The 72,089-nt window shown below is 41.9% G+C and overlaps 3 protein-coding genes across 5 annotated transcripts in view; all 3 read left to right on the plus strand.

Moving 5' to 3' along the window:
* Nucleotides 1-940: 940 nt before the first annotated feature.
* Nucleotides 941-12,928, plus strand: xiap (X-linked inhibitor of apoptosis). Of its 2 annotated transcripts, XM_084041129.1 has the most exons (9): nucleotides 941-1,140; nucleotides 7,185-7,472; nucleotides 7,570-8,128; nucleotides 8,356-8,455; nucleotides 8,601-8,679; nucleotides 10,409-10,448; nucleotides 10,543-10,698; nucleotides 11,134-11,191; nucleotides 11,767-11,857. In XM_084041129.1, coding segments are annotated over exons 2-9 (1,236 nt in total). In that variant the 5' UTR covers nucleotides 941-1,140; nucleotides 7,185-7,229; the 3' UTR covers nucleotides 11,768-11,857. The 2 variants fall into 2 exon arrangements, with proteins under 2 accessions (XP_083897255.1, XP_083897254.1); XM_084041128.1 differs by lacking the exon at nucleotides 11,134-11,191 and having other exon boundaries at nucleotides 944-1,140; nucleotides 11,767-12,928.
* Nucleotides 12,929-15,942: 3,014 nt separating this feature from the next.
* Nucleotides 15,943-48,923, plus strand: stag2b (STAG2 cohesin complex component b). Of its 2 annotated transcripts, none has more exons than XM_084041606.1 (34): nucleotides 15,943-16,096; nucleotides 18,814-18,934; nucleotides 19,040-19,121; nucleotides 19,519-19,662; nucleotides 19,782-19,878; nucleotides 21,040-21,116; nucleotides 21,584-21,788; nucleotides 22,354-22,505; nucleotides 23,609-23,682; nucleotides 24,139-24,262; nucleotides 25,137-25,235; nucleotides 25,750-25,829; nucleotides 26,442-26,549; nucleotides 28,407-28,518; nucleotides 28,808-28,925; nucleotides 29,604-29,707; nucleotides 30,306-30,398; nucleotides 30,998-31,087; nucleotides 31,482-31,685; nucleotides 32,380-32,450; nucleotides 32,724-32,811; nucleotides 34,438-34,518; nucleotides 34,625-34,717; nucleotides 37,259-37,433; nucleotides 37,620-37,759; nucleotides 38,269-38,370; nucleotides 38,462-38,610; nucleotides 39,094-39,222; nucleotides 39,825-40,051; nucleotides 42,904-43,132; nucleotides 44,116-44,223; nucleotides 44,996-45,122; nucleotides 45,459-45,536; nucleotides 46,870-48,923. In XM_084041606.1, exons 2-34 carry the CDS (start codon nucleotides 18,891-18,893, stop codon nucleotides 46,891-46,893), a joined length of 3,828 nt encoding a protein of 1,275 aa, XP_083897732.1. In that variant the 5' UTR covers nucleotides 15,943-16,096; nucleotides 18,814-18,890; the 3' UTR covers nucleotides 46,894-48,923. The 2 variants fall into 2 exon arrangements, with proteins under 2 accessions (XP_083897732.1, XP_083897733.1); XM_084041607.1 differs by lacking the exon at nucleotides 15,943-16,096 and adding an exon at nucleotides 18,553-18,669.
* Nucleotides 48,924-68,127: 19,204 nt separating this feature from the next.
* efnb1 (ephrin-B1) overlaps nucleotides 68,128-72,089 on the plus strand; it is an 83,880-nt gene continuing 79,918 nt past the window's right edge. The window contains exon 1 of the mRNA XM_084042140.1: nucleotides 68,128-69,326. Within this exon, the coding sequence (XP_083898266.1) occupies nucleotides 69,211-69,326 (116 nt within the window). The 5' untranslated portion in view covers nucleotides 68,128-69,210. The remainder of the gene's footprint in view (nucleotides 69,327-72,089) is intronic.

A 72,089-nucleotide genomic window follows, 5' to 3' on the forward strand; every position in this document is an offset into this window, starting at 1 on the left:
TGTAGAGGGCAGAAAAGCCAGTGGAATACTTCCAAGCTAGTATCAAATCTCTCATCATCAACAGACATTGATAAGCTATGGTTGAGCTAACGTTGGAAAACCTTTGAAAACCTCTTCAAGAGCATGGAATAAAATACAAAATAATAATAATACATTCATTTTACACAATATTGGGAGTCCCTGCTTTGTCTCCAAGTCGAAGACCCCTGAACTAGACCAGTGGTTCTCAAAGTGGATCCCAGGGACTCTGTGGGTTCCTTCTAGCCTGGTAAAGCCCCTCCCTCCGGAAAATCTCAAATTACAAATGAGATTTCTGGAGGGAGGGTTTACAAGGCTAGGTTCCTTTAGGCTCTATGCACAGCAGCCATATTGGAAATAAATTGGGCCTCTTCCTTACTTCCTTCACAGGTGTTACCAATGACACTAATGAAGGCTCTGTTCCATTTAGTGTAGCACAGTGGTTCTCAAACTTTTTAATTTCAAGGACCCCCATAACTCTGAGAGTGTACAAATGGAACCAAATGGACCCGGGAGGGTCCATTTGGTTCCATTTGTACACTCAGAGTTACACCAACCTCAACCATGAGGGTCCCAACCTCAACCATGAGCGTCCCTGGACCACACTTTGAGACCCAGTAGTATTTCTAGTGAGCCAACATGCACAATATCAGCACCCTGACTCTGTTTGACCAGAATGGAACAGAGCCTTCATTAGTATCATTGGTAACACCTGTGAAGGAAGTCAGAAGAGGCCCAATTTATTTCCAATATGGCTGCTGTGCATAGAGCCGTGACAAATGGAACCAAATGGACCCTATCTATGGTCACAGTCACCATGGTGTCACAGCAGACTGGCCCCGCCCCTCTGATACTAGACAGACATTCCCCATTTCATTCATGCATGCGGTCAGCGGGGGTGCGCAAAAGCGTTGAGCTTGCGCGCTGCTGCGCAGTACTGCACACAACAACTGCGCCGCTGACTTCCTGGTTAGCAGCGACGACGACCAGGAGGTCACATCTAGCTTGAAAATAATAACTGTGGTTTAAACTGGTTTGTAAAGGACACGGTTCTTCTCACACGGTGACAATAAGGGACCAACAGACAGTGACAGAGGGGGGGACGCTTTACAACTGTCCGCGGTGAGTTGTGTGGAAACCAAAACAACGCTTTGCCCCGTAACGTTATTATTATGTGTAGCTACTAACGTTAATGTGTCTATAAACGTGCCTTTAACTTAAGTTAGAGTACAAGTGTTAGTGCCATTCATGGTCCTTGTTTAGTTGAGGTATAACAAATACTATTTCTGAGGTATTTATATAACGTAACGTTAAAGGAGTAGTTCACCCCAAAACATTACTTATTTTCTATCAATTACACACACACATCCATGAAGCCTTGAATTCATGGAGATTTTTATTTTTTATTTTTTTGTCATTTTTGTGTGTTTAATTGATATAAAATAAGTAATTTTGGGGGTGAACCACTCCTTTAACTGCCTGGATCCCACGCCTTCTCATCATTAATTAACGTTACAGCAGCTGCACCTACAGTATCAAGGGGCACATTAAATACCGTTGGTGCCCGTTTGCCCAAGGTATTGTAGGCTAATTGCACAAGTAGCCTATACACTAGCAGTGGTGTAAAGTAACTAAGTACATTTGATTTACCCAAGTACTGTACTTAAGTTAAGTACACTTTTAAGTTTTTTTTTTTACTTTACTGGAGTATTTCCCATTTTCAATACTTTTACTTCTAATCTCAGAGGCAAATATTGTACTTTTACTCCACTACAATTATTTGACATCTTTAGTTACTAGTTACTTTGCAGATTTAGATTATTATTATTACAAAACATGCATGAACCACTTCATCCCTATATACATTTCGGCCATTCTAAAATAGCAGATCTACAAGCAACGCATTGTGAGCTTGTAGATCTGCTATTTTCAAAATATTTTTTTGTACATGTTGAACTTGTGAAATGGGACATTCTGCATAATGAGCACTTTTGGTATATTTTGTATATTAAGTACATTTTGATGCCAATATTGTTGTACATTTGAGTATATTTCTACACTGCAGTATTGTACTTTTACTTAAGTCAAAAATGTTAGTACTTTTTCCAGGACTGCACACTAGTTACTGGTTTGTGTTTATTTTGGTAACCACGGCTATATGTTCGATGCTAACGGTAAGTCGTCACTGGTCCTGCATGCTGTTGCGTCGCCACATTCCAGCTGTCAAACTGACACGAACCAAAACAGACCAGAGACCACCGTGTCGGTGGGTTTGTTGTCTGGCTCATTGTGTTGGATCATAAAGCCTTGTGATGCTTCCAGAGTGTACGTGGCCAGTCAATACAGTGCAGTGGTGTAAAGTCACTAGTACATTTACACAAGTACTTATGTTTATGTTTATTCAGCTTTCAGCATGTCAGCAACTCATTGTGAGCTTGTAGATCGGCTATTTTCAAAAGATCTTTTTTATACATTTTGAACTTGTGAAATGGGACATTCTGTACAATGAGTACTTTTACTGGTGGTACTTTAAGTATATTTTGATGCCGATACTTTTGTACTTTTACATTTTGAATAGGGGACTTCTACTTGTAACAGAGTATATCTACATTGCAGTATTGATACTTTTACTAAAGTAAAACATGTGAGTACTTCTTCCATCACTGTTAGTCAATACAGTGTGACTTGAAATCACATGGCTATGAATGCATCCTCAGGCATATTTTCTTCAACTTTGTGCACACATTTGACTGAGCTGGGTGGGTGGATGCATTAACCCCTATGACTCTGACTCAGTGTGTAAGATCAATAGTTCTGACTGTCCTCAGGCATTTATTATAATTATACGTGATAAAAGTATAACACCTGTATAGGTTCATATACCTGCAATCAATCATAGTATGACACACTTTTAGTGATGGTTTCTTAAAGAATACTTGTGCCTACAGTGTAACCCCAATGATATCATTGGCAGCTCAAAGGTCCAAACTACCTGTTAAGATTGGGCCTCAATGTTATCAAGAAACTATTGATGCTGATTGAACATGTCATTGTTGCGCCTGTGATTGCATCAAAGTCATCCATAACTCTTACTCATCTCCCATTACTTAGATTATGGAAATGATGCTTCATGCTTTGGGAATTAGGTACACATTTTAGGTGTATTTTGTAATGAGCTTGGCTGACAGATGCAAGTTGTGTACGTTTGTGAGGTCATCTCTATGGGAGTCGGGATGGTTGAATATGAAGAATTTTGACACACCTTTCAGAGTAACCCTCCCTTCACTCTGAACCCTCCCTGACACATGGATTTTATATATAACATATATGCCAATATTGATGTTTATTCTAATTGTTGCTGCTGGTAATGAATAATAGGGCTGTACACCTTTGCATGCATTTCTTCATTACAGTACATCTGCTGAGGAATGAATCATGGATGCATTCAGAACAGATACAAAAATGACGAGAAAGATACTTGAAAAGTAAAAGAAAAAAGCCAATATGCAATAACATATCAGATTAAATGACAATTTAGATTGAAGCCTTATGTTGGCTGATATATTCAGTTGTAACATAATTATTACTGTACATTATACATCTTGCCGTGGTGACATTTATTGCCACTTTGGCCTTAATATATTCTGTCAGTCATGAGATTCTTAATATTGTAAACTGGCTTGTGTATGCATCCTATATCAGGCGGCTTGTGTGCAGACGCAGCCCCATTAGAGATACATGCATATTGATACAATATCGATATTTTGATATGAGACTTTATCATCCGTTTTGGTTATATCATGTCTTTAAGAGTTGCTTTACACTTTACTTTATCATTATGAACGTATTGGACTTCTAGCTTAGTGCAATTTATGTCACTCCCTGTTTGATCATCATATCCACATTACTAATGATTCTTTCCAAAATGTTTGTAAATATCTTCTGAAATCACCAACAATAATCCTCAAAATATGATTGTCACATTATTGAAAGCGATGTAATTTTGGTTAAACAAATATTGTGATATTTAATGTAGTAGATATCGGCCAGTCCTATAAGCAAGATTTTTCAAGTTTGGATATCAACATAAATCAAACGTCAGACATGATGGTTTGTTGTTTCTCATCAGAACATGGAATCCCCACAGAGAACACTTGTATTTCTCACACATCTCCTTTCTTGATTGTCTGAGGAAGAATGTTGGAACACATTTAATCTGCCGCAGGATATGCTTGTAAGAAATTGTCTACATCGAGACATGGTCCTCTCGGACGTTAACAAAGTGCCACATTAAGCTCTTTGTTCCCTTATGGGTCACAGCATATCCCAGAGTGCCATTTGTACATTACATAATAAACATGAACATGTTACTGCCCTCAAACCGGAGGCCACTACGCTATTCCAATTTAACTGTTCTATCAGCTGCATGGTGATAATATATCAGGTCTGTGTGTGATCTATCATTATGGGTCCAATTGCCTTACATCTGGAAAAGGGCAATATGACTTAAAACGTGTTACTGTAGCTTTAGAATCACGTAAAAAAAATGTAAGAATCACTAAAAACTAGACCATACCCGGTGAAGGGCGCCCTTCACCATACCCGGTGAAGGGCGCGCGTCCCCTCGTATATATAGAAAAATTTGCTATATAAAAGAGCGAAATAGGCTTGCTATTTTCTGTTGCCCTGCAGCAGGCTTGAGTATATTTTTGATGGCATTTTACACCACTAACAACATTAATCAGAGAATCACACGTCTTTGTCACAACTCGTGTTTTGTCTTTTTTAACCAACACAGTACAAAGTACTGGACACACAGATGACACACAGGTCATAGATGACTCAGGTCATAAACCTGGAAATACAGGAAAATAAACATTGTATTACCATATATTCATAGCATATATGATTCACAATTAAACAGCAGGTAATGTAGCACAGTCTATCACAGTAGAACCGAAATAGCAGTAAATGACTACAATACCCATGAGGCATTCTGAACCATGAGCCAACAACGCGTCGCCCCAGCTACCATTAAGTTACAGTGTCCAAGTTACAATACACAAAATACACCAAAATAATACTTTTCAATGGACTACTTGGGTAGCACTGATAATATTAACCACAGTAAGGTTCATAAAGTGTGTTGATGAAACGTTTACATTGTTGATTAAGTCACGATGACGACGTTAGCATTAGCGTTAGCCGCATGCTAGCGCCAAACGTCCGTTAGCTTAGCATCACGCTAACGGCTCATAGTAACTTGGTTTGGCTAATAAACATTAATCCCAACTAACGCCAACACAGTAATGGATGTAAACATACACAGACATGCTTTGGACATTATTATCAGGTTGCATGTTGGTGGTATGGGGTTCGTTTGGTTTGGCCTCGTTTTCATAGACCTCGTTGCTTGTTTCTCTCGCGAAACCTGTGGCCATGTTTCCCATTGAACCCGGAAAAAAACCCTACGTCCGCTGCCACTACTGCTCCCGGTTTGGCTACAATGGGAAACATGGCCACAGGCTGACTAAATAAGCGATTTAAACGGGTAGTTTCGCTGGCGACCTAAAATATTATGCAGCCGACCAAACCTTAAACATCCGTGCGGTTTAGAATCTACCATTAGTTTTGGGATACGATGTATACAAAAGGGTAAACAGCGGAGCCTTGGCGGACGTTCGCCCGATCCTGGAAGAGAACGACATAGAACCGTTCTTTATGGAGCTAATGTGCATCGTGTGTGGGGAAACAAATCTGGAGTGTTTACTTTCCACAGCAGAGAGTGGGCGGAGTCTATGGTGTAGAGTCGGTGTTGCCATGTCCGCCGATTGTAAGCGCTTTAGGGCCAATGTTGGTGTTATAGGGTTCGTTTGGTTTGGCCTCGTTTTCATAGACCTCGCTGCTTGTTTCTCTCGCGAAACCTGGCACACAACGACGCATGCGCAGTTTGATCAAGAGTCCACCCTACCACCAACCACCACCACCACCACCAACCACCACCGTGAGCTTACTAGAATTATAATAGGATAATAATATTATTTATGAATCATATGTTGTCTGAATATTGGCATGTTTTCTGTAAACTTTAAATATACACCATGTATTTCAATGTGTTTATTCACTAACATCAGACTGCTGAATAACACAGGTTAAAGGGGTAGTTAATAGCAATGGAGAGGTTCTGGACAATGATTTTCCTTTACGATGTTGAAACACTGCAATGAACATAAGAATATTTAGATATCTGAATATTGCTTTTTCCATATTGTATATTAAATGAAATCTCTCCCTTGAGGAGGAGTTGATCTTTTGCTGGTAGTTGGCGCTGGGTGTGCCTTGTGTTCCTGTGTGTGTCTAGGGGTGTGTACTAGTGCTGCACACAGGGTGCAGTGCTGAGAGCCAATCCGACTCCTCCTCCCTCACATGGAACAGCCAACGCCTCCATGTGACCACAGCCTGACTGCTGCTTTTAAAGGCACAGTGGCCTAATATTAGACCACTGCGGCCAGCCAAGGAATTCCTTTACAGTACACCCTCGTTTGACATACTTTGACTTTATTTTCCGCTGATTGTTAAAGGCAGGGCAACAGATCATTTTAAGCGCTGGAAGTGGAAATTCAGAGCACTGCAGTACTCACCAAATATACTGCACTCTTTTGCAAGACATCTCCCTGTTTTTACACATTTGAAACCAGACTTACACTTTGTACAGTGTAGACTTATTGTCTTAATTTTCATCACATCTTGATTTTCCATTGTTAGATTTCATCAGAGCTTGATTTCAAGAATTTATTTGTCACTCACTCATACAGGTAAAAGCAGCTACATGTTAGTGTGGCGTGTTCTACAAGACTACTTACAACATCAATACACAAAATAAGATTAATAGAACTTATACTGGGTTGTAAATTAAAAAAAAGAAGATATGATAAAGATGAACATATGTTCATCTTTATCATATCTTATCATATCTTTACAGGCAGGACCCACATTCTAACCTATAAAAGAAAGCGGCAGTAATGGGGGATGTGTAAAAATTTAGGGTAATTTAGGATCATTTTGTAAAAGGTATGATAATGAACATCTATACATCAGTGCAAAAAAGAACCTGCCTAATAAACCATACCTATGTATAATAGAATTCTCTTGTCTTTTGTCTTCAGGTCTTCTGTCGTCTCTGTTCATCTCAGCAGAACCCAGGCTATAAGATGTCTTACCTCACACAAGACGGTGACTTGGAGGCAGATAACGCTGCTACTGACTGGTCTTTGATGAACAGTCGTCTAGCCTCGTTCCGTGGTTCCAGCCTGGCCCAGCAGCTGTCAGCAGAGAGGCTGGCCCGTGCCGGCTTCTATTTCACTGGCCACGCTGACCGTGTTCGCTGCTTCAGCTGTCAGAAGACCGTGGAAAACTGGTGTGGGGAAGACATGCCTGTAGAACGACACAAAGAGGTGAAAATAAAATAAAAACAAAATCTAATTAGAAATTTAATTTCTGGTTCCTACCAAATATAATACCCCCCTAACTCATATTTTCATTGCACTCCAGGTTTCCCCATCATGCAAGTTTCTCAGGTGCACACACAGGTCCAATGTCAACCCAGAGTCACTGTCTAATGGCTCCCCCTACAATGAGGAAATGGAGGACATGGAGTTTCGTCTGAGGACGGGGGAGGTGGTCGATCAGACCCCCTACCCCAAAGCCCCCCACATGATCAGCGAGGACTCCCGGCTGGCGACCTTTGCCTCGTGGCCCTCCGCTGCCCCTGTGAGGCCCTTGGATCTGGCAGAAGCAGGTCTCTACTACCTGGGGGATGGGGACAAGGTGCAGTGTTTCTGTTGTGGGCAAATGCTGGCAGGCTGGGAGGCAGGTGACACAGCCTGGGGAGAACACTCCAAACACTTCCCTCACTGCTTCTTCATCCTGGGGCACGATGTGGGCAACATCCCTTCCCTTAGGGTTATGGAGACGGAGGAGGGAGGGATCAGCCAACGCACAAGCCCTGCTGTTCCTATGGGCAGCTATGAAGAGAGGCTTAGGAGCTTTCAAGATGTCCAACACCTCATTGACCCCGAGAGACTGGCCGCGGCTGGCTTCTACAGCAAAGGTTCGTACATGTGATAGTTCTGGGCTTGGAGAAATCTCGAGCATAACTTTCAAGTGTTGATTTAAAATGAAAATATTTTGAGGGTAACAATTAATGTATGCAAAGGTTGCTGGTATCAAAATCAATAAATTCACTAAAGTTATGTTGACTAATCGGAGGCTATAAAATTTGGGATTACATCTTAGCAAGCTCAAAGGAACAGTTGGTCATTTCATTTCGTATTGTAGGAGTACGAGACATGGTGACGTGTTTCAGCTGTGGTGGAGGTCTGAAAGGCTGGCAACCAGAAGAAGACCCATGGGAGGAACATGCCAAACACTATCCTGGGTAAGTCTCCTCTCTCCTCTCCTCTCCTCTTCACTCCACTCTTCAAAGCGTTCTTGGGTTTCAGAAAGGCGCTATATAAATTCAAGTTATTGTTATTATTATTATTATTATTATCACTCTTCACTCCCTCTCCTCTCTAAACCAGGTGCAGTTTCCTGCTGACAGAAAAGGGACAGGAGTTTGTCAACAGTGTTCAGCTACAACACCCTCGACGAAACAGAGCTGTAAGCAATTTTATCATTTATTCAACGAACGGCAGCCATCTTTTTTGACCGCAGTGTTTTCTACTCTTTTAAACTTCAAAACGCTCTCAAACTTCTATTTTTTTTTTTTTTTTACGACTTTATTTTACAGTTTTTATGTTACATACACGAATATACACGTATAAATGTATAGCATTTTATACAAAAAAAGAGATCGCGTTGATATAACATACAAGACTATATAGACACACATACAACCCCCCCCCCCCCCCCTCCCCCCTCCCCCCTTAGGCTCCAAAGAAAAAACAAAAAAAAACAAAGCAGTGGGACAAGATTACAATCAAAACACAATTCTCACAGTTCTAGACAGAGATACCTCTCCTTATTCTATATAACAGGGACAGTTCTTCACATCACAAGTCGGACACAGATAAAATATGTACAAAAATAATAATAACAATTAACTGAACAGTTTTAGTTAAAGGAAAATTCTTCAACAAAATCAACAAAGGGACTCCAAGCTAAAATAAAGTTGTTGCGGGCTCTATGCACTCTATACCTGAGTTTCTCAAGAGGTAGGAAAGACAAGACTTCTTTTAGCCATTGCGAGAAAGAGGGTGCTTTGTCGGACTTCCAATTTAAGAGAATCAGTCTACGAGCTAATAAGGAGGCAAATGCCAAAGCGTCAAACTTCTATTTTGAGGCACGGAATTTACTTTTATATATATATTATTTGGATAGAATTTAGTTGTTCAACTTCATATATGTGGTCAATTAATCATGAGAGAGCCTATTTAAAAATAAAAATTCAGAGAACCGGCAGGGGCGGGCAGTGGCACGCATGTATCCGGATAAGGCAACCTATTTTGGGCATGGCCGACTCAAAAGTCCCGTTGCATGACATTAGTCTGGAGGTGGTAAAAATGCACTGGCTGAAGGGGAACACTGCTGATTGGCTGAAGGGGTTGTCAGTCAACGGTATTACTCCCGCCCAACTCCAGCCCACAGCCAAATTACCGAATGGGCGATCATGCCAGACTCGCTTCTGAAATAAATTACAAATGAGATTTCCGGAGGGAGGGTTTATCAGGCTAGTAGCCACTGAGTAGCGTAGTTGGAATAATTACATGAAAAGCTACATAGGGAATAAATCAAATTCTGTGGATCTCAGAATTCGCATGGGAACGGCGTGGGTCAATTGAAGATCTGGGATTTCTTATTTATTTATGTATGAAATTATTTTGAATAATTTATGAAAATGTTTGAGGGGGGATTTTTGAAAATATTTTGAAATGATAATAATTGTAAAGAAATTGTAGAAAACCAAAAAAAGGGCTATCTTCTTGCAACCCATAAAAAGGGGTCTGTGACACGCAAATGGGTCCCAACCCAGTGTTTGGGAACCACTGGTGTAAGTGCCAGTAGCTCATGATAACAGCACTCCGTTACCTTACCTGCCAGAGTGCCACCTTGCAATTTCAATGACTGCCGCCAGCTGTTAGTATCAAAGTATTTTTCCTTTTCTTATATATTACACAATGAAACAATGGTATAATACACTCATGATTGTGCTATGCCATTTAATGTCGATATGCAACACTCGGAGCACATCGGTGCCAAAATCTCGTCGTATAGCACTCCCTCTTGTGCATTATTGGTTAATTACCTTAACGGCTGATGTTAGCTGAGGTTAACCTTTGAGTTAATAATTCCGGTAATGATAATGAAATAAACGTTTTTTCCTCTACAGACATCAGGTCATCAGAATGGATTTTCAAGTCATCAAAATGGTAAACATTTAATTTTATGCCATCTTCTATTTAATCATATATTGATTTACTTATTTAATTTTCTCGTAAAAAATATCTCTGTGTTTTTGTCCAGATGTGCTGCAGTCAGAAATGGCTCAGAAGGCTCTCGAGATGGGCCTGGACCCCATTGTGATAGAGAGAACTATCCAGGAGAAGATGAGCAGAACTGGGTCAGGCTACCCCAACCTGGAGGCCTTTATCCAGGACTGTCTCAACCCAGAGTCCCAAGGTACTTTATCTTGCTGCAGTGTTGCAGATGTCTTGCATATTCTCATCGGAATCACCATGTACATGTAAAGTTTCATTTTATTTAGTCTGTCTCCATCTGCAAGACTGCCTTTGTATTCCTTGGCTTCCTCTATGAATGATTGATTGATTAATTATTTATATTAGTTTAGGATGGCCTCCCATTTGTTTTTAAAGCTGCAATGCCCTTCCTGGATTCAAACCCAATTTCTACCAATGAGCTAGTGCTTTGTGCTTCAGGCAATACCACTTATCAACCAGTAGGTGTCCTACCTGAACACAGCCCGGGTCTACATTTCTCAATAGAAGGGCATTGAGACCACCTCCAACCACTGCAGATGTGTTAGTTATAATTATATTGTATTAACATATTCTACCATGCACTTTGGTCTAAATAACATTTTATTTATGCACACAGACAAACAAGTTCTGGATTGCAGCTTTAAATCAAATGTCTTCTTGACCAAAACTTTATGGTATGGTATCATATCTATCCTCCAATAACAGTTAGTCCTAGTTTAATTAACATTTGTCATGAGAAGTTGCAACTTCAGTTGTTTTACTGTAGATTGATTTCTGCAGATCGTAAGCTTGTGATGTGACAATAAAGTTGAAGGCTAAAATGTATTGATTTAAAGTAAGATTAATACAAAAGGCTTTAAAGTTAAATAATAAAAAGGTCACAAAGGAAACCAGGAAACAAGTAGTAAAGTGATTAACACAGTCTGATATCTTGCATAGCCAGCTAACCGTAATGATTATAAACAGAAAAAAGGTTTTTGTCTCTTCTTATTTAAAACAAAGGGATATTTCTTGTTGTGGAGTTGCGGCAAGCTGACCCTCATGCATTAGGAGGCATGGCTGTATGTATTTTTTGAAACATATGCCATCTATACTGTATACGGTATTTTTTTCTACAGTATGGTTTAGACAAGAAAAAGAACAACACATCTATAACCAGTCAAGCTTCTGTTATAATAGATCATCGGTATCGGACGGTGCTAATCACCTGTAGAATGTCCCTCAAAGTACTTATAATTCTGCCTTTCAGATGAGGATCCGTTGGAGAAACTACGAGAGCTGCAGAGGGAAAAACAATGCAAAATATGTATGGACAGGGACATCTGTATTGTCTTCATCCCTTGTGGTCACTTGGTCACCTGCAAGGAGTGTGCTGAGCCCCTCAACAAGTGTCCCATCTGCTGCGGTGCCATCACACAGAAGCTCAAGACGTATATTGCTTAACCACATGAAACCTACCGTCCCTATTCTGGGCATGCCATAATAGGCGAACATTGGGTAAAAGTGGGTGAACGTTCGATGCGTTGTTAGCTTATAGATCAGCTATTTTCAGCGAAGAGATTTGGTGTAGACTAGAGGGAAAAAAAAGTAGGGTACTAATTATAGACCCTGGTCAACAAAGTACTTTGGGTTTAATTGGTTATTGCTAATTTATACTTTCTTGAAAGACTGTGTTGTACATAAAATGTTATTCATGCAAAGAACTTGTTTCATTTGAAAATACAACGCGGTCGTTCAATGAAATATAAATAAGCCTTTAACCAGGCTCTGGAATGAGGACTAATTTATGCTGCTTTGTCAACTGATTATTATTTTTATAACACTCTCTCCTAAAATCTAATGTATATAGAGTTGTATTATAATACAAAAAAAATCATTCTGTACACATATGTATATATGATAAAGGGAAAAGGGCACAAGATGGCTACATTTTCACAATATGATGATAAACCTTTCTTGTTGATATTGTGCATGACACAGATTCATAAGGTCTTTGGTGAGCCGTGTATGTAGACACTAAAGGACACTAAAGGACACCAAAGGACACCGTGATAACACTCTGACCCATTTTGTTTTGCTTGCCAGAGGTGCCTTTTTTCCAAGTTAGTGCTAAACATAATGTGTGTCATTTAATTATTTAATTTTGACATTTTATCCGGATTTTATGGTGGTGGATGTAAGGTCCTTTTATGTATGTCACTCTTCATATTGTTTTTGCTGGGTGTGCTTTCAGTTTTAGACTTTTAGGGGTTTCTTTTTCTCAGTGTTTCTTGCTGCTGTTGACATCTGTAGACTTGAGTCAGTTTCTACTGTTTTTTTTGTCTCTGTCATCTGTCACTCTGGGTCACATCTCCCGTTCCATTCCGTCATGCAGCTTTGCATTTGTGTGAAATAAATTTAAACTACTTGATTTAAAATGTTTTCTTTGTTGTTTTTTATTGGGGATTTGTTTGTAGAATAGAATCATATAAAGTTAGGTTATGTTTTTTTTTCCTGACCAAGCCTCATTTACAGTGCTACTAATACACAAAGTGTAATAACTTAAAAGTAGTATGTCATTCATATATTGTCATTTAATCAAATGGTTTACTGAGTTAAGTTAGGAAATAAACTGGAGGGAAGGGAATATAATCCATAAAGTGAATTTAAGAAGGCTAACTCAGACACCAAACTGCTGGAGGTGTAGCAGAGTGGCTCACAGCCTCAGCCTGATGAGTTAAAAATATATCTTCACCCCAAATTCATAATTGTTTTTCTTTAGTCGAATCCTGGGCGTTCGTGAGATTATTCCAAAAAAATCTCCATCAAAATAAACTTTGTTACGGTGTAACAGTGAAGGGGGGTCACCCATCTAGAACATCGTTTTGTCTGCATATGCCCCCCAAACTTTTCCCAACTATGGAGATAATTGACATCAAGTATATACCTAAATGTGGAGTTCCACAGGGCACCCCACTGGTACTGACACAGAAGCTAGTGCTAGAGCTATATACTTTGTTTTTACAGAAATACTATATTAAAGTATGAGAGGAGTTAAAATACACCATTAATATAAGTTGAAGGCAATCCAAATACCGACAAGCCTCTCCGACCTATTTACTTTGAAATGAACCAGTATAGTTGTAATGTAACTCCAAACGTAGTTATATAATTTGTCCTGTCAACGTGTGTTGCATAATATGAGATGAAATATAAGGACGATTAATACCTTTTCTCAAGCCCAAAATTGGGCAGGATTGATAATTAAGTTCGAGAAAACTTGATTGATTGATTGATGTAGGCTTTATTTAGTAAGACATGAGAACATCAGTACATGGAAGTACAAATTCACAATACAAGGTCTCATTAAGCACTGAGCTTGTTTAAGATGAGATCCCCATGCACACAAATCATGATGTAGGACATACACGACATACACTTAAATACTAGACGGTCATGATCTAAACAAATATAACGAGTGGCACTGAGTTGTGATTGAAGGCTCTCAAGTAGAGATAATGTAGCGAGTAGCGACCCCGCAAAAGACCCGGGCGGAACTTGCTCCTCCATGGGGGTAGCTGGCTCTCTAGGCCAGTGGTTCTCAAAAGTTTTCATGTCAAGGACCCCCAAATTGACACTTATTACCCCACGGACCCCCATTTGAAAGGATAAGCCAGGGACCCCAATAAGAGAAGGTTTTTACGGCTCTCTAGCAGTGATTCTCAACCATTTTAATTTCAAGGACCCCCAGTTTAACATGCATTATAGGCTACGGATTTAATGGCATTTATACCTCTGGGACCCCAATTCATATTGTATAATCATAATCAATGTTAATTTAACTCTGAGATCTGTAGCCTAGCCATTTGTACACTCTCAGAGTTACACACCCATAAGGGTCCATTTGGTTCCTGTCCATCATTTAGCTGGGGACCCCCTGGAACCCCCTCAAGTACCCCTGGGGGTCCCCGGACCCCACTTTGAGAACCAATGCTCTAGGCCGTAGGCTAGTGCGTCTCCACATCGGGGTGCGTACAGTTATATTGCTGTCAGAAGTGGGCAGTGGTGGGAAAATACCTCAAATTTCTACTTAAGTAAAAGTATCAATGCTGCAATGTAGAAATACTCAGTTACAAGTAAAAGTCTGGAATTTAAAATGTAGGCTACATTTATAATACGTTTTTTGTACTAAGTAATAGTACAAACGTATCAAAATGTAAAGTACCAAAAGTACTATGTATTATGCAGAATGTCCCGTTTCACAAGGTGTATACAATGTATACAAAATCTTTCGAAAATAGCAGATCTACAAGCTCACAACAAGTCCCAGCATGTGACATGTTGTGAGCTTGTAGATCGGCTATTTTTCAAAATTTTAAATAGGGCTGAAGTGGTTAATGTATGTTTTGTAATAATAATCAAAATCTACAAAATAACTAGTAACTAAAGCTTTCAAATAATTGTAGTGGAGTAAAAGTACAATATCTGCCTCTGAGATGTAGTGGAGTTAGCTGTAGAATACAGCTCTCGTAGACGTATTTATGATTCGGACGTTTTAAATCTACGAGAGTTGTAGGGTACACCCCCCATGGACACAGGGACTTCCAGCACTATACCCCGTAGACACCCCAAACATGTACACATTGAAAATAAAGGTGCACACCCCCACGCAACAAATGTTAACTCTCGCTACGGGGTAGTAGTTTAATGTAATAATCCATATATTTCAATAAAGAAGTGTTTTAATGCAGTCTGTGGCCGAACGCCATTTTTTCCCCCTCGTTTACTTCCTTTTTACATTGAGTGTAATTCCGGGTTTCACCAGATGGGCGCGTCACTACCGCCCATTGGGAACTTGCAACAGAATCGGCCACAGACGGCATTAAAACACTTCTTTATTGAAAGATATGGATTATTACATTAAACTACTACCCCGTAGCGAGAGTTAACATTTGGGGCGTGGGGGTAAGCACCTTTATTTTCAATTTGTACATGTTTGGAGTGTCTACGGGGTATAGTGCTGAAAGTCCCTGTGTCCATGGGGGGTGAACCCTACAACTCTCGTAGATTGAAAACGTAAGAATCATAAATACGTCTACGAGAGTTGTATTCTACAGCTATTGGAGTAGAAGTAAAAGTACTGAAAATTGGAAATACTCCAGTAAAGTAAAAAATACCTAAAAATGTTACTTAAGTACAGTACTTGAGTACATGTACTTAGTTACTTTACACCACTGGAAGTGGGATATGAATCCACGCCTCCAGCTCGGGGTGCGAAACGTTTACAATAATATTATATAACTCGCTTTGCTCAATGTTGACAGCTGTACTTCAGGTCATTCGCCGCTAGGTGTCAGTCGATTCACGGTTTATGGCGGGCGGTGCCCATTGTGGCCGCTAGGTGGCAGCTGTGCTCCAGTTTCCCCCCCTTCCTCAGGTCGTCGAAACAACAAACTGAAGTACGGAGCAAGCGTCCGAAAACCGCCTCTGACCGCCACTTTCAAACTCTTTTTACACATTCGCGTCGAAATGGAGACCGCGTCTTCATAAAGCACAGCGAGAGTCGGGATTCTATCGGAAGCAAAGTACTTACAAGCACGGTAAGTTAGCCGTAAAATGGCGGATAGGAGCAGAGGAGCAATCTGGAAGTTAAGTTGGTTTGTATTTTGCTAGCTAGCTTCGCGCAGCTAGCCGCGGCTAGCGTTAGCCGCCGTTAGCAGCTACTTCGACTGTTTGGCTAGGCTAACTAGCTAAACGTTCCTCCTGCCCCCCCCTCGCCTCGCGAAATGCTGTTAATTTGCAACTTAAAAAGACGCAAACCGTGCGTTTATAGAGTCGTTTTAGAGTAGTTTTTCACTGGCGTTTTGATTAGTAAACAAAGTGTTTGTGGTTGCAGCTTATGTAAAGAACACACATACACACACACACACACTCAGCCTGGAAGTCCCGAGGCAAGATGGAGGACGAGAGGACGGGATGTTTTTTTCTCTCCTCTTTTAAGTACTCGTTTATACTTAGTCGTTTACACTTATCCTACGTCAAAAATGACGTTGAGTATAAAAATGACGCATTTTCGACCGAAAAAAGTGTCGACGCGACGCTCGTCGACACTTTATTCGGTCGAAAATGACGTCGATTTTATTGAGCGGAAGGAAATAAAGGCTCGTGCGACGCGATGTGTGTGTTTTACACAGCGGCGCTGCTAGCAGCAAAACACTGATGCTCAGAGGTCTTATCAGGCATGGGGTTCATTGTTGTTTTTGTTCTTTGTTTTCATCTGGTTGAACGTGTTGTCGGTATTTGTGCCCCGTTGATGTTCTATCTGGTTCACAATAAACAACAAGACTTCTGCTAACCAGCTAACTCTAGCCTGTACAGTTGTTTTGTTATGAGGCTCAATGTTACGTTTATTCATCTCAGATGGACGTCGTTGGGTCCTTTTATTGTTGGTAAATAACAAGGCATCTTGTGGTTGTTGTAACACTCTTAGTTTCGTGCGTTTTTCCCCCAATACATTTTATTGTTTGATTTGCATTCGTTATCAAAATATTGACACTGTGTGGGACGTAAAAGAGACTCACTCGGCTAGTTAGCCTTCTAGCAACAATCCCCCTCCACCCGCACCGGTGTCAATTTTGACATGCGCCGCCGTAGAGCGCAGCCTGGTCGGCCTGCTTGGTGGAAACGGATCGGCGAATTGTGGCGTCTTCGTCGCACTCACACAGCCTCGTTATGAAGCCGTTGTGTTTCATCTGTCTCATGGTGTTGTCTGGCGGTCGCTGATCCCGGGTTTATGACTTATAACTTAGCCGGGTTTGGCGCCACTTTTTTCAGTCAACACCCCTTGAATCCTGCATAACATAAATGCTGCTCTGGAACGTAAACATGTTATTAACGGTAGTAACAAGCGTTATTACACTGCATGGTGTGTTAATACACAGCGGTCACACGTTGCAAGATTGCATGTGTGTGTAGTGACATGGTGGTGATGAGTTGTTTGTGCTCATGTGCTGCCTTGATGAGACCTTTCATCTTAAGGCCATGTGGATCATCTTTTTTTCTGGGAGGGAGGTGATGTTTTGATCACCAGCATCAATTGATTATAATTACTTAAGAGATCAGGTCATGTACACAGAGCTACTATGTTCGTTTTTCTTTCTGAACTAGTTATCCAGTGCTTGTGACGGAAATGTTACAGTAATCTCTGAATGACACACTTTGCGTGTCACTACTGTATGTGTTACTACAGGAAGACACACCCAGATCAAGGCCCTCGCTACAGTGGGGAGGAGTTATGTTTGTCATCTCTAGTGATTACATCCATGGAATACATTTTCATGTTCTATTCACTTAACATGTTGTATTGTTATTTCATACCCATATGAAATAACAATATTTCTGTTTATCATTGCACACAGTGAGAATCTGTGTTTTATTGTCACATTCTGTGATTTCATCTGGGTAAATGTCACATATCACAACAGTGCAGTTGTTCATCTGGAGCCCACTGTGCCTCCTTGTTGATGTTGATACTAGGTAGGGATTGGCTGAACCGAGCATGGGGCGGATAGGGCACTGCCATATTTGGCCATTGAGGAAGAGCCCTTGCTCTGCCTTGCAGTGACGCTGTGTGTGATATGGAGGGAGAGGAGAAAGAGAGGGAGCCAATGAGGATGCAGCTGTGCGTGACAGGAGGATCTGTAGCCTAGCCACCCCCTGTTACCATGTGAAACAGTTTTTTTCTCTCTCTCTGTGAAACAGTATCAAAGAAACATTGGCTCTACTACGGAGCATGTGTTATCTGAGGAACACGTTGGCTACATGCTCAGCTCTCGCTTTCAATGCTGTAACACATTTATTTTGTGTTGAAATTTGAAAGGTGTGAACGTGCCTGCATGTACATTTATTTTTAAAAGACAATACCAGTCTAATTTTGATTTCTTGTCTTTAGCAGAGATTGTCCCTGTCTCCAAGTAATGTGTTCTATACGTGTATGCAGTGTATTTCTTTGTACATCTTGGCATGCATAAAAAATATATTTGGGACTTCCAGGCTGTGTCCCGAAAGGCTGTGTCTGTTAAATGTTTTGCTTAAGTGCAGTATTTAAAAAAAATGCTTGAAGAAAGCTTTATATGATACAATGAGTTTGAGCTAACGTTGACCAAAATGCCAGGTAGGTTCTGTAACTGTTATTGAATATGGATAAAACTATCTATCAAAAATAAAGCAATTTGGATAAAAAGGTAGAGGTTTATGTAAACAATGTGGCCAATGTTGAAAATGGGCTGTCCTTTTAATTCTCCCTTTTGTATTGCAGGTCACATGCGACCCCCTCCTGTCCTTTGGGATCTCAAGTCAATCATAAGTTGAGTTTGTCCGGAAGATGTTACAGAAATGATAGCGGCACCAGAAATACCGTCAGAGTTCCCCTTCCCTCAGTAAGTGGCCAGTCTCATTACTTCACAGGTGTATTCATTTGAAGATGCGTTGGTGTGAACTGGTGTCAGCACTGTCCAACATCTGTTTTTCTGTCCTCCCACCAGGGATACAGACACACGTTTCTCTTCAGACACAGACTTCTCTGAAGATCCAGATGGAAGAAGTACAATATCATCCAAAGGAAAGGTAAAGCACATACCCTTTTGTGCTATTATTTTTGTGACCAACCTTTCTTTCAAGGTGCAGGACAAAAACAAACCATAAACAGGAAGATAGGACTGGAACACATACTTGAAACCACCAAGCCCAGTTTTATTCTAGCACAGTTAACGTTTCAACTTAAACAGTCGTTGGATGTCCTCATACATTGCTCCATTCTACATTCTCCTAGCTTATTGATCGTCAATAATTATTTATTTTAGCCAAGCTGATAGAAAATCACCTAATATGCATTTATTTCAATCTCCGTTTGCATTTGGATGGACAAATAGCTACTCACTGTTATAGGTCTGCTGCACGTACGTAACCTTTTTAAATGACACTTGAACACTCACCTGTTCTTTTTTTTTACTTCTGTTTGTAGGGTGGAAAGAAGGGGAAGAAAGCAGCGGGGGAGAAGGGGAAAGGAGGCAAAGGAGCAGGCCGGTTAAACGGCCACCACCAGGAGAATGGCATGGAGAACATGATGCTGTTTGAAGTGGTTAGGCTGGGGAGAAGCGCAATGCAGGTACAGTATGACAGCTTTCCTTGTTCCCTGGAAATGAATCGCTGTGTTGCTGGTTGCTTTTGTTTTACCCCTTCACTTTTAGAGACTGAGCATATTTTTGTCTGTTCTGATTCTTACAGTCTGTTGTTGATGACTGGATTGAATCATACAAACATGACAGAGATGTAGCTCTCCTAGACCTAATCAATTTCTTCATCCAGTGCTCGGGATGTAAAGGTGCGTATCTCCATTGTTTTTATTCTTTAAACTCAAAGGCTTATTGAGAATATTTCTGTAGTGTGTAAGATGCATAGCATTGAAGTCAATTTTATTGATAAAGCAATACTAGGTAAACTCGATGTGCTTCACAAAAAAGAATGGTGAAAAAAGTGTTTATACAAACAGATACTATACATCCCACACACACAAAATAAAGCATTAAAACACCATCCACTCATTTGCATGATACAGCATTTATGAGTGCCGCCCACACAGCTCACGCTTAACACCCCTGTGAGAAACGGCAATGACACATGCACACACAAACAGAATTGGTACTGTAGATCTTAAGCCTGCTTTTAAAAGATGACACCGTTGTTACAGATCTCAGGTTATCGGGCAGTTTGTTCCAGAGAGTAGGACCATAGTGACTAAATGCACCAGATTTAGATTTAGTTAAAGTTAGGAGACCTGTATCTGATGAGCTGGCTTGTTCTTGGTGTGCGTGTGTAAAGTAAATCTGAGAGATTGCTTGTGGCCGAATAGGGAGGTAAGGGCACAACCTTTTATAAAATCGCTCCCAGTCAAGTAAATGGAAACATTTTCCGTTGCCATTCACATTCTTCATATTTTGAGACTGACATTAAGTATACTATTTTGAATTGTCCTCTGTCCGTATGTCTTGTCAGTGTTGGAAAAAAAACACTTGTTAGTGGTACAGGAAGGTGCACAGCAACTTTAAGGCATTTGAAAAGCACAACAAATCCAGAAATACCATGTCTTTTTTAATTGTGACATTGTGACACAACAGTTTCACATTTACCCCACATAGTTTTTTATGGTCATGCGATCGTGAGAGAAAATAAGTTAATAGCAAAACAACCATCTTGTTTTCTTAAAAACACAATCACATGCAGAGTTTAAGGTGTGATAAAAAGTATGGGCTTCTTAAAATAGAATTTAGTGCCATTACCACTCACACTTAGCCTTACATCTGGGTCATAACGGCCCTACAATTCTATCTACTTCAAAGTTGTAATACTGTGCTACTTGGTTCTGTTGCCCTGAATGTCTGTCCAACAGAACTACCCGCCTCTATTTGGCTTAGGCCTACATTGAATGTGAATTGTTGAGCTGGTCTTCTTTGACAGGAAATAACCTCCTGTGTGTTTGTGTCAGGTGTGGTCACTGGAGAAATGTTCCGTAACATGCAGAACTCTGAGATCATCAGACGAATGACAGAGGAGTTTGATGAGGTAATTAAAGCCTCTTCCACAAACAATCACATTTCATTTACCACAAAACTTTTCCATGTCATTTTAGCAGTGAAACTCTGTGGCTTAAACTTTTTTTTTTCTTCTAAAATGTAATTGTAATGTTATTTATCTACAAGTTTAAAATCAGCCAGGTCTCACAGAATTGTTTTCTCATGTTCAAAGCATTTTCTTTTCTTCTTTTTTCTCGCTGGTGAAATTGTTCTCATATTTCTTTCTAACCAGTATTGAAATGGTTTTAAAATGTCTGGGACAGTCATTAGTCCTACAACAAACATAGAGCTACGCTACACTACTTAGTAACTGTGTTACTATTAATAATACATACAAATAATTTATACAACACTTTTCAAAACCGATGTTATAAACTGCTTTTGCAAAGGTGGGGAAAAAAAGAAACACATATAGAAAAATAAAATGTGATATTCTCATTTGTGTGTCTGCTACAGGACAGTGGAGACTACCCTCTAACTATAGCAGGGCCACAGTGGAAGAAATTCAAGTCGAGTTTCTGTGAGTTCATCGCAGTGCTGGTGCGCCAGTGTCAGTACAGCATCATCTACGACGAGTACATGATGGACACAGTCATATCACTTCTCACCGGCCTGTCGGACTCGCAGGTCCGAGCCTTTAGACACACCTCAACACTGGCAGGTAAGGCTGTGAGTGTGTGTGAGAGAGAGAGCGAGACAGCTTGTGTTTTTGTTTTCGTGTGTGACCTTGTGTGCATGCATGTGTGTTGAGTTCAAGTAAGTAGTTGTTGAACTCCTTGTACTTACCGATAGTAACCCATAGTACTCCACCCTGTTTGGAGTTTTTTTTTGGGCAGTTTCTGCTCTCTTAAGATCGGATATTGGAAAGACAGGAAAGTGAGTGCTGAGAGAAGAGGAATAACATAGGCCTGTGATGTCAATGATTATGTGATGCCTACCACAGGGTTGAGTTCATTATCATCACTGCAAAAGTTACATATTGTATTCTTTTCAAATAATGTTCAATTTAATATGTACACACTTTTTGAGGGGCGAACAATGGGGTTACATAGGTTACATTGCTTTTTTTAACATCACAACCCTATGAATTACATGGTAACACAGGTCTCAAGTCTGGAATTGAAACTGCAACACTATGGTTACGTGGTCAATGCACTTTCCAGTCAGCTACTGGCTCATCCCGTTTGAAGATGTTCTGTAAAATGTTGTCTTTTTCTTTCTGGCAGCCATGAAGCTGATGACAGCCCTGGTGAATGTAGCTCTGAACCTGAGCATTAACATGGACAATACCCAGAGACAGTACGAAGCAGAGAGAAACAAGATTGCGGCGAAGCGGGCGAACGACAGACTGGAGCTACTATTGCAGAAACGGAAAGAGGTGAAGTTGTGCTCCCTTGTGGAGACATGAAGCTCTAGCTTTCTGCTGTGTTTGATTCATGTCCGTTACATCTGACATGAGTTTCCGTCTTCCTGGTGTCGGGTCGGACGACACCTACTAGTTGACTGTATCCCTGCCTGATTTGAGGCCCATAAGGCCAATTTCGTCATCCATGCTGCTTGTGTTGTACTTCGGGATGGTACTTTCTTTCCCTCGTAGTGTATAGCAGGCAGCTGACCCGCAAGGCTGAAAACTGCTTTATTGCTGCCTAAAAGGCAACCGGCAGGGAAAAAAAGACCTTCTGGACTGAAGGAAGTTGAAAAAAGTTAGACATTGACAAGCAGCATTTTTGCTCAATGAAAGTGTCTGGCAACAATTTACTGTACTGTAAAGATTGAAATTGATATTTCTGCTTTATATTGATTGGATTGCATCATCATTATTATTATTAGATTAATGGATCGTTACGCACCGTTGGACCGTCTTTTGCACGGTATATAAATATATTTTAAAAGTGTCAGCATTTCTCCTTTAGCTATATACTGTCTTAAATAAGAAATGGTGCTTTGATTAATTGGTTAATATAAATTTTTAATTTCATAATTGAGCCACTTAATTTCTTGAAACAGTGACTCACATTCTTGTAGTCTGTATTGTCTGTTGTTGGCTACTGGACATATCTGTGCTGGTATCATCCAGGTTATGTAGACGGTGAGCTAGTAGAAACATGTGCCAGAACAAATAGCTTCTGTTTTGTTGCATTTCCTGTCTGCTGTCAGAACAAATCCACTCCGCTTTTAGCCCAGGCGACACCTCCGTAGGTGTGTGCCCGGTGTGGAGCGTACTGCAGAGTGTAATTCGGCTACCATTGGCAGTTTATTATGTTACGTAACAGCAGGTCCCACTGAGCGTCCATCTGCTGGTTCACCGTTAAGCAGAGACGCTGCATGGTGGTATTGCTGGTCATCACGCACTGTCTGCTTACATTAACAATGCCCGCTTGGCATTCCTTCCTTACCATTACGGCCGTGTTTAGAGGAAGCTTCATGTTTGAACCAAACCAGTGTGTTCACAGATGTTTTTGTGTTCCTTTTTTTTTTTAGCTCCAAGAAAATCAGGACGAGATTGAAAACATGATGAATGCGATATTCAAAGGAGTGTTTGTTCACCGATATCGGTAGGCCTGCACATCTGAGACTGAAGTCAATTAACACCTGACGATGCCATCCTTATTGTAGAAATTGAGTTTCATTAATCAAATAATGCACACAGACATTTATTAAATGCTAATGTATGCCATTTACTTGCTGCTTGCTGTTCCATTTTAGAAAATGAAAAGTTATGTTTTGGACTGCTAGGTATTGGGTAATATTACGACATTTCAAATTGAATGTACTATGTATGTTTGGGTTCAAATAATCTTACAAGCAATTACCATCATTTTGCCGCTTATTTTACTGTCATTTTGTGGTCTAAATTAATATCAGATTTTTGAATCATTTCCACCCAAAGTTGACACATTAATCAATTTAAAAAATGATCGTTAGTTTAGTTATAACCCTAACAGACAGCCACTCTTGACAGCCTTCTCCTGATGTATTAATGCTTATGCCTTTATCTGTGATATTGTCAGTGATTCGATTGCAGAGATCAGAGCCATCTGTATAGAAGAGATTGGAGTGTGGATGAAACTCTACAGCGATGCCTTCCTCAATGACAGCTATCTGAAATATGTGGGATGGACCATGCACGATAAGGTGGGTCACACTTAGCTTTTGATTTGGTTAGTGTTAGGGCCCCAACGTCATTTATTAGGGTTTAGACATTGATGATCGATGGTGTTTCCTAACGCAGTGGTTCTCAAACTTTTTCATGTCAAGGACCCCCAAATTAAAGGTAGGGTAAGTGATTTTTAAAATAAGTGTTAAATAGTACTTGTTGCTATAGAGTGTTTGTTCAGTAACGGGAGTCTCCATGTCTCTCCAGCTCTCTATTAAACAGAAAAGGCATTTTCCGGTCGGGGTATCAGTTTTATCCAATCATGATAGAGACCTCAGACAGGATACAGATTAAGGAAGTGATGACACAAAGAAATGAGAAGACAAAATTGGAACTGTAACACTATAACAATTAAGCTGATTAATGGGTACTCTCTCCTGATTGGCTGAATTTTTTACACCTACCTGAAAATGAATTCTGATTATTAAAGAGATGGGGAGACTCGTTACTGAACAAACACTATATAGCAAATAAAAAAACATTTTAATATCACTTAGCCTACCTTATGTGTTTGGCCACGGACCCCCATCTGAACATGTTTTGTACCAGGATTTGTCCTTATTGTTTCTCAAATCAATCCAGCCCTAGTATGAGTCTTCTATAACCTTTACCTGCAGGGGCGGGTTGCAGCGCGTTGCAGACGCTTCACCGGCACGTTTTAATGTTATAGCGCTCCTTTAGCAGCCGCTGCTTCAAAATTTCGCAGTTTTTCGCCGTTTATTTTTCTTCCACGTTGTTTGGTTTCCCCCCCCCCCCCCCCCCCCCCGCAAGTTTGGTGCCCTGTGCTTCAGCACCTCAAGCCCGTTGGATAAGCCACCACTGTTTGTGTGGTGTTGTTTTTTTCTTTCCCAGCAAGGTGAGGTGCGCTTGAAATGTTTGACAGCTCTACAGGGTCTCTACTACAACAGGGAACTCAACACCAGACTAGAGCTCTTCACCAGTCGATTTAAGGTCAGTGCTACGTGCTGGACACAACAAACACAATAACTCACCACTTCAACTTAATGCTTGACATTTTGTTGTGGGCTCCGCTCAAGGTTGTTTTTTGCGAGTGATGATTTTTTATTGTATTATTAGATTTTAGATTTTTTTTGTACTTAATGGGATATTTCACTTTCAAACATGTTTCGGGTCATTTTAAGGTTTACTCAGGCGTTTGTGAGCACCCCAGACAGTTTTTAAGTTGCTTTATTCAATTATCAGACACACCCCCTTCCTATACAAACCCATTTTAACTTCAAACTCTATTTTAACCATGATAAAGTCCTCAAAAACACCCATTATTGGTTCTGGTGACTGAAAAATAAATTATTTGTTTTTGAAAAAGCAAAATATTCCAGAATATTCCAGAGAAAGGAGCCAGAGAAATAATGCAATAGATAAAGAGATGGTGGTAGATAAAAGGAAATTAAAAGCCATATTACTATAAAATTAATCTTTATTTTTTTCTCCTCTCTGTTCACAGGATCGTATTGTTTCTATGACTCTAGACAAGGAATATGATGTTGCAGTACAAGCAATAAAACTGCTCACTCTAGTCTTGCAGTAAGTATCTGGTTTGTTTTATTTTTTATCTGAGAACCAGCTGTTGTAATAAAACCAGCAGGCTTGTTTTCCTCCCACTTAAATTCAATGGGATGTTGTCGTTGAAGCACACAGATTTTCAGGATGCTTGTACAGGCTGTATCAGATGTGTCTCTCTACAGGCTTGTTTTCCCCCCACTTAAATTCAATGGGTTGTTGTTGTCGTTGAAGCACACAGATTTTGTGGTTCCTTATACAGGGAGATCAGATGTGCGTCTAATGTCTCTGCAGCTACCTGCAGATATTCAAGTGTCTGCATGTCCTGCTTTTAATATCTATGCTATGTATGCTTAGTGCCTTTGTAATGTTATGTTTGTTTCATTATTTATTTACCTTTTTCACATTTTGTATTTAAGTTTCTCGTATGATCGACGTTTGTTAAGTTTTTCAAATAACAAAAAAAGGACGATGAACATTAAATTATGAAACTGTGCACTTGCAATTTAATGCTGACTCAGGCAGACACCAGCGTGTGCTCTCTAACCTTGGTGACTGACCCTGCTCTGTACGTTTGTGTGTGTGTGTGTGTGTGTGTGTGTGCGTGTGCGTGTGTGTGCCCTTGCAACTCTACAGTAGTACAGATGAGGTGCTGAGCCCCGAGGACTGTGAGAGCGTTTATCACCTGGTTTACTCCGCCCACAGGCCGGTCGCCGTAGCAGCCGGGGAATTCCTCTACAAGAAGTATGTCACAGTGTTTCTTTATGTCCATGCATGCAGATAGTGCACCTAAACTACTGGGAATAAATATATCTTACCTTGTACTTTGTAAGTCACTCTCTATAAGGGCGTCTGCTGATATCTAATTGTAGGTTAAAGCATTCATGTGTATTTTATTAAAGGTTATATACGTAGGTAAAGTAATAATTAAAAACAAAATAGTGTTACTAGCTCTCACGCTGCAGTCTGTCTACATAGGTGGTGCACCTCTTTCCCCTCCTAGCTGTGCATTGGGTTGAGTTGGTTTGAGTACTTATACCCTAAATATATTCTTATAAGGCAGTCATCACATTATAATTGTGTAGACTATAATGATGTCCACAGAAAGCATTTTTTGGAGGAACGCTCCATTGTCATCATGTCCGGAGCGATTCATAGTGCACAGAGCGTTAAAAGACGCCAGCAATGTTCCAACCTGTCAACCGTTGCTGTGCATTCTTAGCAGGATGACAGACACATCCAGGAGGATGAAACTAATGTTTGTTGATCATCCTCATTGGGGAAGGGAGGGGGATTGGATGAGAGTTTTCCATTTAGTTCTGCCTCTCCTCGATTGTGATTCGGTCGGTCTTGAAATTTGACAATGATGAGCGGAGTTGAACTATTTTCTACTTAAAGTGCCCAGGGTGCTCCACCGCATCTTTACCATAGCTTGCATGGCTGAAAGGCGCTGGCAGCTCAAAAGCACTTTCTGTGGATATGGCCGCTTATAGAGGTTACTGAGAAACGGTCGTATTGTAAAAGTACGACATCTAGTGGCTGCATATTGTCTATTGTTCCTTTTAATGACAAAGTCAGTGTTAACCCAGTTACGTTTTGTGTTTGCTTACCCATCTCAAGGAGTTTAAACTCTGCAAACGGACTTTCATATTGTATTGAAATAAACTACGGTATGCTTTGGAAAGTATACTGTGAGTCTTTGTTAATGGGTTTATGCCAGACTGCTGGTATGATCCTCTAAAATATTACATATATTATGTTGCATTAATGTCTTCAATTTAAAGGCATACTATGTAACTTTGCTTTTTGGGGACACCTTTGGTGATCTTCCTTAAAGCCTCTGTCAAAACTGTGATTCTCAGTGTAGACAGATGATTTATTTTATTTTGTATTTAGAGTCACACAACTTTGTGTGGAATGGTTATTATGAAAAATAAGCCAGTGGAAAAATGATATCAAATATATTTGTTTTAAATTTTAAAACGCTATGACCTTAACTTGCTTTAGACGTACTGTCACCCCGATAACGTCTGTTCTAGCTGTTTGCGGTTGAGCAGCAGCACAGTGTGCATGTTGAGGAGCGGCTGTCACCTGATGGTGTGATTCTTCTCTTGAACAGAGAGGCAGGAATAATAGAGGCAGGTTAGGAACGGAGGAGGGAGCACAGGGAAAGGAGGAGAGAGGGGAGAGAGCAGAGGGGAAGAAGAAAAGAGGAGAGTGCAGGGAAGAGGAAAGGAGCAGAGAGTGCAGGCCATGGAAGACCAGGCGTTGTTTGTATTAGAAATGTGTAGACTCCACTACTTACAACTTATGGGTAATCGAGGGGAAGTTCTGAAATGTTAAAACTGCTGACCTAGAAATGTGAAACATGGATTCTTAAGCCTTTATTTTGTTTGTCAGCAGAAGTCCACAAATGCATTTTTTACATACCATTCCATTATTGTCAATGCAAAAAAAAACTGAAGTGTGATTGAATGAGTTTCTGCAGTTGACTTGGCTTTAATTTAAATAGTCTGCTAGTGTTGACAGTCACAGTCCGTTATCTTTGAAGGCTTGTAAGGAGAGATGTGGTGATTAACATGGAGCACATCTCCACCACAGGTTGTTCAGTCACAGGGAACCAGAAGAGGAGGGCGCCCCCAAGAGGAGAGGAAGACAGAGTCCCAATGCCAATCTCATCAAAACCACCGTGTTCTTCTTCCTGGAGAGCGAGGTACACGAAAGAACATGACCATGAGCATGTTCATTAACTCAAAGAGCGTACAAATGGAACCAAATGCACTCTACGAGTACACTCAGTTAAATTAACAGTATGGATTTTACTGTACAAACGTGCATAATTGCATTTTATGCATCATTAAATCAGTTTATGAAGGAATGTAGATTCTAGTTCTAAGCATTTACTGTATACATAATGGCGGTATACGGGAATGTCTCTCAGACCCTTGAGTTTGTGTTTGTAAGTGGTGTCTTTACTGGATAAACATGCATTGTCTTTTCAGCTCCATGAACATGCAGCCTACCTGGTAGACTCTCTATGGGACTGTGGTCCGGAGGTGTTGAAAGACTGGGAGTGTATGAGCAGTTTACTGCTAGACGATACACTCCCGGGAGAAGAAGGTAAAGAGCTCAACCGGCCTGCACGGAGACTTTAACCCATTAAGACTTGAGGCCGATTCTACAAAATGTCTTCTACAAAATGTCTTCTAAATCCTAACAGTTTTCTGAAAAAACCTATGTTGCTACATCAGTGGTTCTCAAACTTTTTCATGTCAAGGACCTCCAAAATTATATGCATTTGGCTGCGGACCCCATCTCAAAATATTTTTTCCAGGGACCTCCCAGAAGCAAAGATTTGAGTTACAAATGTTCACTTAAAAAATATATATATTCAAAGATTTGCACACATTTTCATGATTTAAAAAAAAAAGCAGATCTACAAGCTTGTAACACGGCACTCGGTGCCACGCTATGACCTTGTATATCTGCTATTTTTGAATAGCCAAAGAAATCTAAAATGACACGGATGCGTTCCCGGTCTTAATGGGTTAAATGTAGACATGTGGAAAATATGTGGCATAGTTGTATTTCTAATATTTTTTACTTTTAGCTAGACTCCTGACAGCGTAGAGAAGATTGTAAGCTCATTTTCATGGTTGACACTCAGTCTAGCTGGTCACCTACTGGTGCATCCCACAATAGTGGCAGTTTGTAGTAAATGTGACAATACATGTGTAAAATCTGCTCCTTTTGTTCCAATAACATAGTTCATGTATTGTATTGACTGTTGTCCTGCAGCTCTGACAGACCGACAAGAGACGGCTCTGATAGAGATCATGCTCTGTACGGTACGACAGGCCGCTGAATGTCATCCGCCTGTTGGCAGAGGAACAGGGAAGAGGGTGAGATACACAACTTATTTTGATTCTGTTGTTATGCCTTTGATTCATGGTTCAATGGGTTCTTTTGAAATTAGGGCTGCTCAACGGAAAGTAATCAGAAATTGTAATTTTATGGTTCACAGTTGTGTAATTGTGGAAATTGGCAATTAATTCAATGTTTTCATTTGGTCAGCTGTTGCACCATGCCCTCTCGTTAATATAAGTTAACAAGAGCCAGAGCATTGTACAACCCATCTCTGTCCATCAAGCTCAAAGCTCAACAATATCACATAGGCCATTACATATTTTGCCAAAAATATGGTAGTGATAAGCACAATTGACAACACATGCATTAACACACATTATATAAAATTATCTTTTTCCACCCAAAATATTTTTAATGAATGATTGTGATTAATAATCATGATTACTGTATTCAGCAAAATAATCAGGATTATAATTTCAGGCGTAAATTGTGCTGCCCTATCTGAACTCCTATCTCAACGCTTGCTGCTTTGCCCAATGTTTTTAAGTTATGTTTACATAATTAAGCTCATATTGAGACTTTTGAGGAGTTCTCTAGTTCAATATTTCTATGTGTGTGTGCTTGCATGATCAGGTGATGACAGCCAAGGAGAAGAAGACACAGTTAGATGACAGAACCAGGATGACAGAGCTATTTGCTGTGACACTGCCCCCTCTGCTGGCCAAGGTATGAATCTCACACTCACCCACTCTCTTTCTCTCTCTCTCACACACACACACACACACACACACACACACACACACACACACACACACACACAGTCGTCCTTACATGACCGCTGTTGCTCTCACTGTGAGAACCTGTGGTTCTCTATCAAAACTACTTTGTGTATGCCTGAAGGGTTGGATCGTACTCGACATTCGTAATGCTTAAAGGAAACTTTTTAAAGAAAGCCTATTTTGAGTGATGGAGCGCTTTGGATATTGTTTTCCAGAGCGCTACACATGCACTGAGCAAAACACACCTCTGCTCAATGATTGTGGACGTGTCTCTCCAGCCCTCAGCACAGGAAAATGACATTGAGTGGTGCCCCTCTCCCAAAATGTAACTATTTTGTGCTTGGCATCCAGAGCACTCTAGCAAAAGATGCTGAGAGTGCTGAAACGTGATGCTCGGCGGTAGGAAGAGGAGCGCTCCAGCATACGTTCAAAAGACTCTTTCTGTGGACATTGGCCCCTAATTGCAAAGTGGTTGTTGACTATTGCAAGTCAGTTATCTAAAAAGGTCTCCCAGTTTAACTTTATTTGTGTGTATGTGTTTTGCAGTATAATATTGATGCAGAGAAGGTGACCAACCTGCTGCAGCTTCCTCAGTACTTTGACCTGGAGATCTATACCACAGGACGTCTGGAGAAGGTAACGCATAGTGGAACAATATTACCTCTTGTTACTTTACTGGGTCTATTTATGCAGGTCCTGAAAATGTCTTAACCACTTTAACGCTATTTGTGCTTTGTTGTATGATGGTGTGTTCTGCTATGAAAATAGCTGATCTGCAAGCTCACAATGCAGAGCAGCTATTTTTGAAAATATATTTAAGATATGGCATCTATATATGACAATATGCCCAAAATAAGGATGCCAGGTTGAGGCCTTAACAGTGCTTAAAACAGTTCTATTCAGCGCTAAAGTCTTACATTCAGTCATGTGACTGTATATTTCTGGTGCTTCAGTAAATGTTTAACAAATGGTCTTGCTCATCTTTGGCTGGTATCGCACATTCAAACCTTCCTCTCGTCATCTTCCTCAGCACTTGGAGTCGTTACTCCGTCAGATCAGAGAGATCGTAGAGAAACACACAGACATTGAGGTTCTGGAGGCCTGCTCTAGAACCTACCATGCCCTCTGCAATGAGGAGTATACCATCTACAACAGGGTGGACATCGCCCGCTCGCAGCTACTGGACGAACTGGTGGACAAGTTCAACAGACTACTGGAGGACTTCCTGCAAGAGGTGAAAACAAAGTTCATAGAATAACGATAATTATTATGTACTTTTATTAACGATAATGGTAATAAAGACTATTTGGGGAATCAGTAAAATGTGGTTGCCAGTAATGCAGGGGTCCACATAACAGCAGCATGTGTGCGTCTTGGGCCCACATGAACAAGTCTGGGCATGTTCCTGTTGGGACGGCACTGTCATGACTGAGTTCTGGCTCGATGCCCAGGAAAAAAATCTCAATAGCAGAGTATGAAGAACATCTCCAACCACAGCAAATGTGCTTGTTTTAAACTCTGGTATTCTATTTATACTCCACCATATTGGCTAAAATAACACCTTGATCTTTTTCTCCCAATTGATTCTCCCAAGTCTGTTAGTACTGTAGTCCCTCACTGCTGACCTCTACTGGTTGGTTCATTTAGTGAGGGGGCAGGTGAGCGTATCATACGTGTGATTGTGGGATTGATCTGAGGTTGTGTAGCTGATACTGGTTAACCCATTTTGACCTGAGGCCAGTTCTAAAAACGCCAAGTATATGGCTATATACTGTACATAACAACAACTACCCCAAAAGGGGTTCCCGGATTGAAAGTTGCGTATAGGGGTTCCTGGTCTAATTCAATACGGTGCCAGTCAGGCACGAGTCTGACCTTGTTTCAGGTCATCTCTCTAAAGGTCGTTCTGTATCACTATCTTTCTCCAGGGTGAAGAAGCAGACGAAGACGATGCTTACCAGGTTCTGTCCACACTGAAGAGGATTACAGCTTTCCACAAGTATGGGACATTACCTTATTTTACTCTCATGTTAAGGTCTGAATGAAACACTTTAAACCTGGCATCTCTATTTTAGACATGTCCTTTTAGGCAAGTTTTTTTTATGTCCAAGTAGCAGATCTATAAGCTCACAATGCATTGTGAGCTTGTACACCTACTTATGGACTATTGACAAATTAATTGATAAATTATTGGCAAATTAATCGATTATAAAAATAATAAAATACTTCAGATTTATCTTGTGTGAAACTGACGGACTCCATCTCACTTCAGTGCTCATGATCTCTCGGGGTGGGACCTGTTCACCAGCAACTTCAAGCTGCTCAACACAGGCATTGAGAACGGAGACATGCCCGAGCAGGTTGGTATACACCAGCATTATTATAGTTTTGAAATATTCATTCGTTTTTATTTTTATTTCGTTTGTTTTCAGTTTAGTCTTAATTCTACGAGTGCATACATAGTTTTAGATTCAGGAATTGCCTAGTTTTAGTTTAGTTTTTATTTAATTATAGTTTTAAGTTTTTCAGGTATTATAACGAAAGCCTTGATTTATAGAGAAGCTGAAAATGGTAGGATGAAAGAATGCATGGCATAAGATATGATGGCGGACAAACTGACTTGAAGATGATTTTTTTAAACATGCAATTCTATTTCATTTGAATTCGTTTTGCATTGTTTAAAGGAATAGTTCACCCCAAAAATTGCTTATTTTCTATCAATTACACACCCCATGAAGCCTTGAATTCATGGATTTTGAATTAATTCAATGCTTCATGGGGTGTGTAATTGATAGAAAATAAGTACTTTTTTGGATGAACTACTCCTTTAAGCTAGTTCTTATTTAGTTAAAATATATATATATTTTATTTCCATTTTAATCTGGGCTTAAGTTAAATTATAACAGCTCTGGTACACACACGCGAGCACACACAGTCACAGATGTGGTCATACCTGAACATAGACAAATGTATTCCTGTGTTAAGTTGGGTCTCATGAGTATTAGGCTGCACCAGCGCTCCTGTTTTCGTGTATAGAGGGGCGGGTGTATAGAGGCGCGGAGAGATTGCGCCTGATCCCATTGGTTCACCGATCTGTCCGTCAACCCCCGCCCCGTTAACACAACATTACGAGCGACGCCCACTGCACTCTGGTTGGTTGGGGAAATTAAACACTTCCCATACCGGGTACACCGACGCGCTCCTCCAGGCTTTTATTTTTTAGCAAAACTAAACAATAAAAGCCTGGAGATCGAGGCTACATGAGCAGGGGTGCACATAACTTTTTAGGTCTAGTACTCAGAAGAGCACCTGGAGATGTGACTTGGTGCGCAACAAATAAATGGTCCCGTCCCGTTTTGTCAACGGGGGGGGGATTCAGCACGGTGCCCACCGGACAGTTTAGTCAACGGGGGGAGGGGGGGGGGCTGCTGCGCGAGAAAAAAAGGACGCTCTACTTCCAAATTCCACCGATTTTCGCCGTTTTTTTTCTCACACCGTTTGGTGAAGCCCCCAAGGTTGGTGCCCTGCGCTGCTTTTATCCGCCAGATTGGGACGTTCACGGCATATTTTGCACCATCACGGTGCGTTCATCATCGGTGACGAGTGCCTCCAACAGCCGCTGCGAGGCGATGCGAGACACTCACACAATCACGTGCAGCATGCGTCCTCTCCCCTCCGCCTAATGGCTGTGTATGGGCCCGACGCGTGCTTTAGCGTGATTGTGTGAGTGTGGCTTCAGGAAGTAAATAGCCTCGATCTCCAGGTTTAGATTTTTGCTAAAAAATAAAAGCTTGGAAATTCCTGTCCCAGCTGTTGCTACGCAAAAGCGCCTCGCGTCGTCTGATGTGCCGCGCATTATTTATTTTGGGTGCATGCGCACCTGCGCACCTGTTATGTGCACCCCTGTACATGAGTATTGACTTGTTGTCTTGCTGTGTGTGTGTGTGTGTGTGTGTGTGTGTGTGTGTGTGTGTGTGTGTGAGCAGATAGTGATCCACTCACTGCAGTGTACCCACTACGTAATTCAGTGGCAACTGGCGAAGCTGTCTGAAGGAAGCTCCAGAAAGGTGAGCTGCATTCTGTTCTCCATGGTTTGTAAAGCACTGGGATATGTGTGAGTGCTAATATGATGTTAATGATGTTTGTTTTTGCGGGGGTTATCTTGTAAATCAGGACGATATGGTGACGTTGAGGAAACAGATGAGGGCGTTCTGTATGATGTGTCAACGCTACCTCACTAATGTCAACACAGCTGTCAAAGAACAGGTAACCTGCACTTGACTTAAACCTATCCATGTGTTTCTGTTTTTTGGGGATTAGATGTGCATGCTAAGACTGCTCCAGTTGTCACACTGGCTGTTCTTTCCATCCATAAGTGTATGTGCACTCACACGCGTGCGCACACACACACACACACACACACACACACACACACACACACACACACACACACACACACACGCCCTGTGAAAATAAGGATTTGGGCATATTTAGATGATAGATTTATAGCAGATCATCGGGATGAGTGTTCCTGTACTATATGTTGAATTTTGAGAGTACAGTATAATTGAGCACAGGCGGCCAGACAGGGCGAATTTATATAGTGTAGGTCTACTCAAAGAAAAAATAGCACATTTGAGGCTGAATCAATCCTGTCCTCTAACCTAAAACAACCTGAGTTGTAATCCTCTTGTACATTTACAGATTTGAAGTCTCAGTGTGGCTTAGAGGATATAGTGCTCCTGCTTTGCAGTTGAGCAGAGCTAGATCGATTCTTAGTCATGGGAGCTGTAATTATTTATGGTCTTATGGCCAAAGATAAATCGAGCATTTCTAATCTGTTCATTTAGTAAAACACATACAGACAATAGATATTTATAAGATAGGGTAGTTTGCCACACGGGGTTGGAATGCAGGTCTCCTCCACATTGTCCTGTCCTATGTTGCATTTCTGTACAATGATTATCAGTTGAGTCTAGAAGAATTATTGTAACGACTGTATTGCACTGTCCGCAATGACTAAATACACTATCAAATCACAAGGCCATGAAACGTAACTCAATTCTCTCAAAATTATGTGAAGGACACTGCATAGGACACTGCATTTTCACACACATACATTTCCCGATAATTTGTTTATAATAACCACAATGTTGTCTATTGCTGCTGTAGCCATCCATGCGTGCGCAGACTGCGCACTCAATGCATGTTGTCTGTGAATGTCTTCTGGTGTTAGAGGTTGTGGGCATGTTAGTTATAGTCATGTGGTGCAACCTACAGTAGCTCTGGCCTGTTGATGTAACAAAAGTAACGTAAACTATACAAACATGAAATAAAATAGATAACAGTCCGATAACTCCTGGGGAAATATGTATAGTTAAAACAATGTGGTTCATCTTCCAAATAATGATTTATGCGTCAACCAAGAGGCAAGAAGTTGTTTTGGCAATTTTATTAAATGAAAGCCAAATACATATTGTTATAATATATAAACAAATGTGTGTCGTGCAACATCTTTAAGTAATTACTTTTCATTGCAGGGACACAGTAACTACTCGGTAGTCAAACCAGCCTTACTTACTTGGTCTTATTCTCCAGACATTGTTCTAAATACAAATATAGCCTCTCTCTCGCTCGCTTGTACAAGCCCTTTGCGTCTGAATCTCACGCCTGTGCGTAGGCGATGTTTACCATATGGTTGAAACTACAGTTTATATTATGAAAGGGTAATAATATTCCTCCCACTGTGCACACCTCTGTAAATATAAATAAAACAGACCTGTTTATCTGAATAATTTCAATAAGTAGCCTATGCAGCAATGTTTTAAAATTTTAGACATGGATAATTATTGCCTTACTGCTGCTACAGCTCATACGTATATAATATAACTGTAGAAACAGGTTAAGACACTTTTCTTTTGCGATTGGTCGACTGTCTTAAAACTGACATTGAGGAGCAGTGCTAATCTCTGTAAAAGTTGAACAGAATTTAACAGAGACCAACTGGCTGTATTCGATCAGAAAAACACCAAAAGCACCAGCGGTGCTACACATTTCAAAAACAGAGATGCAACACAATGTTAGATATGCATCTGGTACGTGTTTGTACAATTCATAACGGCCAAGGATTTCTCACTGAGCTCAAAATGCAATGACGTTCTATTCAATTCTACTACCAGCTTCCAAGCTACACACTCTTCTGATTTTATTTATTTTAATGAGCGTTTTTTAAATGTTTTGAATACAAAGTTGAAGTTTAAAAAAATAAAATAAAAATAGAATATGCTACTAATTCTACCAATACCATGATGTAGAAATACTCTGTTACAAGTAAAAGGCCTGTATTCCGCATTGTACTTAAAAGTATTGGCATCAAAATATACTTATTATGAATTTATGATTGAAGTTTGTAAAAATTTGTCAAACTTTGTCAGTTGGATAACTTTCACCTGAAGTCCCTGTGCTATCATTACTAATTGTATCCACCAAGCAAAACTTAACATTACTTGTCTTTAGCCACTGTTACAAATGTTTTGTGCTACTAACATTTCTCAGTCATTATATATGGGGCCCATTTAAAAAAAAATGTACTTACCTTTGACCACAAAATATTGCTTTGCTTTAAATGTGAAATCCAATGGCTTTAACCTGTGTGACATGTTATTTCTGTTGTTACCAGAAAGAACAATGCCTATCATTTCATAATTCTAGAGGGTTTAAGTGGTCAAATGTAACTTGGTGAAAGATGCTGTCCTAATTTCTCTTTCTCTGTGTGTCTCCCACTCTTCCTCCCTTTACCTCCTCCAGGCGTTCACCATCCTGTGTGATGTTCTGTTAATCTTCAGTCATCAGATGGTTTCAGGAGGCAGAGACTATCTGGAACCTCTGGTTTACTCTCCAGACGATACTCTCCAGTCTGAACTCCTCTCCTTCATCCTCACCCACGTCTTCATCGACCAGGACGATGAGACGAACAGCACAGGTACATTAGGCCCATCACACCTGATCGCAATTATTTGAGATAATCTTGATTATTTTGCATAAACGTTTTCGTTGGAAAATGTTACAATATTTTTGGAAAATGATTGAAAACAGGTGTGCATGGTCCCTGATACCATTGAGGTTTTTGTGTGGCTGATGTGCGGTTGTGTGTCTGTGTGTCCGTCAGATGGCCAGCAGGATGACGAGGCAGGAAAGATTGAAGCTCTCCACAAGAGGAGGAATCTTCTGGCTGCGTACAGTAAACTGATCATCTACTGTGTGGTGGAGATGTCGACAGGAGCAGACATCTTCAAACAGTACATGCGGGTGAGACCAGTTTATATCACTACTCTGGGAGGGTGAAATGGGTTTATATCACTACACTGGGAGGGTGAAATGGGTTTATATCACTACACTGGGAGGGTGAGATGGGTTTATATCACTATACTGTGAGGGTGAGACGTTTTGGTCTGACTATACTAAAGGAATCATCACGTCACTCAGCAGATCTTGTCATTAAATATGATCAATTTGTGATGCACAAACTCATCTGATCTGTTTGCTTAATGTAGATTGGTATTTACCACTAAATGGACCTCATTCACAAAACCTTTATTAAAAACAATGCGTATTTACAGGTCATGTGCAAAAAAATGTTTTGCATGGCTGAAAAAAAAATGCCATCCTTTTGCACTAATGGAAGTGTCTGTATGTTATGGGTTTGTTTTTGTCTGTAGTCTTACACAAAATGTTATGGCGTTATTTTGTCTGTAGTCTTACATCAAATGTTATATGTATTTTGACTCAAGAATTTCTTGCTGTGTCTTTGTTGGTAGTATTACAACGACTATGGTGACATCATCAAGGAGACGATGAGTAAGACCCGGCAGATTGACAAGATTCAGTGTGCCAAGACCTTGATCCTCAGTCTGCAACAGGTACTCACACACACACACACGCACACAGACACACAGCCATATACATGCGAGACTGTTTCTAACAGATCATTGAAATTGTTGTCTCCTCTAGCTCTTTAATGAGATGTTGTCAGACTTGGGTCACACGTTCGACCGGTCCTCCTCTGCGTTCTGTGGGATCAAGGAGTTGGCTCGTCGCTTCTCTCTCACCTTCGGTCTGGACCAGGTCAAAACCAGAGATGCCATTGCCATGCTACACAAGTGAGTCTCTGCTCTGCTGTGCTCAGATCAGCTCTTTATATTATACTACTGCAGAGAGGCTTGTGTGTTAATCTGCTTTGACAAATTGTGTTGTAATGGAATGGGGGGAATTGAAGACATGCATCTGATGTATTATCAGACACAAATGCAGTGTTCTTCATTTCAGTTTTAAGATGCTGTGCTGTTAAAAAGCACTGCTGGCAGCTATTTAGAAGCATGCGAAGCAAAATATGTGAACTATTAAGCGTGACATCCTGGGATTTTGAATTTTCATTCGGTTATCAGGAACATCCTGTTCGGTGCGGTTTGTCAATGCATGCTTTTTTTTAACCTCGTCTTCCTCTCCTCTCTCTCCTCTCCCTCTCCCTTTGACTATATATCCCTCTCTATTTTTCCATCTCTCAACACCCTCTCTCTCTACCTCTGTCTCCACCTCTTTCTCCCTTCTCTCTCTCTTTCTCTGTCTATCTTTCTCTCTCTCAGGGATGGTATAGAGTTTGCGTTCAAAGAGCCCAGTCCCCAGGGAGAAGGGAACCCTCCCCTCAACCTAGCGTTTCTCGACATCCTGAGCGAGTTCTCTTCCAAGCTGATGAGACAGGACAAGAGGACGGTGTAAGTCTGACTGACGGCCTTGAGCCCCTGGTGTCTTTGTGCAACAGGTGTTCCTGACAACTGGCGCTGCTGCCGTGTGATTGGTGTGGTGGGAGGCTGCTTCTCCCCTCCCATAGGAATGTGCACCTGGTTGTGTGCTTCTAGTGTGTGTGTGTGTGTGTGTGTGTGTGTCTGTGTGTGTTGCGTGAGTTTGTGCATCTTGTCTTCGCCATCTGACATCCAATGGTGGAAGAAGTAGTCACATTTAAGTACCAATACCATGATAGAAATACTCTGTTACAACTAAAAGGCCTGTATTTCTCATTTTACATTTTAAAAGAAACATTTTGGCATGAAAATATACTTATTTTGAATGAGGTTTGTCAAATTTCTTTGAAAATAGCCAATCTAAGATTGTATATTTTCGAATAGCTTAGTATAACATTGGTTTAAAGTGGATAATGTATATCTTGTAATCTGAATCTGCAAAGTAACTAGTAATTCAAATTGTCGAATAATTATTGTGGAGTAAAAAGTGCAATATTTTCCTCTGAGATGTAGTATAGAATGTATACATTTCCACCACTGCTGACATCTCACCCCCCTACTCTCTTTCTTTCCAGTCACATGTACCTGGAGCGCTTCATGACGTTTCAGATGGCGTTGCAGAGAGAGGACTGCTGGCTTCCTCTCATCTCCTACAGGAACTCCCTCCAGGCAGGGGGTGACGATGACACCATGTCGGTGATGAGCGGTTACTCCAGCCGAGGGTCCTCGGTCCGCTCCAAGAAAGCCAAGCCCCCTATTGCATCGGCCGGCCCCTCGACGGCCAAGAGGAAGTTGCCAGAAGGTAGACAAACACATGCAACGCTAACTTAACTTTATGCCAATGGTGCAACAATTAATGGAACTAATGGTTTCAATTGATTATTAAAAGAAAAGATAATAATCGTTCAATCATCGACAATAATAGTGAAAATAGCCAATCTATAAGCTCGCAACACGTCACAATACTACATGTCATGAGCTAGATAAGCTATTTTTGCATCGTACCATTGTATGACCAAGTTAACCTCGCATCACCAGTCTTTCCACCTCGGAGGAAAGCCTGGTCTGCGTTACTAAAAACCCATATGATCCGGTCTAGGAAAAAAAGAAAAGAAAAAAGAATCCTCTTTCCGGATTGTCGCGATCCGGTTTTCCGGTGCCGCTATGTTTTGGTTCCCCAATCCCTATTTAAATGGAATAGAATTTCCCCGTGGGATAATATGGATAATACAGACGCTAAATAGTCTCCGGAAAGTACACTCACATTTATATTTAAAAAATATTTTTATTAGTTTTATTAGGATTTTAGTAGGACGGACCTATTTTGGGGTGAGACGTCTTTCCGGTTTGTCGCGATCCGGTCGCTCCCGACCGGATCATATACCCGAAAAGGAATGCTGCCCAGGCTAGACCAAGTATAAAATAACACTTACATTGTAATCGAGTTGTTAATATATACAAAAATGTATATTAAAAAACCTTGCTTCTCGATAATTTTATTAATCAAAAAAGTTATTTATTTAATAATGACTAGGAAAATAATCAATAGTTGCGGCCCTACTTTATACACACGATTAATACATTAGTTTAAACAGGCAGTAACAGTTCAAGTAAATCAGTCTTCATTTATATAACATTTCTTAAATTGTAATGCAATACAAAGTGGTTTGCATTAAGTGAATGCACACATATGAAAGGTAGGAAACAATAGAAGAAGAAGAATAAAACTGGAAACATAAATGTTGGTGGTGAGAATGTACCGTATCCTTGTCAAAACATTGAAGCCAGATTTCCGAGAATTTAAATTGACAGAGAAAGTAATTTAAGCTCTGAGCAAGTGTTACCTTCTCATTTAGTCTGCCCCACAGCGATTATAGCTCAGACAGTAGCTTGAAGTTGGGTTAATACTTTTTACCTATCAAAAAAGTGGTTTGTTGTGTACAATTGTATTCTCGTGTAGCCCACCACCACCAGGGTTTATACCACATACAACACTTTAATTAAAATCACAAATTTTCTCTCAGAACATTGTCAACTCAGGTCATGGTTCATGGATTGAACAGAACAGTAATCCTTAATTAAGATCCTTAATCGCCTAAGCATTGAAAAGGCACAAAATGTACACATTGTACACTGGCACTGGTCCAGCTGGTGAGCTTGCTGTGAATTTGCGAGCACAAGCAGTTATTCACTGGCAGTCTTTAGCTGTGTGCACATTCTGAAACAAGTCCTGTAACATTAGTAGCAATGACAGTCTGTATGAAGGTAAACACAGAGACAGCTCTTTGGTAAACAGGCCCCTCCTTTTTCTTTAGCGGTTGGCGAACAAAGACATGCAGTACAGCTATGGTCCACCGCAATGTCACCAATTGATCTCTTGTAGCAACGACTACTTCCAGTTTATAATCCTACCCTCTCAATGGTGGACAATATATTTCCCCATCATCAATTTTAGCCATTTGTAAAAGGTATGAAAGACTTGGCTGTCATAAGTGGTTGCAAAATGTGTTGCGCAAACTTGTTCTGAAGAACCATGATGATGCCTTTATACTTAACCTGTTTACCAAGGAACCAGACCCCTCTTTTGAGACATGGGACTCGGTTTCATATTGCCCCCAAAAAATCCTTTCCAATTATTTTCTTGATTGTTGGGAATCCACTCGATACCCTTTTCTCTTGTAGAGGAGACTTGTGCCCACACAGAGTGGAGGTCTCCATCAGCCATACATTATAGCCCAGGCATGATGTTATAAAAGCTGAGTTGGAGCCCAGATTAACCCAGATGCTGGTGGGAGAGCAGATTAAATAGCAGATGGGAGGAGAGAGCTCACTATAGATCTAGATCCGGGTCAGTGTATTGTCAGTTGTTCTAAATGAATTTCCACGGTCCCATAAAGCAATACTAGTTGGTAGGGCTGGACAATATGACTTCAAATCAATCTCACAATTATTTTAAACTTTTGCCTTGATTACGATTAATGAATGATTATTTTATATATATTTTTTACACTGCCCCATAGTTCTCTAACGAAATCTGTACTGTACTAAATATTACAGGCTAGCTATTTTTGCACACCGCCATTGCATAATACAGGCTTAAGTGGTTAATCAGACTGCTTCTCGATTATTCGGTTAACCGAGTTAGAGGTTCTAAATTTCGGTTTTGATATATTTTCGGTTAATTGCCCAGCCCTTCTAGTTGGTATAACTCAGACAAACAAAGGCCTCTGTGATTAGAAGTCCTCAGACCGGGAGAAGTGAGCAAGGAGAATGCTGTGGGAATGTGTATGACTGACGGTCTAGTAATACTTGAGTCCAATCCTGGCTCCTGATTATTGTGACTTGAGTTGGAGTTCTGTGACTTTGAATTAGGACTTTGTGTCAGAAGGCATATTTAATAAGTTGACTAAAGTACATTTAAGGATAGGTATCGGTATAGAGTATAGGTGCTATTAATGTACCTGTACATAGAAAGTACTGACCGGACCGATAAGGTCTCTTAATTAGCAGTGCTTCTCATCAGTGCCACAGTTCACATAAATAATCACAGACTGTTAATAACAAAATATTTAATTACACATGGAATTAAGGGTAGAGGTTATGGCATGAATGCAATCAATGTAATTAAAAGTGTGTATGTGTTTTGCATTCCAGAGGAGAGCAGTAGCAGCAGTGAAGTTTGGCAGCAGAGCATACAGACCCCAATCATGTTGCCGTCCCCCCACCTCACTTCCACGGTCATGAGGGACCCCAAGAGGGGCAGAGAGGACAGCTACTTGGGTGCTGTGTACCCCCCTATCCCCCACGACCAGCCACAGACGCACCAACTCCCCCAACACCACCCGCACACGCCTCAGCACATCCAAACACCCATGGACTACAAGTATGCACTAAATCCCTTCTAAATCATCTTCTCAAAATGTATTTTTGCATACTAGCTTTTAATTAATTAATGCTTTGATTCAGTATATTTATTGTGCTTCATGTCTTCAATACACACCCACACGCTTATGTGCGTTTTATGTTTCCGATTAAGCAAACGGGTAAAATAATATAATTATATTAAATGTACTTTGTAGCTCTGTTTTGAAAGCTGCTATATGAATAATAATTCTGATAACTCACTGTTGCACCAGACAGGCTCCGCACTAACCTTTACAGTATACTTATTAGACACTCAGTCATTCACAACAAGACATTTAGTTTTGATTACATTTTTACATCTTTATCTCGTGTGTCATGTTAAACTTCATATCCGACCCATGAATCAGTGCCCAGGCGAGTGGACATGATCAGGAGCCAAAATGCATGAGGGCAGGATTGATTTTGATTTCCCATTTGCACATTAATAAGTTTAGAAAAACTCGCACCTAAAGGCCTACCAAGTTCTATATGAATAAGGTCAGTGACTGACCAGTAAACTGACATGATTATTAAACTGGCCTCTGGCCAGCAGGACATATTTTAATGTTGCATGCTGCGTCAGCGTGTTAATGGCATTTTAACCTGTGGACAAAAATATATAGTTATGTTAATGCCGTGGTTCTCAAACATTTCCATGTCAAGGACCCCCAAATTTACCCCAAAATGTATCTGGCCATGGTCCCCCATCTGAAAAGATGTTGTGCCAGGAACCTCCCATAAGAGATTTTTCAGCATAAATAAAGCAGATCTATAAGCTCACCACAATCACAATTTTACCAAGTCTTATCGCGATGCGTCGTGAGCTTGTAGATCGGCTATTTTCAAATAGCTGAAAAATAAAATTGGGCGTACTTTTTTTTAACTGTTCTTCATTTTGAGGAGACCCCCTGGAGCCCTCTCACGGACCCCACATTAAGAACCAGTGTCTTTGTGTGTGCGTAGTTCCCAGGTCACGTGGATGCTGGCACAGAGACAGCAGGAGGAAGCTCGCCAGCAGCAGGAAAGAGCCATGAACTACGCCAAGCTCAGGACAAACCTGCAGCACGCTATGTAAGACACACACACACACACACGGACACACTAGGGGTGCAACTGTTCAGTTAGTCCTCGGTTCATACCTCGTTTTTGGGTCACAGATTCAGTTTGGTTGGTAGAGTAAATGTTGATACTATTGCTGAAATTCTCCATTTTGCTCAGTAAAAAAATTATGTTTTTTCCATTCACACACATTACATTATGACAAGATTATTGTCTGCCTTTCATTGCTTTCAAGGGAAAAACAAACCTTATTTCACTGAGGTACTATTGCAAGTGCAATGAGTTTATTGCAATAAAACTATTTTTGGTTGTTTTGATCTCTGTTTAAGGATTTAAAAATGTGTTTGAAACACAAGTGTTGTCCGTCTCTGCTGTCATGGAGTACTTTGTTCAAGCTTTTATGTTGGAAATAACTAACATTTTGAATGAGGCAGCAAGCTCAGTCCAGACGACAAGACGTCAATGCAGTAGGCTAATCATTATGCTCTTTTGTTAATCTGACGGTGAGACTCACCAAAAATACAATATACAAGCTCACAATGTGATGCAATGCTTGTAGATAGGCTGCTATTGGGGAGAAAGACAGTTTTGGATTCATTCGCGGGGAGGGGTTTTCTTCAGTGACACAGACACAGTGCCATTTTGGCAGTAATAAATGTGTGTAATGTTGAAAAAGTGCAATTCACAAGTGCATATTGAACCATGGATTGCAAACCGTATGGTCCTATATTAAGCCACACACAAGTCCATTGGTGTAAATATGTTTTTATTTTTATTTGTGTAGTCGCCGTGGCACCGGACTTATGGAGGAAGACGAGGAGCCAATAGTGGAGGATGTGATGATGTCATCAGAAGGTCGCATGGACGATCTGAACGAAGGCATGGACTTTGACACCATGGACATCGACCTGGTGAGACTCGAGGAGACCTATCTGTGCCGTCATTGGTTTAGAGAACAGTTAGTTCAGCTTTTAACATACTGTAGTTCATTACACAAGCAGAAGGACGGTTATAACGACTTTTAATGAATAAAAAAAAACACTTTTCAAAACATTGTAAGATCTTCACAAAATGGAATAAAATATTTAAAGGCACCACCTGTGGTGGTACGAAATAGCAGCACACTGAATCTTGTGGTGAAATAAAACAAAACCAAGAGTTGATATTGATCGTGATCGATGAACTGTTTTAAAAGTGCGTTCCTGTTTGGTGGGTTAATGTTTAACTCCTGTGCCATTCTGTGCCAGCCTCCCTCAAAGAATCGACGTGAAAGGTCCGAGCTGAAGCCAGACTACTTCGACCCTGCTTCTATCATGGATGAATCGGTGAGAAACATCGTCCTGAAATGGTCTTAAAGAATAATTTGTGTTTTTTTTGGTTTGGGTTGTAATTTGTAGTTACCTTGCCATGATGTAATTCCAAATATCATTGAGATGATCTTCAATAGTTGTTTGATTGATTTGAAATTCATAATTCAAAGTCTCCCTATTGACTTACATAGCATGGTAAAACAGGTCTCAAAATCTTAGCACAAATGAACGCAGATTCTGAAAATGTATAAAATTACAAAGAAAATAATATTTTTGGATCATTGGCACAACATATGGTAGGTGGGTGTGAAAATATTTTGTATTTGTCCATTTGTTCACTTCTGAGCGTTTCACTTCGAGGGGGCATTCAGGTAATTCCCAGGCATGCAAACGTGTAGCTTTTTGGCGAAAATCGTTGTTTTGAATCCAATCGCTGTTTTTGCCTCGGTGCCCCGCCAAGGCAAAAACAACTTTTGTAATTTATTTGAATAAAAAGTTATGTTTTTCAGAAAACTTAAGTCAGGATTTATAAGCCGTTTTTAGAATTGGCCTCTGGTCTAAATTGGTTTAATATGATATTAAACCAATCAATCAGTTCTCTATTGTAGCAACACTAAACAGTTTACAAAAGTGTCTTCTGTGGCGTCTCACCTTTAGTGTGAGAGTTGGTACTGGGAGCTATCTGCCATGCCACGCCATGATGTTCTATATTGTCAGAAATGAATCAGCTTTGTTTGTGTCCGTTTACGGGCTAAAAGAGTGACTTTGAGAGCTTTTTCACAGCAATGTAAGTCGATGAGGAGCATATTTTGAATCATTTTAAATGGAATGGAAATAAATGGAAGAAGAAAAAAAAGTCTCCCCCACCTTTGTAGTTGAATCATGGCAAGTTAAGTACACAACCCAAACCTCTACCAAAGTGTCCTTGCCCTTGAAAAAATTCTGTTTTCTTGACTTCACTGAATCCATAGTTTTCAATCTACCAGGTCACATAGACTTGGATTAGTTTATTTCACTGGTGAAATCGGCCTTATATTTCATTCTAACTGGTATAAAAATGGTCTTTAAAGGATTTTAAGTTATCTCGCTGAAACATACAGACACCCTGTGTCTGCTGTCCAAAACATTCAGAATCATCTCAGTCTGGCTTCAGAGAAAGTCCGCTTTGGTGTTTTCAGAGAAGCTTAATGGAACATGAATTCTAAGTGAAATGCCTAGACACAGTGTGTGACACTGAGTGTTTTGTTTATTTGTTGGTGATTTGTTTGAGTGAGTTTGATTTATTTGAGGGAGTTTCCTTGGTATTTGTTGATTTGTTAACTAATGTTATATTTTTGTTTGTGTCTAGGTCCTCGGGGTGTCCATGTTTTAAGCTAATATTTAGATGCTGGGAGAAGAGGAGAGAAGAGGCGCTTTGTATTTAAAGAGAATTTTAGATGCGATAAACAGAAGTGTTTTCTTTTATGTAAAGGACATTTCTGTCGTATACTCGACATACGTGGACCAACGACTCCCACACTCAGTGTTGCTTGCTCAGAGAGGACTTTGTTTCAGATATTTACTTTTTATAATCTTGGGTAAGCTCTTCCTGTTCAGAAACAGAGTGACAGGCCACTTCCGAACCGATTTAAAAATCAGACGTCTGAAGAAAAAAAACATCCATCTTTTTTTTTTTTTTTTTTTGCTTTTGTTTCAAATGGGGACGAATTGGTGTTTAACTTAAGAGCCTTTTTTTATGTCTAACCCTTTTTATAATGGTAGTCAGTAACCAGGTGTGATGTAGTAATTTATAAACAGACTGTAGTAGCTTGTACTGTGTTCTAGCCATGTGGACGGACGGCTTTCTGGTTTTATTAATTTCTTTCTTTTTATTTTAAAAATCCCCCCCACCCCTTCCTTTTCCCTTCGCTTGTTTTTTTGGACCGGGGTCGGGTCCTAATAACCACTGGTGGTTTATATGGTGAAGCCATTATCATCTAGAATGGGTAAAAGAAAAATCCCCTCAGTGCTGTGAATTTTGCCCAGAGAGACCAGTGGATCCACACGGCCTGAAGCTTTACCCCAAAGATTCAGACCTCTCTCTTTCTCCCCCCACCCCCCTCTCTCTCTCGCTTTTTCTTTCTTTCTTTCTCTCTCAATCTCTCTATCTCTCTCTGTTTCTTTCTCTCTCTCTCTCTCTCTCTCCTCCATTTACCCCTAGAATATATGTATGTCCTGGTTAGTGCCACTGTGTGGACTGTTGAGGAAAAGAGAAAAAATGACAACAAAAAAGCAGCAGCACGTTTTGAAGAAAATCTCATTTCTTCCTTGGAATCCAGCATATTGATATGTGGAACTGGGTTAGCTCTCCATTTTAAATAACAATGATACGAAAAAGGTTATATATATATATAAATATATGAATCGGTGCTGATTTTATAAATGTGCTTTTTGGTTTTCTTATTTTCTTATTTTCAACCTGCAGTCACAACGTTTGAGAAATGTGTAAGTAGACTTTAAAAAAAAAACACAAAACAATTGAAAGCATGTAAAGCCATGCGTGAAAGGAAGATTTTTAAATTTGTATTTTTATGGTTTTTTCTTTGTCTTGATAATGTCCTGGGGTTTCTACCTTTTTTCCTACGTGTAAATTAGTTTGGTAAGACTAATGAAAAGACTTGTGAAAATCAGCTTTAAAGCAAAACAAACAGTCCTGTCACTATAATAATGCTTAAAATCCACAATGTTTAAAAGAGGACAAGCTAGTCATTCAAACCCTACTGAAGGTGAGAAGGTATTCAGAAAGCTCTGGCAGCTAGATAAAAAAATAAAAAATAAAAATAAAAAAAAAGCTTAGATTTTGACATGTCCTTGTCACATACACAAATATTTTAATGGCATCCTGATTTGTCTACTTTGGGGTATTTTTGCTTTGTGTTCATTCCATGCCCAAGCCTTAAACATGCTTGTGAAAGGTCATCTTCTCTTACAGTAAATCTTCCATGTCAGAGGATCAGTCATGTTTAATGGTTGGTTGATTGGCTTCTTAGGACATGAGACACGAGGTGGTCGGATGTAATGTGATAAAAGTAGATGAACAGCCTGTGTGTGTTTTTGCCTAATTATTTTATGTAAGTAAAACAAATTCTTTTACGGAGAAAGTACTGTTTATTGTTTGTTATTACTTTACTTACCACTACATTGGTATAAATTCTTATTAGATCATGTGTATATATATATACAAAACTTTGAGCTTTATTTTCTTTTTCCTTTTGTTTTTTCCTTCCCTTTTTTGGCCATGTCAGATTTTTTTTTTCTCCTCTGCACTCTACCCATTCTGAGTTGTCTTTCCCCATCTGTCACTCTTTCTGATTTGTACTTGTCTGGAGACAGTAACTTTTGAATAAAAATCAACACATTTCATCTGCGTAACTATTTCCTGGCGCTGATTAGGGCTCAATATAGAGAACATGTGACCTTTGCTAAACGTTATAGTTTTGGTTTAAGTTTTGTTTAACGACTTTAGCCCTATATTCTTACACGACAAATTATGAAAATAGCTATTCTAAAAGCCCACAACGCTTCCAAGATGCAATGAGTTGTGAGCTTGTAGATTGTCTATTTTTGCTCTTTTTAGATTTGCGAAATATTTCCATTTTGTGAAACTTTTTTGACTACTTTTCTCTCTTTTTAAATGTTAGTCTATAATGAAATGCCCAAAATAGTGAGCCAGGTTGAAAGTGGTTAAATACATTCCTAAAGTGGCTAAATAGAGGAGCCCACTTCACACCAATGACACAATCGGAGCGTTTTCAAACCTCTACTTTATATTTGAATGGCTTCTCATCTAAAATAGCCGAAGGGCTAAATGCATCCAACACACTGTGAAGCTTGTGTTAACTCAAATCCAGTCCTCTAATTCTAAACGTACACACTTATTCTAAATGTAATTATTGTAAATGTGCGTATTTAAGTTATTTGAGGAGAAAACTCAGCGACCCATACTGTGACATTAGTTTTGACTGGTTTAAATTAACTTCCTATTCCATTCTTTGTCAGTAGAGGGCATTCAAGTCTAAGACCGTCATGCATCTTGCCAATCTCAGAACTGCTGGATAAAACCAGTCACTTGAACTGATAGTAGTGATGTATGCATTTTCATTCTTCAGCCTGAAGAAAAAAGCTAATCGAATATGTAACCTTAAGCAGCCAGTGTGTTAATAGCTTGTACCTGGTTGTGGGAAACGTATTTTAAATGAGAGTTTACTGTCAAAGGGCTCCATTTCAGAGAGCAATCCGTGTCCACACAGACAAAGAGGGCCATGGTTTCTGTAATGATAAAAGTGAGGACATGTGGCCACAGATGAAAGGATGAAAGCAAAAGGGTCTTCTGTGTTAAGTGCAGCATTAATAAAGAGCAGCTCAGATCAATGCAGCCTCATTAGAATTGGACTTGGAAGGGGTCCATTCACGTCCTCTGTGGGTGTGTGTGTGTGTGTGTGTGTGTGTGTGTGTGTGATACATGGAGTGGCCTATCCATCCATCACCACATCGACGCTCTCATCACAGCTCTGCTTTCAGAGTGGATGTGTAGTGTCCGTGAAAAAACACTGTTACCTTGGCAGCTCGGTTGATTGTGCTCTCTGTAGGTCGCTCTCTTCAAAGCTTGGCTAAGCGGCACGTGGATGGATGCAACAGGCAGGGACAGACTGTACCCCCGCATTTCTGAGGGGCCCACAGTTCCACACAATCATAAGCACACTGCAAATCTATAGATATCAATGCTGGTTGAGCCGTGTAGGAAAGGGACTTGCCAGGTAGTAATGGTAGAGATAGCTGCATTGTCTGAATAACGATTTAAAAACACGTGGAAGGGAAAATGTGGTTTCCTGATTAATAACCTTTGAAAAAATCATCACTATTAAATATATCAAATTACAAGATTTATTTTCCATTTCAGAAGTCCAATAATTATATGGCGGGGGAACATGTCCCTTTAATTTGAAGGGACACTTCTGCTGGCAAAAAGAAAGCCTATGCTTCAGCAGAAAACTAAAGTGAAGTTGAGAAATAATTCCAAGAGGAGGTTTAGTTTTTGTCACATTGTAAAAGTGTTCACGTGGCAAAGAAATACAGATCTACAAGCTAACAACGGGTCACATGGCGATGCACTGTGATCTTGTAGATCTGCTAGTTTCACAATTTTTTTTACATTTTTGAAAACATGTCAAAATAGGGTCATCAGGTTGAAAGTAGTTAACTCAGACCCTCAGTCTTGAAGCAGCTCTTCCACAGTGAGGAGTTACTGTGCCACAGTTGTTCCCACAGTGTCGGTGCTGCTGGCTGGGCTGTGCTGTGTGAGGTCAGGGCTGCTGAACTTCAATCACAGCCAGAGCCACAGATAGGCTCCTCAGCATGTATTTACTCCTGATAACCCAGGGGCCCCCAAGAGCCATATCAGTTCAACTGGTGTTGGGACCTCAAGGAGGGTCAAGGAGACCTGGGAACCAGGATTCACAAACGCACACACACACACACACACACACTCACCGTGGACCACTTTGCAGATCTGGCAACGATACGTTCACATAAATAATAGAACAAGAATAAAAATTGTATACGTGGGTTTTACACTTGATTCAGCTGTTCTCTCAGAAACGATTACACGCATCAATGAAGCTTTTGTACTCACTGTAGGACCCAACATTCCAGTGTTCCACAAGGGGTTAAATCCACAGAATTTTAATTCCATGGTTGAATCATTAATGGACAACATCAGTTGTAATCTGCTAGTCTGCTGAGGGCCGAGGAAAGCAGCTGACCCCGGAAAATCATTTACCAAGGCTGGCCACAGATTAAGCAGACAGACAGACACACAGGCCATAGGGCAGGCAGACTGCTAGACAAACAGACTTGCAACTCTGGGCTTGCTCCGTCCATCCGACTAGAATAGTCCACTAGTTCTCTAACTGTACTTTACAGCACCCTACAGTTACCCTGCAGCCTTGACATTTGTGATTCCAATCATTTCAAAACTGCTGCGTACATCCAATAACGTATCAGGTATCCCTGACAAAGGCAAAGAATCTTTTCCCGGATTAAGAGGGAGTGCTCTGTGGTCCGTAACGGAGCTATGGAGGTGAATGTGAAATGAGAGCGGATCAATGCTCTTCATTATGAAGAGCAGGTTTTATGAGTGCGACTCAGGCAGGCCAGAACAGGTCACAGATTCCAGCTCGGAAGCTATGAATAGAGCGCCGTGGGAACAAACTGTCTGACTCCACCGTCAGTTTACTGAGTATTGACGGAGCGGGGCAGCGGGCGGCTGAGGTGTTCTGAACAAGTGAACGACAGACAGACGCTGTTGTTGCAGTCCCAGCGAGGAGAGAAACAGGGGGATTACTCTCTGGCTCTCTCATCCCTGCAGAGCGCCGAGGCCCGTCCTGTTGTGTTTGGTGGGGAATCTGTCGTCGGCTGAGCCGCAGGTGGTCCGTTTGGGGTCTCGCCGGGGTCACGCCGGAGCGGTTTGACCCCATGAAGTGAGACAACAAGACAGCTGTTCCCCTGGGAGTGCGCACGATGCTGACCCTGACAGGAGAGAATCAGGACGTCTCCACCTCCTGTCCTCACCTTACCTCACCCGCTTGCGTCTCGCGGGAGAATCTCTCACTCATCACAGCAGGGGGCGGGGGGGGCGAGACGCACTAGAACTAAAAGAGTCATAATGGTATTTGCCAGCGGGAAGGAACGTTTACGGCATTCACTGAACATTAGTGCTCTGTCACGTTATAGCGTAATAAACAGAACTACTTCCTGTGTGCCTTCCATTTTCGGTCCAAGCTTCACGCCAAGGTGACCCTCCACGACATGACGGAATTCGGGGGCTGAGGTCCAGGCCGAGTGACACCGTTAAATCACGCCGGTGTCAGTGGAGTTTGGATGACTGTGTTATAAGGGCGTGATGAGACAGCTCTCATAAAGATGACAGAGAGCTCTGTGTGTCAGCCGGCAGAGCCAGGAAAACCCTGTGATTAACGAGAGCCTGGACACCTTCTCTAATAAGACTCATCTCTTTAATTGGCTCTACGATATGACTGTGAAAACGTCCCTCTGTGTGTGTGTGTGTGTGTGTGTGTGTGTGTGTGTGTGTGTGTGTGTGTGTGTGTGTGTGTGTGCGCACTTGTGTGTGTGTGTGTGTGTGTGTGTGTGTGCACTTGTGTGTGCACGTGTGTGTGCGCGTGTGTGTGCGCATCAGGACCTGCAAGGGTATTGTGTGCATGTGTATGTGTCCATGACCTGTGTGTGTGTGTATGTGTCCATGACCTATGTGTGCGTGCGTACGTGCGTGCGTGCGTGCGCGTGTGGGTATGCGTGCGCGTGTGGGTAGCCTACTGTGTGCATGTGTTTGTGTCCATGACCTGTGTGTGTGTGTCACAGTGTGCGTGTGTCCGTGTGCTTGTACGCTTGTGCCATGATTAGCGCTTTCACTTCCAGTGTGCGCCAGTACGACCCTGATTAGAAAGAGAGCACTTCCCTTCCCGGGCCAAGATTTAACACCTCGCGCAATAACAATTTATTCAATCTCTTCTTAAGTAGCGGCAGTGCTCGTGGCGACAGGTGGATTCTGTTAGGCGGTGACGATGCACAGTTTAAATGTTCTAGGAGGGCAATTATACATTGGCAGATGGCAGGGTATTTGAGGGGTTCGTCAGGTAGAAGAAGCGACTTTTTCGTCTGCCATATACAACCATGGTTTCCCTGCAGAAAGGAGAGACAACGAGGGGGGAAAAAATAAACGAGACAAGAAGAGAGAGCACAGACGCAGTTCTGGAGAGAGCTGCTCCTCGTTAGCACTCCATTCATCAGCCTGTTGGGGTCAGAGCTCAGAGAGGGCCTAAAGGGGTGGTGCGTGACCCCGCTCACCCCTCACCCTTGACCCCGCCCGCCAGCACCTGGAGCTGAGGTATTTCCTTGTAGCCTTTTTTCGTGTAGTGTTTCATCTCTCTTTAAGTGATTCACGAGCACTGGGTCCACGGTATCCTCCGATAAGCTTGTGTCATGAATTGTGCTCATCGGAGGGCAAGTTGCCGTAAATTAGCTCTTAGAATAGCATCTAAATCAGCCACGACGCCCCCCTCATAAACATGTTCATATGTGTGTATTACCAGCTCTCCCTGACACGCTCACTCCCTCAGCCCCCCACCCTGCACTCTCTCTGTCCCAGACACACTCGTTCTCTCAACCCCTAACTCTCTCTCTCTCTCTCTCTCTCTCTTCTCTTCTCTCTCTCCGTGACACACTCGCTCTCTCAACCCCCAACTCTCTTTTTCTCTCTCTCTCTCTGTCACACTCACACACAGAAACAAACACAAGCACTGTTTGGAGAGCACAGAGAGGAGAGGGGAGTGGTTGACCCAGGGCATGTGGGAGTGGACGAGGCTGAGAGGAAGGAGAGAGCGAGGGAGGGAGAGATGGGGAGGAGGGGGGAGGGGGAGGGGGTTTAGTGGAGGTGGTTGGTTGTTGCAGGAGTTAGGTCAGGGTCACAGCTGTGATAAAGAGGTCACAATGAGAGATGTTGGTTCGTTCCGACCGTGAGGAAAATAAACACCCCCCCCTAAAAATAGTGCGGAGCCGCTCTCATCCGTCATCCCCCCACCCCACAAGCCCCAGCCAGGTGGGAGCAACTTTGCTCTGGATATAGCGAGGTACCGTGGTGCGGATGCGGCAGAATGTGCTGACTCCCCTCAAAAGACCCGGTTGACTAATGTGTGTAGTGTGTGGAGGCGAGGGGGGCTCCCTGATCCTCCTCAGAGTAACTTCTGTAAAGTTTATGAGCCTCACTGGCAGACGGAGTCACTGATCACCTTAACCCCACCCAATAAATATGACACGGACGTCTTTAAGACTTCATATCTGCCCCTGACCCCCAAATCCTCAACTCTGACCCGCGACCCCAGCCAGGGCCTGTTGCCCCCTTCCTGTTCTCCAATACGTCTTCATTTCCTGCGAGGAATTTGTCCGGCCAGGCGGCCACTGTCGGCTCCTTTCAGCCCGAGGGGGAAAATTCTGTTTTGAGTGAAGTTTCGCTTTTGTTTTTGATTGACAGATTGCTGTGTGAATGAGCCCCCAAAGGCTCTGGGCAAATCAGACAATCAGGACACTCCCCCCCTCCCCCCGCCAATCTCTCATTCTCTGTCCACCTAACTCCCCCCCACCCACCCTATCCCCCTTTCTCATGCCCCTCCTACCTTTATTTATGCCTGCAGAGCCACTTTGTTGTGCTTTAAGTGGCCGGGTGTGCAGATGGAACAGATGCAGATTGCTGATATTTCCAGATCCCGCAGCGAGCCGAGATAACAGCAGATTTATGCCAGAGTGAAGGAGCATGGGAGTTATTGGCGAGGCTTTGATGATGCGGCTGAGAGGCTCCGGTACCCTCAGCTGCTTACTAACAAGGACGTCCACAGATTTAGGAGTTTGTCTCTCCAATTTGAGAGTGTTTTTCCATGTGTAGTGTGTGTATGTGTGTGTGTGTGTGTGTGTGTGTGTGTGTGTGTGTGTGTGTGTGTGTGTGTGTGTGTGTGTGTGTGTGTGTGTGTGTGTGTGTGTGTGTGTGTGTGTGTGTGTGTGTGTGTGTGTGTGTGTGTGTGTGTGTGTGTGTGTGTGTGTGTGTGCGTGCGCGCGTGTGCATGTGAGCGTGTGTGTGTGCGCGTGTGTGTGTGCACATTATGTGTATATATAGTTTCAACATGGGTGTCTTTGTCTTGAGCGTGTGTCGTGTGTGTGTGTGTGTGTGTGTGTGTGTGTGTGTGTGTGTGTGTGTGTGGAGGGGGGGGGAGTATTACAAACTACAGACTTCCTCCATGTTTTTTATGACCTCCTTATTTATAGCCATGTGGAGTCGCCGCTCGGCTGAAAATACATGACATAATCAGGATGACAGATAAGGTTGTGTCTCTCGATAAGGTTATCCGGATGTGATATTTGTATGGGTTTTAAATATAAGTTTGTTTCCCAGAAACAGAGCAGCCGCTAACGCCCAAGATTAGAAATAAAAGTTGCTTGCGGTGGAATTTTCTCGACCGACCTGGAAATTAGGAGGCCTGGTTTAAAGTGGGACTACCGTTACTAACTTCGAATATAAATATATGATCAAAGCTCCAGTGCAGTCCATGTTGAATCAGCCATCGCAGCGCATTACGTTGCACCAGCCACAGAAAACGAAACGCCGAGGCGAGGCTGACGAGCTTGTTGATTTAACTTTATCCCTTTTTGATTAAGGCTCTTGCTCTAATGGCTCCTCTGCGGGGCGTTGAGGGTGACTGGCCAGGACTGGAATGCGCCGTTGTTTGTCCCCGGGTGATGATGTCACTGAGGACATGTCAATGGCACCCAGGCAGCCGCAGTGACACGTTGATCCGGGGGTCTTAGGACCCCGACCTGACTCTTGACTGGACCAAGTGGCCTCAGACAGCACAGATACCTTAGTGAGGCACGCACATATGTTAGGCACGAATATACACACACAGCCACAGACACATACCCACACGCACACACACACACACACACACACACACACACGCACACACAAATCTTATCTTGCTGTCTGCCCTGACCGTCACCCCAGGTCTTCCTGTTTTTCTCTGAGGCCCCGACAGATTCCAACTGTCCAGGCACTCAGAATGTCAGCCGGTCCCCATGGGACGGCCCCTTAGTACATTGGTTCTCAAAGTGGGGTCCGGGGACCCCCAGGGGTCCTTGGTTGTCCCCAGCAAAATTAGTTAATATAGCTTCACAATCATTTTAACCACTTTAACCATATTTTATACTTTGGCTATTCAAAAATAGCAGATATACAACCTCAACGCTCATAGCGCTGCACTCGATGCCGTGCCATGAGCTTGTAGATCTGCTATTTTTGAAAAATCGTGAGCAAATCTTTGAATATATATTTTTAAAGCAAACATTTGTAACTCAAACCTTTGCTTCTGGGGGTCCCTGGAACAAAATATTTTGATATGGGGGTCCATTACATATAACTTTTGGGGTCCTTGCCATGAAAAGGTTTGAGAACCACTGCCTCAGTAGAACAGGACTCACTGAGCAGAAGCTGTCTCACTGTAGAGAGAGGTGATAAGAGGAGGCTCATTAGAAACCTCCTCCCGTTCTAGTCAAATACACAGATCAGTGATACTCAACCCGGGGGGGGGGGTTGGGTATCACCCCCAGTTTGATATGCATTAGGCACATGGACCCACATTTGATACAATGTTTATCTCAGGGATACCAATCTACACTGTAAAAACCTCAGTGTCTTTTAACTCGGAGAAGAGTGTACAAATGGAACCAAATCGACCCGTAATTTGGTTCCATTTGTACACTCTCCGAGTTACAGATATCCTCTGCCCCTTCCTTTTTCTGTAAATATACCCATTGTTGCTCTTGGTATTGTTGATGATATGTATTGTTTTATGTATTGTTTGTCTTGATAATTAATTGAGTACAATAGAAACAAGCCCCCAGGGCATTTTGTGTCATCCTTTTAGCATAGCTTGTTTGCAATGTGTTAAAAAAGTATTCAATCAGTCAATCAATCAATCAAACAAACAAACAAACAAACAAACAGACCAGACCCCTGAGGGTCTTAACTATCAATCTGGGGACCCTGTGGAACCCCATTAAGGACCCCTGGGGGTCTCTGGACCCCACGTTGGGAACCACAGCCTGAACAGGACTCACAGAGCAGATTGTGTCTCGCTGTAGAGAGGTGATAAGTGGAGGCTCATTAGAAACCACCCCCCAGTTCAAGCCAAATACAACTGGATGATGACACATACCTCGGTAAGATCACAGCACGGGCCAAACTTGAGGAAGGAAGGAACGCAGGGTTGAGTCGAGTGAGCTACTAAATCCCCTCTTCATCGCTTGATGACAATGTCTTCTTGGAGGCGTCGGATCTCGGCGGGCTACTCGTGTGTCTCCACCAAGAGAGAAATGAAGCCAAAGTTCAACGTCTCAAAGTAGTTCAGTGAGAGACAGCCATGAGTCAGATTCTCTGGTCCAATTATATCTCCATCCTGCCAGTCAGTCTCCACTTAACACACACACACACACACACACACACACACACACACACACACACACACACACACACACACACACACACACACACACACACACACACACACACACACACACACACACACACACACACAGCTTCACATAGAGGCAAAAAATACCAACGGAAGTACAGGCTTTGAAATCCACACCACATTCATGGCCGCCAAGAAATGCGTGCAGCATTCACACAATAACACAGAGGCACAAACATGATCACATGCCTCCCACCTCTTGCACATGCATACATTCTCATGCATGCACACATGCACGCGTGCATGCACACACGTACACACACACACAGGCATGGCCAGATGCACACATACACACGTGCATGCACTTTGGGCTTCTGCAGGAGATTGTTGACCGGCCGTCGCACGGTGATGGGTGGGGGGTGGAGGGGGTCTTCACAGAGGTCGCTTTGAAGTTTCTATTCAAGTCTTTGTCTCATTCAGGACATCTCTACTAGAGCCTGGTTCCGCCCCCTGTCACACCCACACACCACACACACACACACACACACACACACACACACACACACACACACACACACACACACACACACACACACACACACACACACACACACACACACACACACACACACACACACACACACCTATAGTTGTTGAAGACATATCAATTTTAGGATGGCAATTTTATAAATGCCATTTGTACCTTATTTGCCATGTTTAAGCCTAACCTTACATCAAAGTTGTACTTAAATTTGCACATATGAAGCATGCTGAAAACAGCCGCAGCATTACGTGCTGTGAGCTTGTAGATCTGCTATTTTCGGGCGCATGACACCAACTAACTAAGTATTAGTCGGCATAACTCAAACTGCAACGCCTAAATGCCAAATCATACCCATAGCCCCAACCTACATGTTTTTACTAACTCTAAAACATACAACCTTTTCTTTAGTGAGGACCACAACAATTATCACAATGTCTATTTCTCAAATTCCAGTAGTATAATAATACAAGTACACACACACACACACACACACACACACACACACACACACACACACACACACACACACACACACACACTAAAGGAGGGTGCACGTCCACAGGTCCTGTCCATCACACAGATCTTAATTAGAGTGGATTAGAGCACACGCTTTTGTCCCTTTCTCACTCTCGCCTTTCTTTCTTTAACCGAAGTCCCTCTCTCTCTCTCTCTCTCTCTCTCTCTCTCTCTCTCTCTCTCTCCATCTCACCCATTCCACTCTTTCTCTCCAGCTCTGACCCTCTCCTTTCCACCCTTTCTCTCTCACTCACTCACTCTCTCCCTCTCTCTCTCTATCTCTCTCTATGCCCTCTTTCTCTTGGCAGTGGAATGAGGCCCCTCTCCAGTCGTTTTCTCTTCTTAGTTAAGCCCCGGGCTCTCCGTGTCCCTCTCCCCTCCTCCCCGTCTGGAAGCCGAGTGTGACCTAATGTTTGACAGACAAGTAGCCTAGGAGAAAGGACTCATCTATCAGAGGCTTGTAATTCTATTAGAATGGACAGAATCTCCCTGAGGGCGAGAGCTTGTCTTCTACTCTCCATCGCTTTAGCTCTTCCCTAAACCCTCTGGGCCACGAGGCCTACAAAATGCAGTTTATGCTAACAAAATAATCGGGAGTGAGTTAATAATGTACCGTGTCTGTGTGTGTGTGTGTGTGTGTGTGTGTGTGTGTGTGTGTGTGTGTGTGTGTGTGTGTGTGTGTGTGTGTGTGTGTGTGTGTGTGTGTGTGTGTGTGTGTGTGTGCGTGCGTGCGTGCGTGCGTCTGTGCGTGTGTGTGTGTGTGTGTGCGTGTTTTTCCCCCTTAAATTTCTCCAGCAACCCTTTTTCATTATCCTGAAGTGCTGAGTGCGGAGTTCTTTAACACAGAAAAACAGTTTCTCTTTTCCAATTTCATCCGAGAGAGAGGCTGAGAGAAACGCAGAATAGAGGAGATCCTGTCAAGATAGCAGCACGATCAGCTACTAATCAACGTTGTTATTTCACATCAAAGCATATTTATGTGTAGACAAAGACATGGTTACCCTAAACAGCTATTATTGTTGCTCTCTTTGAGAAGAGGGGTTGTTATCGCCGACCTAATTACTGATATGACATAATATATATTTGCAGCGAGGAGAGGAAGAGAGGAGAGGGGGGGAGGTGGGGAGGGGAGAGCGAAAAAGAGGAGAGGAGAGGAGGGTGGGGGGAGAGCACAGGACAGGAGAAGTCTTGTAGTTACATCTCCTCCTGGGACTGTAAATGAGGGCAGACATGTTTGGCGTTGATGGTGATTTTGCTGTAATCAGGGTTTTCCTGTCAGTCGTTGAGGGAGACAAGAGAAGAGTGGAGAAGAAAGAAAGACGAGAGGAGAGAGGAGGAGAGGAAGGGAGGACAAGCGGAGCAAAGAGAAGAAGCGAGGACGAGGAGGAGGAAGACGTCTGGACGGCAATCAAGCCTCCACCACAAACAGGAAACGTAGTCTGCGGATGCTGCAGCTGTTGTGTTTGGCCTCACCGTCGTTCGCTCCGGTTAAATCAAAGCAGCATGAAGCGCTCATACGAGTGTCAGCCTCCGAAAATAGAGTCCGTTTACATTAGCCGTGTTTTCCCACTGTTTAAATGGCCTTGTGTTTGGACTGAGTGCATGTTGTTTGCATTCATGCCCTTGTGTTTCCTCTTCAGCAGAAATGGGAGTGGACCCTTGAATGTGCGTGAGATGGATTGTAAGTGTGTGTGTGTGTGTGTGTGTGTGTGTGTGTGTGTGTGTGTGTGTGTGTGTGTGTGTGTGTGTGTGTCTGTCTGTCTGTCTGTCTGTCTGTCTGTCAGTCTGTCTGTCTGTCTGTCTGTCTGTCTGTCTGTCTGTCTGTCTGTCTGTCTGTCTGTCTGTCTGTCTGTGTCTGTGTGTGTGTGTGTGTGTGTGTGTGTGTGTTTGTGTGTGTGTTCTCTCTCTCAGTGGTTAATGGCTGTGTGGTATTGATTGCAGCTGGAACAGTGGAGTCACAAGTCACATGTTGCTTGTCCTCTCTCCAGATAACGGGGGTTAACCACTTGACCCTGTTGCATGCCGAGAGGATCCACTCATACCTGCGGATCTTTACATGTGGCCAGAAGAACCCCACAGCCTCGTCGCAGTTCAGATAACTGTGGGGGCTTGTTGCTCTCCTCTCTCCGGCTTGGCCTGCAGATCTTAGAGGCCAATGGCAAAAGCCACACCAGCGGGGGATCTGCCAGACTTCATTAAGTATAGATTAAAAACAAGGCGAGGCTATGAATCCTGATTTATTTTCACTCATGAGGTTGCTGGACTCGCTTAGTGGCTCCGTCACGGCATGATGATGTCATAGTTTCAGTGTTTGCTGAGTGTAAATATGGGACTAGGGAGGGAGCGATGGGGGCCTCAGTGGCAGCACAGTTCATCTCCAGCGTTGCCATGTCTGCTTATGATAAGTGACTTTGGGCTTGTTTTTCTGTAAAGTCGCTTGTAAATATTGGTGGTTGCGGGTTGTGTTTTTTTTGGGGCTTGTTTCTAAAGTGTAGTTGCTTATTTGGGCTTCATGCTTCCTAATGTTGTTTAAATCAGTGGTTCTCAAATATTTTCATGTATTTGTCCACAGACAAATACATCTGAAAATGTTTTGTGCGAGCCCAGTAAAAAACATCACACTTTTTTCCCTTTCTTTTTTTTTACAAGATTTATAGCAGATTTACAATCTCACAATGCGTTGTGAGCTTGTAGATCGGCTATTTTCAAATAAATAGCAGATGCTCGTGTGGCCTACAAGTCGCTTCTTTTGGGTTTGTTTTCCTAGACCTGGTTGCTTGTTTCTCTCGCAAATTCTGGCAACACTGGCGATGGGGGCCTCAGTGGTAGCACAGTTTCATCTGTGAGTTTCAACGTACAGGAAACTAAATCCACCATCACACTGCCACCTCTTTATTATGACTCTCCAGTCTGCGTCTGAGTGTCGGAAGAGTGTCTGTATAAAAGAGTTCACTGTGAGAATCCTGAGTGTTCATACTTCATTTAACTCTGAGAGCGTACAAATGGAACCATATGGAACCATACAGGTTGGATTTAACTCTCAGAGTTATGTTAAAGCAGCAACCCGTAACGTTCACGTCCTCCCCGGAATTCTGAACCCTGGTCGCCCACCTGAGAGACCAAACGTCTGCCGCTCTAATAAGAGGGAATTTCCGGGAGTTATTATGCTTATGAGCCTCAGGCAGTACTGTCAACCACTAGTTTCCTACCTGAACACCGGGGTCAAAATGTCTCAATGGAAAAGTAGGGAAACTAGTTGTGTTGTATCAACATGCTCCACATACAGATTGGTTCAAACAAAGTTGTATTTATTGAAATAAGTTCCGGATAGCAGCTTTAACACTCAGGGTTTTACAGTGCTGTTACTCCTGCTGGTAGGTATCTCACTACATTCAGGCTAATTTTAGCAGCTCTAATCAGTAGCACCTACCTACTGTATGCACATCATCACGATGACCTCATTCCTGAAATAAGCCACTTGTTTCATGGCTGACCGATGTGAATGTGATATGAAAGTGTCCTCCGTGGGAGAGTCCAAGACGTACTGCTGTGTTCACAACACTCCTTCATACACTACTTATGATTATATATATGAATTATTGTTTTAAGATGATAAAATAGGGATACATGTGTATGTCTAAAATGATAATCCTCTGATCAGGATCATTGACTACAATGATTTCTGGTGGATAAAGGTGATTTTATGCCATTTTATTCTTTTGCCTTCGTTGTTCATTGTGCTTATTATTACAGCTATAGTTTGGCCAAATAATATGTAATGGTGCTGTGAGCCTGATGGATGTGGAGATGGGTTGTACAGTGTTCTGGTTCTTTATATTACCCCTGTGCAATGGTGAGGAGAGCTAGGGCATGGTGCAACAGCTGACCAATTAGAATGTGAAATTATTTGACAAATTTGATGATTACATTATTGCAAAACCTCATTATGCAGCCCTATCATAAAATTAAGTTTAACAATATACACTTATATTTATCGCCAGGGCATTTGTCGTAGGTAGGTCATTCAAATGATGGCAATGACAAATCATTTTTCACAACCTACCCATATCCGCCTTATTTATTGACAAAGACAATAACAAAATAGACTTTGATCAATTCTTATTGGAGTAGACCTAATATATCACTGTCAACAAGGAACTCCCCCGATGAACAAAATGGTATCTACCTGGTGGGATTACCTGACAGTGGGGGGAGAGTTGGCTCAGAACATGGAAAGTGTGTCACTGCCTTCTGTTGGGTGGCCAGCCTTTCGGTGAACCGTTGAAGGTCGCTGCATACCATACCGCTCCCAGGTTTTGGCTCCTTTTTGCACCCAGATAAACTAGTACAAACAGTCGCTAGTGTATCCTCAGCTGAATTCTAACAAACTATCCGCAGCGACTGTGTTTAACAAGTTCCTTCCACATAAGTTTGTTAAGTAGTGGTCGCTCGTTCAGCGCACAATGGAGTTTTAACATAGGGCAGCTGACCAATCAGTGAGCATCTCACAATTGGAGATCTCTAGTCTCCACCTACCAATAGAGCACCGAAGTCTGACGTAATTTACGCATCCTACCTGGTTCGCGGTTTTCCACCCCCATTCTGAATTCCCATAGACGTCTTTAATATTGCATCAAATAAGAACTGTGTTCTAAAAATAAACAAATGATCCCGGCGGTTTGACTCATATTGATATGAAGCATCAACTGACGGTGAGAAAACGCTAATGCTACTTCTGACGAAATTAGTTACATTTTCGCCAGAAACAGACTGTATCAAATATAAGTGACTGTCTATCATAAACGATACAGAGCCACCTCCCTGACAATATCGCCAGGACAGTTTGTTTATTTTTGGACCACAATTCTTATATGAGACGATTCTAAGATGACCCAATGTTATTCTCCAAAGAGAAATGACTTTACGAACCAGGGGATGAACGAGTGACGTCAGGACTTCTGTACTCTATAGTGAAGCATTTAGAGCAGGGGTTCTCAATACGTTTTTGGCTCAGGGCACCCCTGTAAATAACCTTTTCATCCATGGCACCCCTCAATTACATTGTTACTTGATAGCACCTTACATTTATGTCATACAGTACGTAAACATATGGCCACCGCCTACATTTTTCCCTTATAAGATAGCCTACAGTAGTCACAGGGACGAGAGCTTATGAGTTTCCAGATAGATTGAATTGTTTTCTAAGTATAGAGGGTCTAAGTGGTTAAACTGAAGTGATATTGATCAATTCCAAATATTATCAAAGTAGTCTATATTCTGCGGCACAGTGGCGACCCGACCCCTGGACTTGCGTCACGGGACGCTAGGCCTCACCCACTTTGAGAAACGCTGATTTAGATACTAGCTTGTGGGTCTAATCAGCGGAAATGTATCCCCCTCAGTCCTTTTAGTAGGCCTACTCCCCTGCACCCAGGGCAAATAACGACTCGGTATAATGATAAATATTTAAATTAGTGATGAACATAAATTCATACAGTAATGACATAATAAGTCCCCCCCCCCATGTTTTAGAAAGTGCTCCTACCTAGATTATAGACAGAGGGAATACATTTCCTCCGCTCACAAAATGATTATTTTGCTAAAATAACCAACAGCGTTTCAGTGACATGATCTTATTGGCCAATGGCCACAGCTGTGACAGTCATCAAGGCTGTACACAGGAGGGTCTCATTGGCTCACAGCGGATCAGGTATCTGCAGAGTGATGCTCTGATAGGCTGTTGGGGGTATCAGGTAACCCATACTGGACATGGCTGCTCTGTGGCAAGTGGTCCATGTTTGTGGTTGCTATGACAACGCTCAGCCTTGGTGCCCAACTTCTGCTATCTACAACACGCACTCACTCACTCACTCACTCATGCACGCACGCACGCACACACGCACGCACGCACGCACGCGCGCACACACACACACACACACACACACACACACACACACACACACACACACACACACACACACACACACACACACACACACACACACACACACACACACACCGATACACATACACATAAATGGACTGCATTTAATTAAGGGTGTGAAGCTTATGTTATGCAGTGGGCTTGTTGTGACATGAATCTATGGGCTGTCAGCTACAGGATACAGGAAAATAATTTACAAAACAGTGGGATGCTACTTTAATTGTCTGTTGTGTTTCTTCACCAATTATGTGACGCGTCCCCCCCCTCCCACCCCTGCTGTGCTGCTCTATCTATCAATCGATTTCTGCATGGCCATTAGGGGGCGGCATTGATTGAATAAATTAGTTAAAAAAAAAGGGAGAAAACTGGAGAAACTCTCTCGATCACACAAGCCATCACACAAGCCATCACACAAGCCAACACGCACACACGCACAGTGGTGGAAAGTAACTAAGTGCATTTACTCGTACATAGTACTGTACTTAAGTACAATTTTGCGGTGCTTTTACTTTACTGGAGTATTTCCAATTTTCAATTGTTCTACTTCTACCCCACTACATCTCAGAGGCAAATATTGTACTTTTACTCCAGTACAATTATTTGATGACTAGTTACTCTGCAGATATAAATTATTATATTATAAAACACACATTAACCACTTTAGCCCTATTCTATACATAGGCTATTTGAAAATAGCCTACCTACAAGCTCACAAGTTGTGAGCTTGTAGATCTGCTAGTTTCAAACATTTTAGTACTTTTACTTTTGGTACTTTATTGGCATCAAGTATATTTTGATGTCAATACTTTTATACTTATTTTGAACACAGGCCTTTTACTTGTAACAGAGTATTTCTACATTGTGGTATTGCTACTTTTACTTAAGTAAAATATCTGAGTAGGCTACTTCTTCACGCGCGCGTGCGCACACACACACACACACACACACACGCACGCACGCACGCACGCACGCACGCACGCACGCACACACACACACACACACACACACACACACACACACACACACACACACACACACACACACACACACAATGGGGGCACAGACATGGACATGATCAATTATGTGTCAAGCATTTGGTCCTCGGTGAGTGAATGAGGTTGGTGACTATAGACTACCGACCACCTATTGTCCACTGACACTGGAGCCGCAGTTCTCATGCAGTTCATTATCCCATACGGGGTACATAGCAGAAAGAGATCCAAAGAGACAATTAATCATCATTCCTTTCAGATGAAACACACAGGCCATACAGAAGCGAGCTGGAGCCACGGCTTGGCTTGGCTCTGCTCGGCTTGGCTATTTGGCCGGCATGGTGCCACCATTACTTCATAAACCGGGTTCAAAGTTTTTGCCTCCTATAAGCACTTTTTACACACGCCCCAGTCTCACTCTGACCAACCCAAGCATGACGCATAAGCCCAAAGTCCATTTCAATTTGGGTCGACGGTGCGGAGGGGAGGTGGTGTGGTGTGTGTGTGTGTGTGTGTGTGTGTGTGTGTGTGTGTGTGTGTGTGTGTGTGTGTGTGTGTGCGTGCGTGCGTGCGTGCGTGCGTGCGTGTGCGTGCGTGTGTGTGAGTGTGTGAGAGAGAGGGGGGAGAGTAAACCCAATAACGGACCCGGTGAATACCCCTTTGCGTAGGGTGCATTTTCACCTGTGCTGTGACTGTCAGGCAGCACTGCTTCCTCCCCTACATTAAAAATATATATACTTTTATTGCAATTTGTTCATATTACATTTCCTGTTGCAGTACACATATTATATCTTCTTGCAATTGTTTTGTTTTTCTATTGTTTTCTTCTTCTTTTGAGTGTTACACATTACATAGGAAAAAACAAACATACACACAAATCTAAGTCTGACATCGAGTCCATATATCTATATCCATTATCAATGTGTGTCATTTGACTTTCACAAACAGAAATAAACAAAGCAAATAAGACCAATTATTTGTTTACTAACATTTAGACTGGACGCACAGGTGATTGTTTCACGCAATCAATTTCCAACCTGTTGTTTCGGGGTGCGCTGGTTTCAGCACACCCCAACCCCCTCTTGTGTGTTGGCTAGTGAGGCGCGTCCTAGCGAGAGCTGATAGAATGGGTTTCATTGCGCGCATACTGGTTGCACGGCACGCATACTGGTTCTCATCAGTGTGACGTCGTCTGTTAAGGGGTCTATACTCTTTTACTAATAATGCTAAATTACAATAGTGATCCCATACATTGAACATGATTTTATCTCAATTTCAGCAATCAGTTACAGTTTAATTATGCTGTATTTTGATTTTTGTATTTGAACGTGCTCTCTATAAATACAATTGACTTTACTTAATTTGAATGAGTATGTGCATTAGCTAGCTACATGCGAGAAACTTGATAGGTCACAAACAGAGTGAGAAATAGTTACACAATTCAAATGTAATAAAGAATAAGATTTGATTACGCTACAGGGATTGCATTGCCTCTGCATGTATGTAGGCAGGCGTATTATTCTGTATTGTACTTTTACTCTCTTATTTTTCCATATTTAGTTATTTTGTTTTTACTGTATTCAAATGTCATTTTATTTAGCCTAGTGTTTTTTTCTTCTCTCTCCTGAATATGTGTTTCCTATAAAGGAGATGGGTGTTTAACTTATGTTTTTCTTCCTTTTTTTTTCACTTTTTATTTTCTGTTTCTTTACTTAATGTCCTATGTAAAACACATAGAATTGCCTTGTTGTTGAAATGTGTGCTACACAAATACTTGCCTTGCCCTAAACAGGCAGGCGTAAAAGTGGAACCTGAGGTGGAACAAGTTGTTGGGCACATTTCAACAGTCAACATGCCTGTGCCTAATCAGACGAAATGAGGGCAACAAACAATACCCTATGTTGCTAAATGCCCCCGTTCGCTTCTCCCAAGTTCGGCCCTCTTTTCCCCACAGCGGACATTCTGATTGGACTGCGGCCGCTCAGTGGGCGGGTCCCACCGTGCGCCTGCACGGGCATCAGATTACGGTTGAGCAGCGTTGCCATGTCCACTTATTCTAAGTGACTTTGGGCTTCTTTTTCTGTAAAGTTGCTTGTAAATATTGGTCGTTTTTTGGGCTTGTTTCTAACGTGTAGCTGCTTATTTGGGCTTGTTTCAAAGGTGTAGTTGCTTATTTGGGCTTGTTTCTAAAGTGTAGTTGCTTTTGGGCTCGTTTAAAACCAGTGGTTCTCAAACATTTTCATGTCAAGGACCCCCCAAATTAATATGTATTTGTGTAGACCCAATCTTCTGTAAATATGTTGTGCCAGAGACCCCCTCCTCCCATTCAAGATTGTGTGGATTTGAAAACATTCACATTCACATTTTACCGAGATATTTCTTTGAAAATAGCCAATGTATGGGTTAGAGTCTAACCCAGAGACAGTAGAGTGCTCATGTGGCTTCTTTTGGGCTTGTTTTCCTAGACCCGGCTGCTTATTTGTCTCACACAACCTGGCAACACTGCAGTGGAGCAGTTTCAGTGCACGAGCTGCCGCTGCTGCACTAACACCAACCAACCCGGAGGACGACGTGTTGAGTTTAGTTTACCAACCCGTAAGAAAAGAAACTAAACAACAATAACCCTGGACTGAGGGACATGGAACCGGGTCCTTTCAGAGTCACACTGTCATTATAGAGCTTCGGAACAAGAAGAGCAGAGGCTCCCCCTTAGGAAAAGAAGACGCCGAAGGGAAGAGAAGACCCCCCAAGAGCGACGACAACTGCCCGGAGAAGGAAGGGAAGGGGGGACGCGTTTCATTACCGGGACGCGCGTGAGAACATGCCCGAGTTGGACTAACCCAGAGCCGGGTCGGGTCTGGCACTGGCACCGGGGGGACGGACAGCGGAGAGAGAGAGAGAGAGAGAGAGAGAGAGAGAGGGGAATATAGCTGGAATATTATTTCTGTAATTCCTCTGCAAGAAGAGCCAGAGAGGAGGAGACTGAGAAGTGAAAGAACAACCCTGGAATGAAGCAGGAGCCCCGGCCCCGGGATGCCGTGCGTGGCTGACGGATGAGGAGGACCATTGTGTCATCTGTACATACACACACACATACATCCAGGCAGGTACACTGGAGGTGTCCAGCCTGCCAAGAGAGGGACACTATCTTTTTTTTTGTGTTGACAAAGACATCATCTAATTCTGCTCGGCTCGGTGTCATCATCTAATATATGAATAATACCACCAGACCCGCGTGGTGGTGTCTTTGAAGGAAAAAGGCTATTTTCTTTTGTTTTTCTCGCAGCCACAACAAGTCAACCTCCAGGAGGACACCTTGTTGAGGGGGATTCCTCCCATTTTTTTTTAGCCGAGGAGGTCGTATCTGAGCCACGGGGCTGCTGCTCCGTCCTCCTCCTCTGTAGCGGACGGTTCAGTCAAGGACGCAGGGGGTCCGAGGGGCAGAAATCAAGAACTTTAATGGACAGAAGGTCATGTATCTGATATCGACCTCACATGCTCCCGATTGATCAGAGCTCACCTCCCATCCGACCGGACAGACCGTAGAGAATCACAGAGGACCGTGCGACTCACTGAGTCTCCCCCGTCTCCAGTCTCTCTGCTCCCGGGTGTGTTTGTGAGAATGGCGGGGCTCGCGTGTTGGAAGTATTACCTATGGATCTTTATTATAATGTGCAGGTCGGCGTTGCCTTCTGCAAAATCACTGGAGACTATTATTTGGAGCTCGCAAAATCTCAAGTAAGTGTCATGTTTCATTCGTACAAGCATGCCAAACTCGCTGTGTGTGTGTGTGTGTGTGTGTGTGTGTGTGTGTGTGTGTGTGTGTGTGTGTGTGTGTGTGTGTGTGTGTGTGTGTGTGTGCGTGTGTGTGCGTAATGGAAGGCTAAAGTCTTCCAAAAAAGTTACCATTGTACAGTGTGCAGTTCACTGTGCAATCTGTGGTAGATGATCTTTTTAAATGTGATGGTCAATTACAAATTGGAAAAACAGCTATGGAAAAAAATGTCCCTCTAGGCTGGAAGGGTTTAATTTGTGCACAATTTTCTTTACTTTTGTATTCTTCTCCAATGTGTTGAACACATACCAGGTTTTAGGCCTATGTATGTATGTTGGGCCTGCCTGAAAGAAAAAGAAAAAGACAATTTAAACATGGACATTTATTGTGAAATAGCCTGCCAGTGTTGCAAAGGTTAGTATTTAAATTCTTTTTTTTAATTATAGGCCTAGGTATTCATGGTCCATATAAGAAAACATATGTAAAATTACAGACAGAAGGCAAATAAAATGCATAACATGGCTTATAAACCACACAGACATTTCCCACAAATAGACAAACACAAACCAATGGCCTACACATAGACAGCTGTTCCAATGTCTCCACATATAGGTGAGTGCTAGTTATCCACATTTAGATGTATTTTCCTGTTTGACCTGGACAAAGCCTGCTTTGACAATTCTAAGATGACTATCATCACCATATTGAGTTTGTAGAAGTCCCCCTTTCGCCCAAAATCGCTCGTCATGCTGTAATGAACAGCCCAGGAAAAAAAAGAGACAGAAAATGGGAATAGCAACCCTTGCCAAGTGTGTCAAGGTGTAGCCTAGTTCACTGAATGAGGATATTTCTCCCTTTCACTCCCTCCCAGGAGGAGTCTCTCATACTGTACCTGGAAAAGAAAAACCTTACGCCAGTGGTTTTCAACCCTTTTCATATCAAGGTCCATTATTTATTTGGCATTTGAGCCCCGGACCATCATTTGATGAGATCTAGCCTCTCACACCCAAAACTTACAATAATTACATATATTTACAATTCCATGCTGTGTTGATGTTGGTATCATAGGAGAGATAACAGGCAAATGTTGATCAAAATAACAATTCTTCTACATTCACTTTAATTGTGTGACTTTTTGTAAATTTAGTAATGCAGATATTTAACAATAATTTAACTCTTGAGGGCCTAAAATGAAACCAAATGAATGGACCCGTAAGGGTCCATTTCAAATGAATGGACCCGTAAGGGTCCATTTGGTTTCATTGTACTCTCTCAAGAGTTAAAGAGCTACCTAACAAGGGTCCATTTGGTTATCAACTCTGCATCATTTAGTTGGGGACCACCTGGAACCCCCTCAAGGACCACTGGTGGTCCCCGGACCACTGGTTGAGAACCACTGCCTTACGTAGTCAAATCCTCAGCGTTATAATTTATCTCTGAGAGTCAGAGTTTACAAAATGGAACCAAATGGACCCGTAACCTTACAGGTCCATTTGGTCCCTTGGGGAAACTGTAAGAGTTACAAATGGATAAATTAACACTGAGGATTCTTACTGTGTGGTACTGGGGCTCGTTTCCAACTGTTCTAATTTATTCAAAGATTTAAGTCAAGACACAACATTTAAAGAAAAGAAATAAGGCTCTACCTAAGACACAGTTGTTTTCACATATCTAAAGATATCCAAAGATATCCAAATTAATCATGTTCTACTTAATCATCCTGGCTGAGATCCAAGCTAATTTCTCAACATCAAGGGCATGTTTTTCACTGTGTGAGCTGTTTGGAGCCAGACATTTTTATTCATTGTTTCCCATCAGAGTAAAGGAAACGGAGGCCAGGCTACTGATAATAAAAATAAAAAAAAGAGTTCTGGTAACAATTATCACTCACTCAGACTTGACTTTGCATGATGTCGGGGGAATCGTAGACAGAAAAAAAACACAAAAGAACAGGGGGGAAAAGTCCTATACACCGTATATGTTTACAGCTGACCTTCATTTGAGCTTTGCAGTACAGTAACTATGGCAGTTATTCATTCAAGTGAATCCGCGATTCCCCCAAATGTCAAAGCAACTCATTGCACAGTCAGTCGGTATGAAGATTGCTGAGGTGTTCATTAGGGTGTGTGTGTGTGTGTGTGTGTGTGTGTGTGTGTGTGTGTGTGTGTGTGGCTGGCCTAATGGTAAGATTACGGCCCATCAGCTTTTATTTGACTATGACTGTATAGGTGATGGAACGAAGAGCGTCACCAGAGTGATATTACACACACACACACACACACACACACACACACACACACACACACACACACACACACACACACACACACACACACACACACACACACACACACACACACACACACACACACACACACACACACACACACACACATTTTTACACATCCATACACATGGACACGCTGATGATTGATGCAAACACACACATTGTGTGTGTGTGTGTGTGTGTGTGTGTGCACATGCACTGTCTTGGTCACATACACTATGTGTCAGTCATGGGCAGGCAAGTGAAAAGAGAGATGAGACATTTATTGATTGATGATGTCACATAAATGGAATGTCTTCTTGGGAGAAGGTTACCAGGATGGCAGAAGAACGACGGAGGATCTCTTCTCCATCTGTTTCTGTCTCACTCTCCACTCAGTAAAAAATCCCCCACTCCGGCCCACTGTTTCATAAACTTCCACAATGGAACGATAATACAT

The sequence above is a fragment of the Gymnoscopelus microlampas genome, assembly GCF_963454915.1.
Source record: "Gymnoscopelus microlampas genome assembly, chromosome: 18".
Lineage (NCBI taxonomy): Eukaryota > Metazoa > Chordata > Actinopteri > Myctophiformes > Myctophidae > Gymnoscopelus > Gymnoscopelus microlampas.

Coding starts and splice junctions, on each gene's coding strand:
- xiap (XM_084041128.1), top strand. CDS start 7,230: ATGTCTTACCTCACACAAGACGGTGACTTGGAGGCAGATAACGCTGCT. Junction 8,680..10,408: donor ACCCTCGACGAAACAGAGCT/GTAAGCAATTTT, acceptor TTTCCTCTACAG/ACATCAGGTCATCAGAATGG. Junction 10,699..11,766: donor TCTCAACCCAGAGTCCCAAG/GTACTTTATCTT, acceptor TCTGCCTTTCAG/ATGAGGATCCGTTGGAGAAA.
- stag2b (XM_084041606.1), top strand. CDS start 18,891: ATGATAGCGGCACCAGAAATACCGTCAGAGTTCCCCTTCCCTCA. Junction 32,812..34,437: donor ACGGAGACATGCCCGAGCAG/GTTGGTATACAC, acceptor GTGTGTGAGCAG/ATAGTGATCCACTCACTGCA. Junction 45,123..45,458: donor ACACCATGGACATCGACCTG/GTGAGACTCGAG, acceptor ATTCTGTGCCAG/CCTCCCTCAAAGAATCGACG.